The sequence below is a fragment of the Triturus cristatus genome, chromosome 6 (genome assembly GCF_964204655.1).
Source record: "Triturus cristatus chromosome 6, aTriCri1.1, whole genome shotgun sequence".
NCBI lineage: Eukaryota > Metazoa > Chordata > Amphibia > Caudata > Salamandridae > Triturus > Triturus cristatus.
In genome coordinates this window covers 904,196,118-904,267,583 of record NC_140589.1, presented here as the reverse complement: position 1 = coordinate 904,267,583, position 71,466 = coordinate 904,196,118, and the positions used below count along the sequence as shown (strand labels likewise).

The following is a 71,466-nucleotide window of genomic DNA, read 5'->3' as shown; positions in this document are numbered from 1 at the left end:
GTTTACCAGTACTGTGCATTCTGGGAGTTATGGTCCTGCTGACTTCGGGTTGACCAATGGATCCACTGAAAGAAAAGCCTGGATCTGGAGCATACCGCCTGGCTACACATGGAGGCTATAAAACGTCAAAAAAAGGCGACTTGTTACAGGATCACACGTGCTCTCTCTCAACTCATCTTGTGCTCAAGAACTCCTGGTGACCCTTGAAACCGTTTATATGGCCAGTTGGGGATAGATTATTATTCATATAACACACAAAGAACAGCATTGCCTTTAAAATATGCCATGTTTCCTAGTAGAGACCAGCCTGCACTAAGTTTGAACTGCTTGTATTTCTTCTGAATTTCTTAAATATTTACACGTTCCCCGCCCCCTCACAAAATGCCAGTACAGTGTAACTAAGAGAATGGTATGTGCTCTTAACAACCACCTCTGTTTGAACCTTTTGAGCCACCGTATGAGCACCGCAGAACCAGAGCGTGCTGCACCGCTTCGAGGCACTTACAGAGGGGAGCAGAGAACTGTACCAATAACGTACCAGGCTCTTGGATGGAAAACCAGCGCTGGCAAATGCTACACAAACTGCGATGACACAACAGAAAGCACCGGCGTATGAGAGCATCACACAAGAGATGTCTAAATGTCTAGCCACCGAATATTACAGATGAATAACCAAAAATGTGTTTTCAGCTTGCAATGAAGGAAAAGCCTCGTGCCTAGCAACGTAGAAAACACACCTGTAGTTGTAGGCATGTATACTAGTTGTGACATGTTTTTAAAAACAAAAAATAAAATACAGATGAAAAAGCCTCATAAGTTCACACAGGAGTCCCGATGCTTCATTGGTGAAACAGATGGAAAACAATGGTTAACACTGGAAGGGCGGAAAACACAAGTTTTACATGATTGAGGAGTTTTGGGGCAGTCAGGCCCTCAGAGGGCTCAAGCACTTTGAATTAAAAAAGAGGGTTTACGAGAACACGCGGATGCCGGTATAAAACAATGGTGAGAATTAAAAGGAAGTGGACGGATAGAAATAACTGAATAACCGCATAACACTGGCGCGAAACCGCAGTGCAAGTACGAAAAGACACCACCAGCAATGAAGGAACAAAGCCTGAACCAGAAAAAAAAAACCAAGCACTCGCCATTGCCTTGTCCTCCCCCGTGACCCCGTGCGCCTCTGAGCTCCGCGCCCGCTTCACAGTTGTCTGAAGACTTTTCTTATCTGCTTGTTAAATAAACAAGCAGATAAGAATAGTCTTCACGACAGCCGTGAAGCAGGGGAGCCAGTCCGGGTGGGCCAGACCAAAAAGCCAAAGGGAGGCAACAAAAAAACCTCTTTTCCAATGGGAAGCCAGCGTTTACCATAAACGCTGACGCTACCCAATGAAAATGAGGGGCGGGGCTTCAAACCCTTCTCTCTAAGTCCTCATCTGCATTAAATCTTGCTGAGCGAGCTACGCACGTGTGCGCAGCAACGCTAGGCGAGACCTAAAAAAAGCCAACATAATCCCTGGTGCCTAGAGGGCTCCCTGCCCCTGGGGGCAGGGGGGTCAGATCAGGGGTGGCACACAAAATCTGTGGCATTTGAGGGGGTGGGATTGTCCTCTTGGGGAAATCCCAAGCAGGGATCATATAGGGAAGGTTATTATCTGAAGGGGAGATTCTCCCCATTTCAATGATACCTCTCCCATGTGTGGCGTGATTGCCGGTACACTGAAAACAAAAAAAGAACGTCTTGGGAGGTTGGGTATGCTCTTCCCCAACACCCCCCCCCCCCCCCCCCCCAAAAAAAGGAAATCCCTCTGCAGCTTGCAGTATAGGGATTTAGTGTGCCCGTGTACATGACAGAACCATTCTGTCATGAGCACCCAAAGGGTTACCCCAAAACCACTGTCTCCCACTGCATGGTTTTCCACCCTGCACCCGCTTGTTGTTAACACCCTGCGCTGTTTTAAGTCATATTGCACAGCAACAAAGCACAGTGGTGGATTCAACAAAGCCATAGCGCCTTGTTTCACTTACTTTGAGCCATATTGCACAGCAGCATGCTCTTGAGCAACATCTTTAAAAACAAGCATTTGCAATGCAATCGGTCTCGCCTTTGGGACCTTATATGTATTTAGATATGCAGCACATTAACGTGGGTGCTGAAACATCTACTGTTCCTTAACATGGAGGGAAAGTAAGCACCCAACTGTGTGACACGCCAGGTATGGGAACACATGGAGAGAAATATTGACTTTTAGCTGGAAATGGTGTCATCCAAAGCTCTGTTTTTAATATAAAAACACGGCCTTTGGTGGTCCTACTACTGAAAATACAAGATTTAAAAAATATAGTCAACAAGTGCTCGTGGAAGACAATTTCAATGGACTGTAATCTAAAGAATGCTAAAGGGATCTGGTATTTTACTGACCACTGCTGCTCGTTTTCTATCAAGAAAGTTAAATAGAGGCAGTTGCCAGAAAAACAAGAAAAAGAAAGTCCCCAAGCAAAAAGCAATTCTGGTATTTTACTGACCTCTGCTGCTCGTTTTCTATCAAGACAGTTATATAGAGGCAGTTGAACAGAAGAAAAAAGTCCCTAAGCGAAAGCAGACAGTCCTAGGGCTGATCTCCAGAGCCCACAAAGTACATACACATAAGTATATACTAAAATATAAACACAAGAGTGTATATACTAAAGTATATACAAGAGGACTCGAATGCTCAACCTAAAAAACGGACATTACCAATAAGTCTTGCATATGCAAATCTATTGACTTTGCCAATGGTTGTATTATTAATACAGCAATTAATCATCACTCTAGTCCCTTATTTTGAAGCAGTGTGCTGTCTAACCATCACCGACTCCTGTTTATTGAAGAAACATTTTCTGGGTCCTGTGTTTCAGGTTGGAACGGATATTCAGAACTCTGGTATTCTCGACACGACTGCAGCGTCGGACACAGCGGGGACCGTGCACGTGGCGTGGTAAATGCAGGGTGCACAGCATTCAATACACAGAGTCCGGTTCACTGTGTGCGGAGCTCCTGCTAGCGTGCCCAGACTGGCGTCACATCTGGTGGGCTCCCATTTATTAACAAGGTTACGTGATGTGGGACCTCCACAGGAGGGGCTATGCTGAGGGGGTTTAGCAGGAACTCCCTGCATACCTCTTCCTTAATGGGATGCCCAGTGTCGCACATGTTCCGTCATAGTAATGACACTACATTCCTCCCCAAACAGATTCTACAACTGTGACAATCATTATCATAAACCACCACCACAACTGATGGTAGGCCAACGCCCCTCCAGTATACACGTCGGAAGGAGGTGGCCATAAACAAGTACAACTAAACACATGGCATGCACATTCAGAGTATAAGATGGAACAGTCTTACATGAAACTGTCTCTCAGTCTACAGGATGGCTCAGGGTTTCTACGAAGACTGTACTGGGAGCCTCCCAGAGGTCTGGGCTCACTGACAGGAGGCGCTGACCTGGAACTTCCGGAATGTCTGTACTGGTCGTAGGCATCTCCGGAGTGGGCGTAACAGTCACAGGTAAGTCAAGCAAAACTTCCCCACTCATCCTGATCCGGGATGTCAGACACAGTAGGCCCAAGTGCCATCAAACCCAGAGGGGCTCCCTCTGACTGGTAATACCTCTTGAAAAATGACATTCCTTGTGACAGTCTCAGGGCCTCGTTGCACAGTAATCTTCGTGCCTTTCCGGTGAATGATGGCCCAAGGCTCTTTCTCATAGGGAAGTCTAAACTTGCCACCCTTGGTACGATTCTGCAGAAGAACAAGGTCACCCACTTTGAAGTCAGACGGCCCGGCTCTTCGTCGTTGACTCGCTCCGATCATTTCGTCGTTGGTGATGCACTTGAACATGGTCCTCATTCAGGGCCTCCGGACACCAGAAGCATGATGTGGGATGGAATCCTCAACCACGCGTCCCATGGACAGATGCCCCAGAGCTAGCCCAGTCGTGGAATGCGGCGTTTGACGATCAACTCTAAGGAATGAGAAGATAGATCACTCCAGAGATTGGTGTCGATCATAGGCATTGCAAATAACTTTGGTTAAAGTTTGCAGGAACCTCTCGGCTTCTCCATTTGCTTGAGGCCACCTTTGAGTTATTTTCTTGTGTTTGATGCAGAGGGAAGAGAAATATTGTGCTACCTCTTGTCCTTGGAAAGGAGGACAGTTCTCAGCTTCTGAATGAGTCCATGAGTTGCCATTACTTTCTCCAAATTGGGAATGACCTCGCCCGCACTCAAAGATTGAATTACTTCTACTTTGGGATATTTTGAGTGATCGATTAGTATAAACGTGTGCCTCCCGTCCAAGAGACTCCCGAAGTCCAGGCTGACATGCCCACGGCAAACCTGCTGGGGTTTTTGTGATCACTGGAGCCAGCAGGCTGTCTCTGGTGGCCTGGCACCACTGACAGGATCTCGCCGCTTCTTCCACTTTTTCATCCATCAGAGGGAACCACACCTTGGTTCTCAGTCGGGTCTTAGTCTTGACCATCCCCTGTCTGGCATGGGCCAAATTGTATTACTTTGGTCGTCAGAGCCATGGGGATGACTAGGCGATGGCATTGTAGAAGCCACCCTGTGGAATCCTTATTCAGCTCATGTCGGACATGATATAAGCTCTCCATGATCCACTTAGCTTCTGTGGTGAGCACTTTCCATTCACTCTTGGCACTTTGCCACCGACCAGGCTTCATGATTTGTATTGATTTATGGAGACATTAATCTTAGCAGGTTTATTCCCCCCAGCTCCTCCATGGAAGATGGAATAGACAAGACCCGGCAGTTATACATCAAACATATTCCTCTGGCTCCTCAGCGTCAGCCTCTTCCTCCGGGGTAGCAGCCCTGGAGTGACACGAGAGGTAGTCAGCCGGATTCGGAGCCCCAGGATGGTACTCCACTCGACAATTGTACTTCTGCAACTGGAGCATCCATTTTTCAATGTGAGGAGGTAGTGCCAGCAAAGAGGGGAAGAAGAGACTTGTGATCAGTTGCCTTGACAAACAGATGTCCATAGACGTATAAGTGAAAGTGGCGACCGCCCCAATAAATAGCGATTGCTTCTTTTTCAATTCGGGAAGATCTTTGCTCTGTGTCAGTTAAAGACCGACTAGCAAAAGCCACAGGGGCCCAATCTCCTCGGCCTGGCTCCATTGCAATAGGACTGCTCCTAGTCCTTGGGGACCAGCATCAACAGCAACCATGGTCAGTTTACGCAGGTCAAAGAATGCCAGTCGCGTTGGAGGACAATGCATCTTTGATAGCTTGGAACGCTGTCATGCTCCGGACTCCAGGTCCAGGGGACTGAGCCCTTTGTTAGCTCCCTGAGAGGCTGCGTGAGGGTGGTGAGATCTCGGATAAACCGGCCACAATAGTGTCCCATCCCAAGGAAACTCCTCACTTCAGTGACATTGGTGGGAGCAGGTGCCATTTTGATGTCACGGAACTTGTCCGGATCTGGGTAACTGGATGCTGAGAACACATGCCCAAAGAATTGTAGTTGCCGTTTAAGGAACTTGCATTTGTTTCGATGAAGAGCAAGGCCAGACACTTTGATTCTCTGAAGCACCTGGGTCAACCTGGTATTGTGCTACGCGATGGTCTTGGCATATATGAGAATATCGTCACTGACATTCACCACTCCAGGAAGTTCCATCTTCATTCATGGATTACATTCGAAAACACCTCGCGGCGCTCAACACCCAGAAGCTCAGGTGGGTGTACCTCACAAAACCTACATGGGTGGAAAAAGTGGTGATGTACTGCGATTCTTCGTCCAGCACTAACTGATGGTATCCTGATCAGAGATCAAGTTTCGAGAACCAACACGCTTCGCTCAGTTTATTTATTTATTTATATAAAGATTTGTATGGCGCGAACAAGACCCCAAAGGGTATCAAAGCGCTTCACAGGAGAGGATGGAGGAACAAAGTAAGGGGAGGTTAGCAAGATGAACTAATGAAATTGTACAGAGGTGAAGAAAACGTTACAGAATAGGGAAGGCAGAGAAACATTGCAATAGTAAGGAGAGAGAATAAACAAAAAACATTGTGCAACCAGACAGGCCATGGTCCAATAAAGGCAGGAACTTGTTCATTAGGATTGTTTTTATTTCAAGTTTGAACGCCGCCGCATAGGGGATACTGCAAATTTCAAGTGGGAGAGAGTTCCAGATCTTAGGAGCCGCGCCAGAGAAGGCTCAGAGCCTAGTTTTTTTTTTTTGCAAAAAGTCTGAGGTTTCAGTAGTAAAGCATGTGCACTTCTGGTAGGTCTGCCCCCTCCTGATTAATTCCAGTTTTTGAGCCAGGTATCCAGGAGTTTTGAAGTGGAGGGCTTTGTGCGTCAAACAAGCAATCTTTAAATGAATTCTTGCTTCGTAGGGTAACCACTTTAGAGATCTTAAGGCTGGTGGAACGTGCTAATTTTTTGTGTGTCGGTGATCAGTCTGGCTACGGCATTCAATGAGGCCCTGAGTGAGGCCAAGGTATATTTGGGGAGGCCACATAGCACTCCCATAGTCTAGCCTCGGTAGGACAAATGATTGTACCACAAGCTTGATGACCTCTTGGGGGAGGAATGGTTTTAGGTTTCTAAGTACCTTACTTGGTGATTCGCACCCTTGCACATCTTACTAATATTTATGTTCAAGTGTGAGTCTAGGGTGATTCCAAGGGATTTAGCAGTCGATGATAACCAGGGAGCAGTTAAAGGTTGAGAAGTGATTCATCCAGAGGTCAGTCTTGAGGGTGTGCTTTGGAGGGGAGATGAGAAGGAATTCTGTTTTGCTGGTGTTCAGTAGGAGATGGTTTTCAGTTAGCCAGTTTTGGATAATCGTCAAGGAGGAGTTGAGTGAGATGAAGACTTCAGAGGAATTGATTTTTAGATAAAGCTGTGTGTCATCCGCATACATATGAAAAAGAATGTTCATGGTTGGTAGAACGTTCACTAGTGGTTCCAGGAAAAAATGAAAGCGTATAGGCGAGAGGGCAGATCCCTGCGGGACCCCCATGGAAACTGCAGACGGATGGGATAAGGTATGACTTACCTTAACTCTTTGGGACCTATTGTGAAGAAAGGAAAACCATTGTAACACCAAGCCAGAGAGGCCCATCCTGTGTTCCAGAATAGCTAAGAGGTTGTCGTGATTAACAGTGTCTAATGCAATTGACAAGTCGAGGAGGATTAAGAGGCAGGATTCATTATGGTCCAACATGTTTAAAATGTCAATGATGTGAATGAGTGCCGATTAGGTACTGTGACCACTCCTAAAGCCATGAGATTGAAAGTCTCGATGTGCGAGCAAAGTTGCGATTGGACGTATTTTTCTTAGAGCTTAGCCAGAGTTGGGATGTTGGAGATTGGACAGAAATTGTTGAGATCAGTTACCCAATGAGATAGTCTATCGTGGGATTGAAGTGTCTTTCACTTTTTATGGCGGCGTTAGGCAGTCTCATGTCGACCCAGATCTGCACCTCTGGAGGCTGCTTTGGCTTGTGTGTGATGACAATAGGCGAGACCCACAGTGTAGACCCAGTCACCTTCGATGATTCCGGCAGATTCTAGTTTCGCCAATTCCTTTTCAACTAGTGGCCTCAAACGGAAAGCAATGAGTCTGTGGCGTAACGCAACCGACTGCACTGTGGGGTCTATGGGTAGGTCTACTTCCTTCCCTTTGAATTGCCTGATTCCATCAAAGACTGCCAGGAACTCGGCTAAGATGTGCTGAATGGCCTCCTGGTGAATTCCAAAAGCAAACGGCACGACTCCCAGGTCTTCTGCTGCCTGGCATCCTAGCAACATGCAAGTCTTCCGCAACATATATTTGGGTCTTATGGAGTTGGAGCCATGCGAGATGGTTGTCTTAAACTTTCCACGCATTACCAGCAGCTGGTCTCGTCCATACACAAGCACATTAATAGCCATGGAGCTCAAAGGTGGAGTTGGTTTCATTGCCTCAACGATTTCCATGGACATGATGATGATAGTGGCCCCAGTGTCTATGCCAGTCGTGATATTCTTGGTCTCAGACTTGTGCCTAACATTGCGGAAGTCGGTGGAGGCCTGGGTGGTTGTGCCCATCATGTATGCAGAGTGAACCATGTGTTCTTCACCTTAATCATTGTCCATGTCACTGGACAGGAGAACTTTCCCACGATGAGCTGGCACGAAGGCTTGCTTAAATTTTAGAGAAATTTAACCACAATGGGAAACACAAATATAGCAGATGCCCCAATTGAAGCTCTACGTCAGTAAAGGGCAAATGATCCTGACCTCCTGGGCTTGACAAAGGCAAAGTGTGTTTTCTCAGCAATTCCACAATGAAAGGCGATTGGAAATGCTTCTTGGAGGTGAACAAATCATGCATCTATTGGAGCACAATGTGTTCTGACTGACAAGTGGGTGATTTCTTGCCTTTACATGGCGACAGCCGAGACCCTGGATCTCCCTTTAAATGACAAGCATGCATATGTGCAAAATCACCTGAAGCTCTGCCCGTTTGGCCCCATCCACCTTCGGAGTATGTAATGGTCTTCCCACCTTTGGCCTGGATGGGCAGCTTACCAAACGGCTCCCCACAAGTTTTACTGCAGATTTTTGAAACACATTTTTGATACTAAGGAATAAAGACATCTCCACTAAACAAACCCCTTTTATCAGGTTCCAGCGTGCCCTGTTTGATGAGAGGAAGGGCCAAGGAGTTATGACAGCTATCGGCTCTTTTGACCACTGCCATGTCTTTGACGAAGTGCCAGAGTTTAAGAGATACCAGACAGTGGTCTATTCTGCTTTCGTGACCAGGTCTGTTAAAGTCCCCTTTTGGGTCAGAATTAGTTCGGTTATCATTCTCAAATCATGCTACAGAGCCAGCACCTGGGCTCCTCTCTTGTTCCACCTGACTGTCAAAGGTCTAGCTGTGGGATTTGCCACTCACTATCCCACTCGTCAGTCAAATCTGACAGCATCAGGGCGAGTGGATTGAATGTACAATTTAAAAAAAAAAAACGACCACCCCTAATGCAGGGACATTGACTGAATAATAGGACAGGGCAAGGTCTAAGGCATAAATAGTGTTACTTTCCTCCGAGCCCTGCACCACTCTAATATATTCGCAATAAAATTTCCTAGTTTTCTGTCCACTATAAAAGCATGCTCCAATGCTAAGGTCTTGAAATTCGACATTGAAGAGCTTAACTTTTGATCCCTAGTTCAATTTTGACCCATACCTTCCCAAGGGTATGCCCTGCCATTTCCTAGCAGCATTAATAGCATAAACTGAGAAGCCACTTCTACGTGGGATATTCAAACTCCAGGTTTCCTGGAATAAGATTACATCATAGGAGTCTACAAAACACCACCATTCCTTCCGTGTAAACCAATAGCTTAGAAATCCCTGCCACATTCCATCAAGAAACCTTGGAGTGATCAGCAGGATCCTCCCCATCCACAATCCCAAAGGGTCAACCACATCCCTTCTTGCATCTGCAACATTAAACTCACAATTAGCCTCAGAGGTGGAAATCAAGTGCAGGGCGGGTTGCTTTTGATGGAGACGGGCTTGATAATGACACTAGAGGGCCTGGGGGAACCTCTTATTAGCTGATTTCATCTGTTCCTCACAAGAGGAAGCTTTGCCCTTTCCATTCATCCATATTAAGTATGGTGAATCCTGATGGGGGAGGTCCATGAGGTATCAACATTGGCCTAATAGGGGGTCTATATCTGATGGACATGTGAGAGTTAGCAGGGGGGGGGGGGGGGGGGAATGTTAGTGAGTCAATCAACAGTAGTCCAGTGATTGTACTCTCGTCAGAAAAACTGACTTCAATCATGTCCCCAAGACAACACTAAAAGAAGAAGTCTTTCTACAGACTTGATGTCATCTCGGATGATTGAATAGCAGTGTCTGGTGGACCCGACCCAGTAAATGGCTTTAAGTGAGTCCTGGTCTTCATATCTAGCCAAAGAACGTTTGGGGACCTCTGTGAGGTACATCACAGCTAGATTACCCCATTCCCTGGTTGTAGTATTAACACAATCCCTTACGAGTCCACTTACCTGCTATCCCCCTCCCCAAAAATCAGCCAACTTGGAGATATTTCAATCATCCAGTACAACCTCGCCTCTTTAATAGTATGCACACCCCTACCTTGGCCAGCACCCAGCGGGTCTCGTGAGATAAGTTAGATATGTCTCTTAGGGCTGCGATCTATAGGGCTATGGGGCAGTAGGTGAGTGCACCTGGTTGTGGTAGGATCATGTAGTGGTTTTGTATTACCTGAACTACACACTTCAACCCCCTTTGTAACCAGGGTCGGGAGGGGTCTGTAGCGAAGCCACCTTCCCACTATAAACCCTCTTTTAAGCTTAAAATCTTCGCAAGTATAATGGCAATCTCTCAGTGACCATTAGTGTTTTCAGCTCCTGTATCTCACCTGCAGGGATTTTGCATTTTACTTCAGCATCTTCTAACGCCCCCCCCCCCCCCCCCCCCCCCCCCCCAGCTTCCTCAATTGACAGGACAACAAATCTATTATGGCACTCAATGTCTGCAATCAGTGCAATGGAAGAACTTTGATTGCAGGATTAGGTGCTGGCTGGACCGGGCTCCAAGTAAAAGGGCCCAAAAGCCGACCCTAACTCCGCTGTTTAGTGGGTTTTTAAAAACAATAGTATTTGCTTAGCTGTTTTTTGCAGGGTGTGGTTCAGGGGAGAGTGGTGTTGTGGTTCCAGGGGCATTCTCAGGGCTAATTGGACTGCCTCGCAGAGAATGGGGGCAAGGTGAACCAGAGTGGGCTAGATCATGGCATTCTCTCAGGATGGTCTCTATCCTATCCATCGTCTCATGGCATACAGCACTAGAGGGCCTTTTATTGTGGAGGACCGGACTCTGGGTCCTGTCCTTTATTTGCCCACCTCTTAAAATGTCCTCAGCAATCTCTGGTCTGACCGAGATGCTGGAAGATTTATTAGAATAACACCCTGTCACCCGCCTTAACTCCCCAAAAAGGAGCTATTGAGACCCAATGGCAATTTAAAACGGCCACCGGGGGTATATAAAAGCACAATCACAGGCAAAGTCAATTAAAAAAAAAAACAATACAGGCTGAGAAGAGCTTGAGTGGTGCACGAAACGACTTGCCCCAGCAGCCAAACAGGGTGGTCCGTCTATTCCTGGCACTGAAGGGCTCAGCCATGGCATGTCCCCGAGCAGCTTTATGCACCTCCTGGCGCAGGCTGTGTCGCCACCTCCAGGCACGTAGGATCCTGGGGGATGGAGTCCCCAAAAGCGCCCAGTGCAGTGCAAATGCAGTGCGGTGATGTGCTCCCGTGCCACAGGAGCCCAGAGCAGCTTTATGCGCCTCCTAGCACAGAACTCGTGGGCACCTTCTGGCGCTTAGGATACTGAGGGATGGAGTCCCCTTAAGTGCCCAGTACACTGCAAAGTCAGAGCGGTGATGGGCTCCACCAGGAACAATCACATTGCTAAAACGCAATCAAGGTCACTGGCTAACTTTTCTTGTGCTCCTTTAAACATTTAGTGTAGAATACATATTGGATATTTACCCAGAGTTATTAATTTAGAAATCAAACAGTCAAAAGTACTACACTTGGGTAGTCTGAGCTAAACTTTACTCTTGCATAAAGAGGCAGGTGCAGTTCAGTTGTTACCCAGTCACTGACATACCCAGACACTTAACACCCACTCAAGAACAGACATGTACACCCACTCTTGAACCCACTTACAGAACCCCACAACCACTAAGACCTACGCGGAATCTCAGACCCACCAAGACACGCCACTCTCAAAGGTTACAGGAACATTACAGTCAAGAAATAACATTAAAAACGTAATTCAGTAAACAAATTTAAAAAACACAATGTTTACAGGGAAGGTCTATTTAGGCTCAGATTTCACTTGTACAAAACCATAGAAATTCCAACAGATACCCACCGCCGCAATGCACTGCTTAGGACATCACATCAATCATGACATCCACAGAACCACTCACCCTATACTCTCGTATACCCACTCACAAATACAGCCACTCACACACAAGGTCGCTCACATGTTAGAAGTAGAATCACTCAGTAGTACACCAATTTAGCTTTTGTAGTAGCTTCGTATATATGTTTAATAATCAAATTCTTAGAAAATACTCACTGGATGGTCATTTGAAAGGTCAGTGAAGACACTGAGCAATTACATGAATGACGTAATATGTGAGGTCATAAGCAGTGCATTGCAGGGGGTAGGTTAGTTAGCTCAGGTAATTACAACTGATGAATTTAACTGGCTAGTGAAATCTGAACCTAACTAACTTCCCTCTGACCTTTGTTTTTTCCAGTGAATTTCTACTTTTAATAAAAATGTCTATTCCACACAACTTAAACATCCCTGTAACATTGTCAGCACATTCACGAGCACCAATCCCCCGCCCTGGAAAACTGATCCCTAGTGGTATTCCTGCTTGTGGATTGCACCACGAAAGCGATACACAAACATGACAGTTTGTGAGAGGTGTGCTGGGAAAGGGAGCTTCCCCCTTTCCAACAATGCCTGCCAAAAAAATAGCAAGGCATCCAATAGGGCAAAAACCCCACCCCATGCAGCACCAGGGAGTGATTACCTGCCTGTTCCTCCCATTCAGTGGGGGTTTGTGACATCAGTGTGCTGTGCTGCCAACAGATAGGCAATAGGGACAGGCAGGGACACACTTGCAAGCGATTCCGCATCCACAAATTTTAGGGGAAATATATGTATCTATGTGCATTTCTATACATCTAGATTCACTGGGGCGAAAAAAAACTGTTCCAGGAATATAATTAGGCTAAGATTATACATGCACAAAACCATAGAGTTCTAGTTACCAGAGCCAACTATAGCTTACCCCCCCCCCCCCCAACCAACACACACAACTTATGGGCTCAATTATTACATCATTCAGGACATAGTCAGTGACATCACTGATCACATCCGGTGAGCATGCTTTCTAAAAGGTTGTGTTAAACATTCCAAGATACTAACATTTGTTAATTAGTATAACTTGTGCGCTACTGAGTGATACTATTACTAACATTGCGAGTTGCTGAGACTGAGTGGGCATGAGTGACAGTATGATGAATAAGTGGAGGTGTGAGGAGCAATATGGGTGAGTGACTGCAAGTAGCTTTATTGGCGAGTGGCTGTATGGGTGAATGTGGGTGGGACTAGATAAATGGGCGAGTAGCTATATAAGTGAGTGGCAGTGTGGGTGAGTGGATAAGTGGCCATATGGGTGGGTGAGTGACCGGGTAAGTGGCTGTGCCAGTTAGGTGTGGCTGTTATGATGAGTCAGTGTGCTTGTATGGCTGTGTGAATGGGCATGTAAGTGGTTGTGCGAAGGGCTTTGTTGAGAGGCTGGATGGCTGAGTTTGCGGGTAGCTTTATTGGCGAGTGGCTGTGAGTAGGCGAGTGGCTTTGTGGAATAGTAAGTGGGTGTACATGAAATTGTGTCAGAGTCCGTGTGAGCGGTTCTATGAAGGAGTCACCAGGAATATCATTTGTGATGTCACTGACCAGGTGAGTGATGTAATATGTGAAGTCATAAGCAGTGCATTGCAGGGACAAGTGATAGGTTTGCTCAGGTAACTATAACTGCCGAATTTCTAAGTTTTGTGCTTGTAAAATCAGAGCTCAACTATAACACCCCTGTAACTTTGGTTTGTTGAGTGAATTACTAGGTTTTTAAAATGTTCTACATGCAACCTTGAAAGTGGGTGTGTGCTTGGTTGTATGGGTCCGAGTGCCTGAATGGGAGAGAGGCTCTAGGGGTCTGAGCATCAAGATCAAAAACTCCAACAACCCCAAGGAGATCTTTTGGATAGTTAGAACCATCATACCAGCCAGTTCCACTCCAGAAACCGGAGGAAAAAAGTAAACTTCTGATTTACCAAACTTGCAAGACCCTAAATCCCCCCCCCCTCCAAGAGCAGCTGAAGGCAATCATTCAGTCTCCCAACCTCACACTGAGTCTTCTCACAGAACGTCATAGTACAGTGAAGTCAGGCTCCCTCTTACTCAAGGATCCTATATTATCAGTAGGCGCACCCCCCCCCCCCCCCCCCAAGGGCAACACATCAAGGCCCAAGACCCGAAGCAGACTTGCACCAGAGTTCGCCAAGCCCAGGAGCGCCGAGAGGTGCTGGGACAGACCCAGGAAGGATGGGCCTGACCACAAAACCGGGTAACTGGACTTCGGTCAGACCGAAGACCACCTCATGGGACGTCAACCTTGCAACCAGGACCCCGATACCATCTTTGGGGACCGAGGAGTGCCTGCAGAAGACCCCCGCCAAACGCATCACATTTGCATCCGTCGAGCATCTTTAACCTCCCCCATCCCGTGCATCAGCCTCTCCATGGGAATCGAATAGTTTCTTACCTGTCGGTGTAGTTTTGCAGCTTGAGGATCTTTCTGGATTCACTATGCTGTGCATTATTCCGCGATCTTGTGGTTGGGTCCGGATTCGTAGTCTTTTCTTTGTTTTTTTTTGTAGCCCAGGTGGGCGTCGACGACCCACCATTTGGTGCACCTCCCGTGACGTCGTCGTGCATCCTGCGGAAGTCCCACCTTTGGGGCGCCATCTTCGGGTTCTTTTTTACTCTTTTTTTAACCCTAGGCGATTGACTAATCCTTTACGTCCATTTTTCTGTACCATTTCATTCCTTCTGATTTTCCTTATTTCACCCCCTCTTCCTCATCTTCCTGGCGGAGGTGGGCGGGTTCGCTAGTGAATCCAGAAAGATCTTCAAGCTGCAAAACTACACCGACAGGTAAGAAACTATTCGTTTTGCAGCGTGAATCTTTCTGGATTCACTATGCTGTGCATAGATTTTGTAGCGGTTTTCCTAATTTTGTGGCGGCTGGGTGGTAGATTAGCGTTGGTCGTTGAAAATGTGTTGAAGCACCTTCTGTCCAACTTGTGCTTCCTTGTTCATCTGAATGTCCACGCAGTAGTGTTTTGTGAACGTGTGCACAGATGCCCAAGTTGCCGCTAGACACATGTCCTGAATGGGCGTGTTCGCCAGAAAGGCAACGGTTGCCCCCTTTTTCCTTGTGGAGTGAGCCTGAGGCCCCTCCGCTAGCTCCTGTCCAGCCTGTTTGTGGCAGAATTGAATAGTGAGGGCGATCCATCTCGCGATGGTGCCCTTAGTCACTGGCCTACCCATGAAGCTCGTAGCAAAGGACACAAACTGCTTTGATTTTCTGAGTTCCTTGGTCCTCTCAATGTAGTGCATCACCGCTCTTCTAGCGTCAAGAGTGTGTAGAGCCTTTTCTGCGTTTGAAGTCGGGTTTTGGAAGAAACTCAGTATCTGAATACTCTGGTTCATGTGGAACGCCAACACCACCTTGGGCCTGAAGTGTGGGTCTGTTCTCAGGACAATCCTGTCCTTGTGAATCTGAATGTAGGGTTCCTGTAGCGTTAGCGCTTGAAGCTCTCTCACCCTGCGTAGCGAGGTTATAGCTACCAGAAAGGCAGTTTTCATAAGTCAACATTTGCAGTGAGGCCCTGTGAATGGGTTCAAACTGTGCCTTCATGAGCTCCGTCAGTACCACGTTGAGATTCCATGCTGGCGGCGGCAACCTTGGAGAAGCGATTCTCTTGGCTCCTTCCATGAATCTCTTTACAACCTGCGATGTGAAGAAACTTCCACCCTTCTCGCCTCTGGTGTAAGCTACGATCGCCGCTAGGTGTACCCTTAGGGAGGTCGAGCAGAGGTTATTCTTTAGGTGTGTGAGGTACCTCAGTACCGTTGAGTCTCTGGTCTTCTTCCTGCACCACATAGTAAATCTCTGCCGTTTCGCGCTGTAGCATTTGCGTGTAGTTTGTTTTCTTGCCTCCCGCAGCACCCGCATAGTGCTTGGAGGCAAACTAAGGTGAGCAAACTCTAGGTCATCAGGAGCCATGCCGCCAGGCTGAGGCTCTCTGGCTCCGGGTGTAGGACCTCTCCGTTTTGCATGGAGAGCAGGTCTCTTCTCGTTAACCTGTGGGGATTGCCTTGCGCCATTTCCAGAATTTGGGAGAACCATGTCTGCCTCGCCCACTGCGGAGCCACTAGGATCAGTGTCATTTGCTGTTTCTGCACTTGTCGAGCACTCTAACACGGGTATCGGTGGAAAGGCGTAGGCAAATGTCCTTGACCAGCTTATCCATAGGGCATTGCCAAGGGACTGCTGTTCTGGTTGCCTGAACGCGAAGCTTTGGCATTTTGGCATGTTGCAAACAGGTCTATTGTGGGAGTTCCCCATCTCCTGAATAGCTTCTGCGTTTCCTGGCCATTGAGCTCCCACTCGTGCGATGCCGAGGTCTGCCTGCTTAGCCAGTCTGCCTCCACATTCTCCTACCATGGAAGGAGAATTGCCAGTAGATCTATCCTGAGAGGTATGGCCCACCTCCAAATCTCCTGTGCCAGAGAGGAGAGGGGGAAACGACTGAGTCCCCCCCCCCCCCCTGCTGGTTGATATAGAACATTGCCGTGGTGTTGTCTGTTTGAACCAACACCCTCTGGTTGAACAGGTGTCTCTGGAATGCCTTCAGGGCTAGCAGGATGGTTTTCAATTAGAGGTAATTGATATGGCGTACCGCATCTGCTGGAGCCCACAGACCCATACTCTGAGATTGTCCATGTGCGCTCCCCATCCCTTTTGAGATGCGTCCGTGGTAATGGTCATTGTTGGGTTTGGTGGTGTCAGGCTCTTCCCTGTTGTCATGTGGTCTCTGTTCCACCAAGTCATCTCCTCCTGCACTGCGTGCGTAACAACCACTAGATCCTCCCAACTTCCGTTTGCTTGTGACCATTGCTGTTGTAGCCATTCTTGGAATGGTCTCATGTGCAGGCGTACATTCGGCACCAGCTGGATACACGACGCCATCATCCCCATGATCTTGCTCACTGACCTCACTGTCAGAGCTCGCCCCTTCTGGTAGAGACGCGTCTCCTTCAGTAGGGCATCTGTTCTCCTGTCGCTGGGCACCACTGTGGTTTAGGGTGTTGGATTTTTGCTCCCAGGAAAATCTTCACCTGCTCTGGTTCCAGCGATGACTTCCCCCAGTGTATCGAGAACCCCAGGTTCGTCAGAGTGTCTGTCATGCGTGCTGCGTGTCTCTCGCACTTCTCGCGTGTGTCTGCATTGACCAGCCAGTCGTCTAGGTAGGGGTAGACATGGATCCCCTCCCTTCGTAGGTGGGCTGCGACTGCCGACAGGCATTTCGTAAAAACCCTTGGCGCTGATTTTAGCCCGAAGGCCAGGGTTGTGAACTGGTAATGCTCCTGGTTGATGTTGAACCTTAGAAGACCCTTGTGTCTGTTTATTGGAATGTGCAGGTAGGCATCCTTGAGGTCCACGGTGACCAAGTCCCCGTCCCTTATTTGGGGCAGCACCTCCTGCAGCGAAGTCATTTTGAACTTTTGCGTTCTGATGAATTTGTTTATGTACCGCAGGTCCAGGATGGGTCTGAGGTTTCCGTCTACTTTCGGCACCACGAAGAAGTTAGAGTAGACCCCCTTGTTCCGTTCTCTGAACAGCACTGCCTCTATGGCTCTTTTTTCTAGTAGTTTCAGCGTTTCCTCTGAGTAGGGCAAGCTCCTGACCCGATCTCTGCCTTCTTTTTGGTTTTCTGTCTGGGGGTCTTTTCTCCAAATCCACGCAGTATCAGTATTGCAGGACGTTCAGTATCCACTTGTCTGTGGTTATACGTCGCCACTCCTGAAGGTAGAGACTCAAGTCTTCCGCCTACTGGCGTTGGATGATCGTAGGCCTTTGGTTTTCCTCTACCCCCTGATGTTACTGCATTGCGCCTCACCCCTGGGGGTATGTTGTGGGTAGGCGTCCTTCTGCGTGCTGAGTCACTTGGATGAGGGTTGGTCACCCCCTCTTCTCCTTTGGCCACGTCCGTTTCCTCTCCCGCGAAAGGACTGCCCCCGAGGTTGGTACTGCCAGTTTGGCTTCTGCTGACCTTGTTGTCCGTGACTAACCTTGTTGTCCGTGACTATCACCCTGCTGCCCTTGCTGGAACGCCTGGTGCGACGCTCCCTGCTGGCTTCCTCCCCGACCGTAGGGTCTCCTAGAGGGATTGCCTCTCCTCATCCCCCTGAGCTGTAGGGCCCCCATGGACCTTGCCGTCTCGTTTTCTTTTTTCAGCTGGGTGAGTTTCTCGTCTACTGTTGCTCCGAACAGTGTTTCGCTGTTGAAGGGGGTGCTGAGAATGTTGTTCTGCACCTCCTGTTTGGATCCCGAGATTCTTAGCCATGCATGTCTTCTCTCGGTGACCCCTATGGCCATTAGTCTGGCCGAAGTCTCGGCCCCGTCCAACGCAGTCTTAATGCAAGAGTTTGCGATGTTTTTACCTTCTTCCACCAGGTGGGAGGCTCTTTGGCGGTATTCTTCGGGGAGGTGTTTTACTAGTTCCCGCATCTCGTCCCAGTGCTGGTACTGGTGTCTATTGAGCAGTGCATTTGAATTCGCCATGCGCCAGTGCATTGCAGCGTTCCTCTCGACCTTTCTTCCTGTGAGGTCCATCCTCCTGCTCTCTTGATCGGGTGGTGGCCCCGAAGGTACTGGCACGTTGGCCCTTCTCCTGGCCGTGGAAGCTATGATTGAGTCGGCCGTGATACTACCCTTGATGTAAGGGGGGTCCAGAGAAGAGTGCTTATACTTTTTCACCGTCCTGGGCGTGATCGAACGGCAAGTCGCTGGTTCCTTAAAGGCTTCTCTTCCCCGATTCATCACACTTTGTAGCATGGGAAGGAATTGGCTCCTCGCCTGGATGGGGAGCAGGGTCTCGAGGAGGAAATCGGCTTTCGGCCTCTTCTTCCAGTTTCACGCCGAAGGCTGTTGCTGCGCTCTTGACCACCATATTGTACACCCCGATGTCGGGCGGCCAAGGCCTCGAAGGGTACGTGTCCACAGCCTCCTCGAGGTTTTCGGTGTCGAGATCCTGCCATTCTATCTCGTGGCTGGTTGATGGCGCCGAGCTGTAGAACGACTGCTGGTAGTCTTCTTCGGCTTCGCCTCATAAATAGGTCTCATCTTCTTCGAGATCTCTCTGCAGCCCCTTTGTGTCGAAATCGTTCTGATCCTCGATTTAGACGACGTCCGTCGGCGGAGCCGTTGGAATTTTGTATTCCTTCATCTTGGCGTCGAACTCCTTCCTCTGACGGATGCTCTCCATTTCGGCATCGAGCCGCCTTTTCTTTTTCTCTATCTCGGAGATGCTTTCGGCGTCGACCGCGGGCCTCTGACGGAACTTGCGTCGAGCGCCCCGTTTCATGGGTTGTCTTCGACGAACCTAGCCTTTCGGCGTCTTTCGGCACCAGGGAGTCCTTTTCGAAGGATCCGCTCAGCCTTTTGTCCATGGCTCCACCCTTGGTCGTCAAAGTTTTCGGCACCGGGGCTCCCTTTGTGGACTTTGACTCAGATTTTCTCGAGTCACCCTCGGGTTTGAGGCGTTTGGGTGTTTTGAACTCGACGACTCTTACCTAGTCTGGAGTCTTCTTGTCGGTCTCTACGACCGTGAAGTTTTCGGGTCCCTCGGCGACGTTGTCCATCGTCTGTGGAGATGCCCAGATCTTAGATCGACGGGGCTTTACCCTTGCCTTCCATGCTGGTGTTGGCTCTTCTCTGACGTTCTCTCACCCGGAGCGTCTTCGGCGCGAAGGCTGAGCAGGCGTTGCAGTCCCTGCTCAGGTGGTCGACCGGTAGGCAGAGATTGCAGACCGGATGCTGGTCCTTCTGCGCAAACTTGTGGTGGCAGTTAGGGCAGAACTTGAATGGCGTCTTGTCCAGTGCTCTCAGGGCCTCTGAGTGCGCATTCTCCAAGGGCGTCGAAGAAAATGTGGAAATCTTCCTTCTTCGCGCTCCGGATGTTCTATTTTCCTCTCCTGTGATCTTTTCGTAGTTGTTTATCGACGAAACTCGTTTTTCCTTCTTTCTCCGACTGAAATCCTGGAGCTTCCCGACGACGATCCAGACCCAACGGCAGAAAAAAGAATCTGAAGATGGCGCCCCAAAGGTGGGACTTCCGCAGGAAGCCCGACGAAGTCACAGGAGGTGCACCAAATGGTGGGTCGTCGACGCCCACCTGGGCTACAAAAAAAAAAAAAAAAAACACTTAAAGAAAAGACTACGAATCCGGACCCAACCACAAGATCGCGGAATAATGCACAGCATAGTGAATCCAGAAAGATTCACGCTGCAAAACCATTGCAACACAGATAAAGTACCTGAACAGCTTGTGGACTGTCTTCTGTGAAGGGAACTGTTTTCTAAGAGCTTTGCAGGCCTGCTAGAGGTGATCACGCAATCCGTCCCCCCCCCCCCTCCAAGACTTCAACCAAAGTACATTGATCCTTACTAAAGTTTTCTACAGTAAAGTGTCAATTTTTTTTTATTTGTGTGGGCTTGTTCGTGGTAGAGTAGAAATGCTTACATTCATTATTATTCCTTGTAAAATTCATCATCACAGAAACCCTACAATTGGATAGTCTTCATGCTAGTGCCTAATGATTACAAAAATAGTCAATTTTGTCTACCAGACAGTGCAGCTGTTTGGTCTGCTAAAGACATTTGGGACATTCAGAAAGCTTCTCTAGGGATGCATTCTGACCGTTACTTTTAGCTTTTTAAACACATTTTCAGGCTTTCAATTGGCTGGCTTTATTTATTGTAAGCTGCCCAGTTACCTTGCTCCTCCCAAGGAACAAAGCCTTTTCACACCACCTTTGTATTCGTCCACAAATGCTCCTTTCTGTAAACAGTAAATCCCATTCCCTGGTGACATTTGCTGTGCATTCAGAAATCAAATGTCTGTCGCCATTTTCTAGCATGGCGTTTACTTTTCCTGAATTTCAAAGTGAGTGGATTTATGTGGCAATCTTGCTGGACACTGGGCTAGGAAAAGGTTTGCCCCCCCCCTAGCACACATTGAAATGAATGAATTATGTTTGTGCACTGTATGGTTTTTAGTAAAACTGGATGTGCAAATGCAATTTCAACGGAACCTACACCACTACATTCTACGCTGTTGCATTTTACGCCACTAAATACTATGCCTCTGCACTGTACCCCACTATACTGTGCAACACTATACCAGTCCACTTCAAACTGCCACTCTTTGCCACCAGATTAAACACTATGCCACTTTATGACACTCCATGCCACTCTCCTATGCTATTAACCTTTAGCCATGCTAAACAGTTACCACGCTGGTGTAAAACAGTTGACAAAGCCAACAGAACTTGGATAGGAGAGATCTATTAGGTTTGACAATGCTAGTTATAAATAGGTGTCAGATTTTGAGAGAGTTTTGCTGATTTCTTAAATTGTTTTGGTGCTGTTTAAATGCTTTACACCTTTTCTGTTTTTAACCCGAACGTCATGGCGTACAACATTCAGGAAGGTCAGTTTAAAATGTTACCCAAGAAGTACAGAACAGATTAAGCAAATTAAATGAAGTACCACTCTTAAAATCAATTTGTTTTGCTTTATTTCAAGACTGTTTACTTCTTTTTAAAGTATTCTTCGATGACATCTTTGGCCTGAGATTCTTTGCCGTAGTCCTACAAATAAAAAAAACCAAAATTGAGTCACAAAAACATTACGATCAATTTAATCTTGCACATGGCACATTTGAAAAAAATTACTCACTACCTGGACAAAACCTTGTAAAGCGGTAGTCTCTAATCTTGTGGAAAGAAGCAAGTTTTCAAACTTTTCAAAAAATGGAAAAATGAAGATAAGGTGATACTGGGAGAACTTAAACCTTGTTTATAGATCAGCATATCATTGTTTCCCAAACTAACTTTTGGAAAAAAAATTCAACTGGTGTATTGCATATATACATTTTTTTATTACTTCGCTCACAAATTAGCCCGACACAAACGTCCACCTACACAACTCATTTAGTCCACATTTATACAAAGCCAACTTGCCTATACACACCAGAATCAATGCACATTCCTAGTATACTATTACACAGCGCAAGTAAGAAAATCCAAATGAGAACTTTACAAAATGGTTATAATTCTCAATGGGACATTGACAAAACTGCATTCCAATAAGTGGCGTGGTCCTTCCTCACTGGTGCGTGTTCCTCTAGGCAGGTTACTTGCAGCTTTATCCCGATTATGCTATATAGCTTAGTAACCTGCACATGCGACTACCTCAAACTTCTCCTGTGGTCCATCCAAACTAGTATGGGCAATTGCTTACTCTAAATAAAGAGAAATGGCCCCAAAGCAAACCAGAGAGCCTCTACTTAACAGCTATTTGCTTTGCTACTCAGTGGGACAGCCGGTCCCTTAAATAGTCTACTCACTAGTTCTCAAAAAAAACATTCACCTTTTGGGATTTTCATTAAGTGCCAAAAATTAGAGCTTCAGTCTTAGAGATAATGTAATTTAATATAGTGCTAGGAAAAATGAAGTAGCTGCATAAGGTTGAGTAGGGGCACAGCGCGAAAACACGATACGCATTTATAGTGGACAACATAAGATGCACTTTCTACCTTTCTACGTGCAATAGCCTACCAGAGTATCAAACACTAGTTAACACCTAAAATACAAAGGAACATGCTGCATGGATAGCTTTCAGCAATATCACCGTACAGACATGGATATCAGAAAACTAGCTTAACGTGTCACTTCGACTTGCGCACAGGCGAACAAAATTAAAACAGCAAAGTCATTCAGTAGATGCAAGCACACACCAAACACTTTAATTATTGGTACTGCTAATGCTAACAATATTGTAGAGTAGCCTAATCAAAACACGCACCAACAACTAGACTGCAGTTAGTTTAAATCCCCAAGTGCCTGGAAATGGCGCAGAACCACCCTAAAACCGATAAGTCAGGGAAATGGTAGAAGTGTGCCTTACAAATGCAAAAGGTTTCCAGAGCAATAACGTTCACGCACCAGTCTTTCTATTTTAATTAAAAAATCCACAGTATCAGAGATTATGCACATAATCGTAAATACAAAACAAGAAATAGATGCATACAAATCCAAGCCATACATGTCAAATCAGAAAGATTTGAATCAAAGTCAAATGATCATGGATAGGGCCCCAGATTTGCATTCCCAGGGTGTGCTTCCGTGATCCTTTGAGTGAATACAAACTGAATTTTAAATTTTAATTATAAAACCTAGCACGCCACATTTCAAAAGGTGCCTCAGGTTGAAGCCATGTAGATGCTATACATAGCCTTGCTACCCCCATAGCAACAAATATAAGACGCCTGTACTTAAACATCGGTGTACCTTGAGACAAATCCTTCCCGGTGCCTAATAGCATGGTCGAAGCAGAGATATTTATATCCACACGTAACTTGAGACAAGAACCTCTATATGCTGTATATACAAAACTAATTTAGTACAAGAAAAGAATATATGGAAAACACCCTCATCGTCACAGCCACAATGAAAGCATTTCCCATCATACTGGCTCCCCCATTTCTTCATCTTTGCGGGGGGTAATATAAACGTTAAATATTGTTTTGTAGTGCTGCGTTCTTGGATTTGCAGCCATAAATGAGTTACCTGCTAAATCAATCGAATCCTCCAAGAACACATCTTGTCAGACCAAAATAGTCCCCCCACTTAAGATGGTCTCTCAAGATCAGTTGTAGCCGATTGTAATAGGTTATACAGAACCCCAATACGTCCCTGAATACCAATATCTTTGACTATCTTCAGTGGTTTTAATCTGATAACCTGTTTATTTAGAAAATCACGCATCTGAAGGAATTTGAAAAAATGACAATTAGGAAGCTCATATTTGCATGATAAATCGGAAAAGGAGGCAAGATGTCCTTCTGCATCCATAAAATGTCCTAGTTGTGAAATTAGAGTGTCAGTTTCCCAACCACACTATCTTGAAAAATTGCTGGAAGGATACCTACCGCTGACAGGGGTGTATATAATGAGTGTTAATCTGAAAACTATCCTCCAAACTTTAAATACAACCCCCAGGATCTTCAAGCGAGTTTTTATAATAACTACCATCGACCCTGAGAAACAGTTTTTTGCCTGAGACCCAAGAACCATCTGATAAATTGATGGAGCTTTAACAGGATTAGCCACTGCCTCCCCAGTTAGCAGGACTCGGATATTAGATAGAATACAGGTGTTAGACCTGACATCCTTGGCGTGGGTTTTTCCCCTATCTTTTGCCTCTGCTACCTGGATTTTTGATGCTGTGATGGATTGCGTTTTGCCGGTTTAGATGCTTTGGACACTCTGCCACTGCTAATCAGTGCCAGAGTGTAAGTGCTCCCTGTGTAAAATATCGTATTGATTGGATATACCTGATTGACATATCTGTATCACCATGAAGTCCCTAGTAAAGTGCACTGTGTGTGCCAGGGCTGGTGATGACAGATGCTACTAGTGGGTCTGCAGCGCTGATTGCGCCACCCACCTGTGTAGCCCTAAAACTGTGTCTCAGGCCTGCCGCCGCAGGCCTGCCTGCAGTCCCCGGACTGCCATGTCCTCCTGGCCAGTGTCCACACTGGCCGGGCCTAACCCTTCCCTTTATAGTACTTTTTAGAGAGTAGCTGTTCTCTTGTCTGACCCTTCTGTGTGCCTGGGCGTGCTTGTGGATTGACTGTCTGGCTTGAGAGTGACAGGGGCTGGGGATCCCCCTGGAGGTTGGCTGAGTCAGCCCTCTACTGAATGGCGACATTTGCAAGGAGAGTGGAGGGAGGAGATAGCACCTGGGATTGAATAGGGCTGTGCCTGCCTGCCACTCCGCTGGCTCCACCTCCTGCTGGGCGGCTGACGACTCTGCCCCTCACTCTGAAAAGAAAGCAGAAGCCAGGAAAACAAAGTGCTCCAGCAACACCCAGAACTGGATCAGACCGGGCTCAGGACCCACTTGCACAAAGACTTCAAAGACTTTTAGGGGTATAAGTACAAGACCCCTGACAACAGATTTTTAGATTCGACCATCAAGAGGAACCTCTGCTGAAAGACGGACCGCTGAAGAACGAAAGGAAGATTGCCGTGCTGTGTGCTCTAAAGGCTGACCTGTTCTGCTGTACAACTGAAGCTGAGGAGGAGAAGGGGTCGGGGTCGTGCTGTGTGCTGACCCTACCCACTTGACCAAACAAGACGTTGCTGTGTGCTGTGTCTTCACCTGAATCTCCAAGGGCCTGAGAAGAGCTGGCCTCCTGTTTCGCAACCCAGGGATAGAAAGGTTGCCAAGAACCCAAGACTCTGTGTCCCACCTGCGCTGCTGTGTGCCGCAGGGACCGTGGACTGTTCTACCAAGCTTCTCAACATCTGCCTGTGAGGTGGGCTGGCTGCTCTCTGTCTTGCTGGAGAGTACCGCACTGACCCGGGCCTGACACCGGTTGCCGCATCAAGATCGACGTGCTCATCGGCATGTGCCTTGCCGCGACCCGGAGGCCTGAAGCAGATCGAGAGTCGTACTTCCCTGCTCTACGAAGCCGCGCTGTGAGTGGCTGACTCCGGTGACGTCGACATAGTCACTGGGCGCTCGTCGAGGGAGTTGTGGAATCCTTGCACCGAACAGCCCGAGGAGCGCTTGTACAACGAGTGCAACGACACCGCCGGAGCAACGTAGCTGCCTAAACATCAAGAGCCTACAAACTGATTAATTCTCAGTGAGTATCAAATCACACAAGAGACTAGAGACTATCGTCTTACGATCCCGACCAACCAAGAAAGCGAATATTGTGTAAACCTGTGATGCTTGATTTCAACTGCGGAAACTAGATAAAGATATATTATTTTTGATATAACTCACCTGTGTGGTCTAAGTTTGTGGTGTACGGAAGGGGGATCATTGTGGTGTCTACGTGCAAATACCTTACACATTGCCTTGGGGATAAGTCTGTCTGCTCGAGCCAAGCTACCTAGAGGGTGAGCAGGGGTTATCAACCGTGTGTGTCCCTGTACCCCGACTAGAAGCAAGGGTTCCTATTTGGTCTAAGGTGTATACCTCTGCCAACTAGAGACCCCCAGATCTAACAGGCATAGTAATATAATGTAAAATCAGGAACAGACCAACCCCCTCTGTCACGGGGTAGAGTCCTAAACCGTGCAGCCCTGCGTGGTTTTCCTGGGGCCCACAGAAATCTGGAACAGAGAATGAATTTGTTGTAATTGTAAATAAGAGATCTCCAGGGGTACGGATCTAAAAAAAAAAAATTATAACACTTTCCGCAAAATATTCATTTTAAGCACATTTGCTCTCCCCACCAGCGAAAGATGCAGGCATTCCCACCTATCAAGCGCTTGTTTAATGCTTGCCATCAAGGTCCCCCAATTGATCAACCAGATCTTTTAAACACGTCTGCATCTTAATACCAAGATATGTAACCTCCTTAACAACAGATATTGAACGGCTCAAGTTCCAAAACCCGCATCGTCAATTTCTCCATCCTGTTCAGTATAATGTTTTTGATAAAAGCTATTAAATCTCTAGGATCTCATGGGGGTCGTGTGTCAGTCTACCTGACAGATCCTTCATACCATCTACTCTTTGTGATGCCTCTTTGGTACGTAGCCCTTGAGCTAAACAGCGCCCTGAGACCTCACCAAATTCATAGCGCACTCTCTCAAAAAGCTGATATTTTATAGCATCTCCTTAAACCAAATCAGATTAATATTGGCCTTACATCTGGCCACTTCCATGAGCCCCTCAGTAAGATCAGTTGCGAACAGAATCCCATGTGCCAATTTTCCCTCTGCTAGCTTCAGCTCCAGAATCCTACGTTTGGCTTGTTTCTGTTTGTGAAGTCCAAAGCTCAACACTTCCTCTAAAACCGGCTTTAAAAGTATCCCAAACATTCCCACAGTTTGTAGAATAACGGTTTACCATAAAGAAGTCTCTGATCAATTTATTCATATATTCAATAAAACCGTTATCCAAGAGGAGTGCTCTGTCAAACGTAAATACCCTTGGTGTCACGTTACCCCCCCCAATGCTGGAATATCCAAAACTGGAGAATGATCTGAAGTAATTCAGGGAAAGACTTGGATTTGAGCTTTAGTTAATAGTAACAGGGATATGAAAAAGTAGTCAAGCCGCACTCATTTATCATTTGGGTAAGAATAAAAGGTATAGGGAGGATCATATATGTTAAGTGCACCCCATGCATCCACTAACCCATGATCCAAGATCAAACGAGAGAGCATTAAACACCTTAGGCTTCTGACCTTTATACTGTTGAGTGCCTGCTAATAACTCACCGGGCACTAAATTAATATTAAAGTCCCCACATAGCACAAGAGGAGTGGGCCAAGATGCAAGTTCAACATTTAGGTGTTCAAGAACGAGGGATTCATCCAGATTAGACCCATATATTGTACAGACGGTAAATTTAAAACCCCCGTTGCACATTCAACAATTGCCCACCTCCCATAACTATCTACCTCTACACAACCTGAGACTTGTATACCAGTTTTGGCCAAAACAGCCACCCCCCCGGTTTCGTAGTGGTCTGTTGTGATGTGGTTAAGAGTGAATACCCCAAATCTAATACTTTGCGATTTCCCCAACGGTATGTGTGACTCCTGAATGCATATAAGATCTGGTTGTATCACCCTAAGTTCAGCAGCGACTCTTTGCTGTTTATTAAAGTTATTAAGTCCACCAACATTAAACGAGCACATTCGAAGCCCTACTTTAGCCATATGAATGGTATAGATTCCATCCCTTAGTTAATTCTGTGAGCAAAATTTTAGTATTCATAATTTTCACCAAATCATAGATACTGTGGATTGATTCTCCCCCCCCCCCTTTACACCCCTCCTCCTTAAACCCCCCACCCTGTCTCCCCCCTCCCCATCCCAACAAAAAGGCAAAGGGACTCGTAGTCCCAGTAATGACAAGCTCCCCCCCTACCCAGGGCCCACATCCCACACTCAGAAAACACCCTAAAAAACACGTAAATCCAACCTTTTATCAACCGCTCAGCATGTCAAGAAAAAGGATAACCAAGACTTAATTCCTTATCTACGCATGCTTTGCTGATAAACTAAATACATTAATACATTATAATCATGATACTAGCCACCCCTCAATATTAGCAAGCAAATCATTGTTCATCATTGTACATAAGTTCTATTTTAGATGGTATGCAGATATTCCTTAGCTTGAACTTCCGAGGTAAAGAATTTAACCTGTTCCTTAAACAGCACCTGTAACTTCGCTGGGTTAAGCAAAAAGGCTTGTGCCCCACTGGCCTGAAATAATGAAATAGGTTGGCGAAGCTGCCGTTTCTCAACTGTATAATGACAGTAGTCAGGCCGAACAAAGAATTCCACACCCTTTTCTATTCTCTTTCTATTGGTGCGGGCAAGCTCATACAAAGCCTCACAAGCAAGAAAATTGAGAGATTAGAATTGCACAAGGTTTTGTAGATTAGAACGGATAAGAACGGATAAAAAAAAAAAAAAGGATATTGGTGCGACCTTTGCACCTCCCTCTGCCAATCCCAATGTTTTAGTTCCGGAAAAGCCTCAGAAAATAACGCGGAAACAAACTTGAGGGGATCTTAACCCTCCATCCTCTCTGGAATCTGCAAAACTCTAAGATTACTGCAACGAGCGCGGTTCTCTAAATCAACTTATTTCCATTGAATGTTCTTTCGTAGAACGCAAGGTCTCGGTTAAAGTCTTCTGCACTGCCAGTTCGTCCTCTAGGGTGGAAATCCTAACAAAACCTTCATTAAGCCTCGTTGTAAATTCCGTACAAGTCTCTGCTATCTGCCGTACTGTATTCTATAATTTGCGGCAAGAGGTCTGTACCTTCTGACTTTCTACCCTCGTTTCCTCCATATGTGCCATCATAGTATTATAAATCAGGGTGAGCGAAATCTCTCCTGAAAAATCTATGAGTTTACCTTTACCTACTTCTGTAGTAGTACAAAGGCCATTTTTATTCATAACATAAAAGAATTATCCCAGCGAGATGCGTCGTCAATATTAGTACTATCCACTAATGCAGAGCCCTGTTTGCTCTCAATTTTTTCGCACTGTGCCAGGGCTATCATCCGACATGTTCCACTCTATATCATCTGGATGTGTACTACTAAAAATTGCTGCCACCTGCTCCTTGCGGTTCATCGCAAATCTCAGAGCCCAGCTCAATATCCTCACTATAATTGGAATGTTCTGAAAGTGAGAAAAAGTTATCAGCAGAATCAACTTCCTTCACAAGTGGGTCTGTACCCTGAGAGTCTACCTCTGACTCAGTATGTAAGGGTATTACAGAAATAGTACTAGTTTGACAATTTTGCCACGCCATCATACACTCCCGTCACCTGTAAATATTAGTGGTAAAGGGTTTGTGTCCGTGCCACCCGTATTTCAGAGTCAGTATTCCCCCCCCCCCCCCTTTCTTTGGCACCAGTAAAAAGCTGAGGAATAGTAAGTCTACCACTGGCATCCTAATGTTTATCTATGCCAATTTTTTCCTGAACGCTATCCCCCTTGCTGCTTTTGCACCCTTGACTTGCCTGCTGAGGAATCCTGGGGAGGACGCCTCCAACCCCCCTACTCCACTGCCATTGGAGTCAGCCAGGGGGCGAGCTCTCCCTTTAGCAGCCTTCGGCGGCATTTCTGGACCAACACACTGCAATCCTAATCGGCCTCCGTAGAATGCTTCCGCCACGAAGAAGCCCCGCTGAGCACTCCAGCAGACTCTGCAGTCGTCACAGCCCCCGCTGAGCCCCAGCCACGACGAAGTTCAGCATTCCAAGGGAGGCGCTCACCCGTACAGCCCAGTTAGATCTCCCGCGGATTCAGCAGGTACTGTTTCTCCCCGCTCACTTCTACGGGTGATAAGCTATGGGCAGAAAAAACACCTTCGTTTAGTCCATCATGCACCCGAGGAGCCAGTGTGCATTCGTGCACAAACTGCATTCAACTGTATTTCTGTCCGAGAGGTCTATGCAGAGGTCCTTCGCTCTTTCCAGAAAAAAATGCTGATAAACGCCATGCTGAGTGCCAGAGTAAAGATAGCCGTTAGATTCAGCACTCCATTCTGTGTTGAGACGAGTTAGCCCAGGAGTGGTCAGCTCACACATCCGAGCTCTCGGACGCCATCTTGCCTCCAATGGCCAATAATTAGAGTAGCCTAATCAAAACACGCACCAACAACTAGACTGCAGTTTAAATCCCAGAAGTGCCTGGAAATGGCGCAGAACCACCCTAAAACCAATAAATCAGGGAAATGGTAGAAGTGTTCCTTTACAAATGCAAAAGGCTTCCAGAGCAATAACGTTCATGCACCAGTCTCAATTCTAGCAAAACGTACACTACATCCTCATAACGTTAACGGCCTACCATTCAACTAACAACTTATTGCCTGCTAGACAGGATACTGCTTGTCTAGAGACTTAGCACTTCCTGTCATAGATAGGAGGGGGCTTTGCTGCAGGATTTTTGTGCACTGATGTTTTGGGCACTTTTACAGTCTGATATTTTATATACAGCATCTAGAGCAAAATTAAATTAACGTGAGTACTCCAGAATAAACAGGTTCTTTTTAGTCAAAAAACGTGTTTTCCTGCAGTATCAGTTTCACGGAGAAGAGCATCTGCCCGACTGCTAAAAAAAAAAAAAAAAAAAAAAAAAGAAGTGAAACTCGCGTTCACGAATAAAATGCGCAATGCTTAAGCTCACGTGTATCAAAGTAACAGTATTTCAAACATTCAGAGTTGCATGCGTTCACTTCAAATGTGGCAACAGCCTTCAACATTATGCCAGAAGTTCAGCTTTTGGCATGCAAACTTTTGGCTTCATTCTAGTCGGCATAGTCTCACAATAATGTCGGGTGACGTCACTATCCCAGAATGCTACTCCAGAAGGTAACAAAGTGGTGTGTTCATAAATTTCTTAAATGGGCTCTAAGCCACAAGCTATGAAAAATAAATTTTACTTGTGGGACGGTCCTTTTGGGAGTATTTAAGGAGACATTCAACAAGTCGGATTGCTGCTGTGACAAGTTACTGATTGTGACTGTTGTGCCAGCATGTTACTCTGATTCAGGTTAGTCTAGTTTTTAAACAATAAACATTTTCCATATATCGGACTACACCAGCATATCCTGCGAGGCAAAGATATTCAACTTGTACAGGTCACTTGCCTTACTATGCAACTTTACTAGGGTAACACTACATGGTACACAGGTGTATTAAAACTACAGAAATTGAGAGTAAGGCTTGACCAGCTCGAATTGGTCTGAATTGTGGTGCGCAAACTAAGTTATATGCTCTGCCCTAGAAGAGATTGTGCTCAGCAGATCTTAACTATGCTCAGTGGTGGCCCAGGTTATTAAATTTCAGCACAACTTGGAAACTCAAGAGGTTCAAAGGGTTATATGATATAACCCCCTTGGCCCTAAAAAAAGTAAACAAAATAAAGCTTAGGAAAGTGAAATCATGCCACTTAGTAAAAATTATACCTTCACAACTTGAAATAATTGGTGTTCTCCTTCAGAATTATTTAGCCAGACGCAAATAACGGAAATCCATGACTAAAATGGGCGCGTTATTTAGGTACCAATCTTATTTCGTACTCACCCATTCAAACCATGTAGCCATTCTCAGGGACCTTTAAAGTCACGTCACTACTTTAAGGCTCGTATGATGGCTTTTTTTTTTTCTTGCCAGCTGCTTAAATCCTCTGCATAACATTCTGTCAGCAGACTATTTGCTGGCTAGTCATACTATTCCCCCCCAACATCATATAAAATGGAAATCAAATAGAATGCACTTCCTACAACTTTCTGCAAGAACGAAGACGACATCAAGGCCAACCATGCTAGTTTTCAGTCTACAACGTACGCAGTGCTGTAGCCAGTACCAGTAGGAGCCTACACAAGAAGCCGAATTAACAACTCTTCAAAACAAATGGGTGCCGCCTCCGGGATTAGTGGAGACATACTTTAAAACTGCTGGAATAGTCGTCACATTTGGATGCCGCAAACCACAGGATACAGCACGCGGGATCGAGCCAGCCACTCATTTAGTGGACTGCCTTACAGTGAGATGGCACTCATCGTATGTGCACTGCTGCCTTCAGGGCCACTTGGTAATACATTTGCCATATTTAATATATTTGCAAAAAAATATGAGTAATCGCTGCCCATACACGAACATCGATTCACCAAAACGTCAGGGGTAGCTATAGTGACATCACATTCCTTTTGACTCCTTGGTGACATTACAAGTGTCATCACATAACTTTGGCCCTCATTGCATGACAGGAAGTGATGTCACATTACCTTTTAAGCCGATGACAACACAAGTGGCAAAGTGAAAGAAAAACCCATAAGAGTAAAACTTAAAGTTCAATAAAATATTTTTAAGTTGCTAGAGCAGGTAGCTGAAAATCTATTTTACATTTAAAAAATTGCCACCTAAAAAAAGTGCATTATGAATTAATATCTATTGAAGCAATGTAGAGACTTAATTACATACTAGCCACCTTTTACTAAAAATACTAAATTCATTTATAAATTCAAACAAGGGCATCAAAATATTTTATAATTAAATAAAATGTATATTTCAACAATACATATTTACATTGCTTTTTTAAACTATTAAAAAAAAACTAACTTTTCCTATGGGATTTCATGTTTAAATCCCTAGCTTCATTAGTTTTTATACGAGTGTTTGCAGTACCAATGGTTGGCAAATCTGTGGTGATGGGACTTTATTAAAAGAAAAAAGAAAGGAGAGAAACATTTACAAACAATTCCAGCAATATTGTAGAGGCTTTGTTCTGCTTTTTTGGAAAGCTAGAAGACTACCTGCTGAGAATGCAGATTACAACCAGTTCAGACAGTAGATAACTTCCAACAGATGCAAATACTTGGTAAGAAAGACATGGTCTAAAAACATTAACTCGTCCAATTCTAAATACGTTAAAACTTTCAAAGAATTCAAGAAAATGCGGGTTGGTTCATGCAGATGCATGTAGCTTTCAGTGCCGTCCACTAGAGTTTGCAGATGACTCATTTTTAGGTCTCGCCTGACCCAGCACATGCGCTGGCCTGGAGAGACCTTTAGTAGGTGGGTTTTTAAAGTGCTACCCACATTTTTGTGCTGGCTACAAGAGTCAGTGCACGATGGCGTGCACACGCACAGCTGCTCACCGCATCCCCCCCCTCCCGTCCCGCCCAGCCATCTGCCTTTCCTGCACCAGCCTTGAGCACCATGCCCCTCCCCCTGTTGCTTTAGCGTGCCATCGCGAGGACTTTCGCCTGGCCTCTCCCCTCTGCAGCGGTGTGCATATTGGCTTCTTGTGATTGCACATACAAGATCACTGTTTGCCGTCAAAATCTGGGTGCGTTTCACACTTTTCTGGACAGCATCTTCTGAAATCCTCAGCAAAGCACGTCGAGAGAAATTGCATGAGCCGTTAGGAGATGTTGGATTGCTTTCACGGTGTGTTGTCGTGTTTTAGCTTATTTGTAATGCAACACTATTGCATGTGGACTTCTCATCAAAAGTAAAAACAGATGTGTAGTGGACTAGAGAGCAAGCCCAGTGCCAGTTTAGGTGCCTGTGTGCGCGCTCGCTGTTTTTCTGCCTCTCTCCCCCCCCACCCTCCTCTCAATCTTACTGGATTTCTTTCTTGCTCTCCCTCCGTTTCTCTCGTCCTATCCTTTTTCTGTGTCCCTCATTCTGAGTCTCTCTCCTTTCTTAACCCTCTTTGTCCCCACGGTTCCCCTGTCTCACTATCACCCTCTCCGTGTTTCTCTCTACCCATCTGTCTTCGGTACTTCTGTTTTTCTCTGGGCCCCTTTATTTCCCTGAGCAGGTGTCCCTCCCCGATACCAAATCTGAAACAAGCATTGGTATAGCCAATGTCTCTCGCTTTTGGAACCTTATAAATGTTTAGCCATGCAACAGTTGCATAACTAAATACTTATAAGGTCCCAAAGGCGAGACCTATTGGCAATGCCAATGCTTGTTAGTCCAAGTTTACAGGGAGTCGAAGTTGCTTCCTATTGTCACTGCCAGTAAACCTACTGGGGCAGCTCTCGCCAGCACCTATTTAGAACCTGAACAGTCGGTTATGCTAGGGAAAAAGCACGCGGTTCTACCGAGCGAGCCAAAAACCTTGCAGTTTATTTTATATCCAACTGTGCTTGTGCGATTGCTCCAAAAAGCACTATATCTTCACAAGCAAAAGCCAACAACTCTTCAGTATCCGATAACATCGATTGGAAAAACAATTCTGAAAGAGAAAAGATAGATTACAACCAACAAAACTGGTCCTAATTTTAGACTCTTATAATTGTGGGAAGCCTTTAAAAGTAACAAACTATTGTTCCCACTTGAGAGCAGTGGTATTACCTGTGCATATTGTGGCAGAGGGCACATACACAAAAGAGTGACAGGGTAATACGAACAGTCCAGTTCATTAACTATTAAACAGGCAGGAAGTATTTCCAAATTGCAGCCGAAAGTACTTGAATTAAAATGGTTTCCAGTCCGAAGACGAGGTGACCCTTAAAAACTTGACATTAAAGTAGTGACTCTGCTCACAGAAGCCGAAGGTAGCATGTTGACTGAGCAGAGAGCCACGTGGTGCTAGTTCCTGGATCTTCTACTGCCACCTATGACACCAAGGATGCTGCCATGGTAGTTATCTGCTAGATTACAGCTACAGAACGTGTGCATGATTTCTTCAGTCGCATTCGATTTCTGTTCTTTGCACTGCCCAGTCCCTTCTGAGCCAGGGCTCGCAGCTACGCCCTCTACCAACCCATCATTTAGGTCGATGCACATACATCAAGAATGCACCTGCCAGCAATTCCGCTACACTGAGTAAGAACTGCACAGTTAACCACAGCAATGGAGACACGAGACTTAGGTGTTCAGCAACATTAATCGAAGGCTAACCAGAACGTCTGACAATCTGCTTGATTAGTCACTCAACAAACCTGATCAGCGCACTTCTAGCTGTCCGAGCGGACACTGGACAAGCTTCAGACAAGATAGAAGGCCCACTAGCACATCACATATGAAGCTTACCTAGATCCATTCAGAAAAAACACAGGACACCGCCACAGAACGCAGCCGGTTATTGCTTGTGGATGCACACTTCAGTCATGGTGGAACAGAACACCCAGCTTTAAATGGACCGCCTCTTTCCTACACGCTCCAAATGCGCAATTTGAAAACGAGGCTTAAGCACGACATACAACGAAAGATTTTTAGGACTACAATATTCCACGCAGAACATGCAGTGAGCATGAAGCTCAACAAACTAACCTCTTCCCAGTTGCAGTTCGCAATAGGTCAATATTAGGAAGTGCAATGGATGCCAGGGTGAACTAAATGAACTGTCGGACAAAGCAAACTACTCAAAAGGGATGCCTTGCTTTCGCAGCAAGACACTCTTAAGTAAGCAAAAAAGTAATAAGTCAGCACAAGCTAAATTCCCAACTCTAGGCTTAAGAAAGGGCGCCCAGAGCAAAAAAAAATATCGCTACTTCATGGATGGCCCAGCTTGTTCTACCTCATTTCTAAATTAGAAAATTCAGCTATGACCGACAACGTAGCTCCTTAGTTTCAATAAAGTCAAAAAATGACAATTAAACTCAATACACTTTCTGTACCACACACACACACATATATATATATATATATGAAGCTTACCCATCACCCAAGATATAACAGGTCACATTAGACCTGCACAGAAGTCACGGAGGGGCAGAGCTTGAAATCGAGTGGCTACACATCGCTACTAAAGTTGCCCAGTATTTTCGTACAAAGACTGGACTGAGTAGAATAAATAAAGAAAAACAAGGAGAGGAGTAGAGAGGTACCACTCAGCGAGTGGTGGAGGTGGATACTTCCTCCCAGTCAGTTATACATAAACAAAGGGATCCACCCACGAGTACAAGAGATCACTCGATTACTCAATGTATCTCACAGTCGTGGAGAATACACATTAGTTGTTTAAATACCCCTCACACACCAAAAGGGCCCTTGGTGTCATGCTTCATCATAGGGGTCTTCCTGCCCCTCTACGGGACAGGGCGTGCTACCTTACATAGTCCTATTAACCTAGAGGGAATAAAAGGCGTATTAATTAAGTAGGAAGTAATTCAATCCATTGTGTGAGTACAGTGATCTGTAAAAAAAGGTGAGGGGGACTAGTTCAATGTATATCCATGCCAGAATACAAATCCCCACAAAAGTATGGACATACTTGCTAACAGGAGATAAGTAACGAGCTCATGAGGTTACTTATCTCCTGTTAGCAAGTATGTCCATACTTTTGTGGGGATTTGTATTCTGGCATGGATATACATTGAACTAGTCCCCCTTTTGAATAGAGTGTGTGCTTTTTGTTGTGTGTGTGTTATGTTTAATGTTGTATGTCCATTTGTCACACAGTGCCTTCATCACAGATCACGTGATAACGTTACGGATAGCGTTAAGAGACCAGTACTCTTCACCTTTTTTTTTACAGATCACTGTACTCACACAATGGATTGAATTACTTCCTACTTAATTAATACGCCTTTTATTCCCTCTAGGTTAATAGGACTATGTAAGACCTATTAAGGCATTGATATCGTGGAGGCTATTTACTTCCTTTTACATATAATTTTTTCTCACAATCTTTGTTATTAACACAACACAGTTAGTGGCAGGAAGGGATCCTTAAGGTCCTGACGAAGAAGCATGGGGAAGCTTCGAAACATGTCGACACCACTAGGAGATATAGCTCATTGAGGCTTACACGCTCCTTACCCCACCTTTTAATAATACCAGCTCGACCGGCAGAATAAATTTTCCTAGACTTGAGAGCCAGGTATTTTTTAATTCACTCCTTATTCACTCCTGACCCTTCCTCTCACACCCCCGCATCACACATAGCTGTCTCATGAACAACAGTGCTCCCGCGTAAACGTAGGTCGTAGCACGCCCTGTCCCGTAGAGGGGCAGGAAGACCCCTATGATGAAGCATGACACCAAGGGCCCTTTTGGTGTGTGAGGGGTATTTAAACAACTAATGTGTATTCTCCACGACCGTGGGATACATATTGAGTAATCGAGTGATCTCTTGTACTCGTGGGTGGATCCCTTTGTTTATGTATAACTGAGTAGAATAAAACATTAAAGACTGGAATAAGTAGAATTCATAATGAAAACGGCCGCTTAAAAGCAAAGGATACAACGGTAGAGACCTTTTCGATGTGACGACGGACGAGATGCCTCCAGAATGAGGAAACATTCAACTTAAAAAAGCAGAGTGGGGAACATGGATGAAGAACGTAACAGAAAATGGAATGTAGAGTCTACAGTACTGGACGAGCACAAAGTAGCCAGATCTCACTTAAGCCACTGACAAACCATTTCTTTATGGCTTATTCATTATCTGACCAACCAACTTTACTCTGAAGCAAACCATGGCAAGGCAAGTTTAAGACAGCTTCTATCAACAAGCCTGAAATCTTAACCGCAACTACCCTGTTGGCAGCACGCATAAAGCACCAAGCACGTGAGTCAAGAAAAGCTAAGCCAGGCTGATGACACATTTCCCCACTTCTCTCCCCAACTTACTCCCAAAGCCAACTTGTTCAGGGCTATGACAGTTCACCAACAGCAGAAGCAAGCATGTGTACTTCAGTCCACCCCATCACCCATAATGCCGGGCCTTACCACCCAAGAATAACCAAGTTAGATTTGTGAAACCGTAAAGGCAATTTACCTTGACAACCACACAGCTGCAGCCAACTACTTTTCGGGGTTTGCCTTCTCGGTCAATTTTGCAAAGGCCAACCCACTCACCCAGCTTTTTGTTGTCATCAACCTGCAAAGAGATACACTTATGAAAAGCCCTATACAAGCAAAAGGAATGCATCATGCATACAGCTAAAATAACTGCTATACAATCAGGAAAAAATGATAAACAAAAGGCTGCTCTGCTCATGGTACTCAGAGGGAGCCGGGTAATCATGTACAGAAATATTAAGGCAATGTTAAGAAGTCAGGCCATCAGGCACGAGCAACTGCTTTTGCAGGCTCATTGGCACAATGGATAATTTACTTATGAAGTCAGCAGATATCAGGATGACAATGGAAACTTGATGGCCAATGCTTGTTAAGCCTTACCTTTCACAAGCCCTAACAAGACTGTGCGGAACGGCCAAATAAGACATGTTGTAGTATCCTGCGAGTCCCCATTACCTGTATGTCCGGAATGCTAGAGTGAATGATGTAACAAAATGTTGGAGAGTGACATTAATCAAAGATATTGAGACAGTTGGCAGGATGGAGCTCTGACAGGATTTACCTGCTGCTGTAGTAACCTGGAGGCCTGGCGTGGAATTAAGAATAAGCCTCCTACTGGAGGCGTTCCAGGCTCCTGTATGAAAACCCTGCACACAAACGTAATCATCTCGGTAATGCGTTAAGGACGTGCATGAAAATGCAGGACTAGGGTGGCATTTGCGAGCCATCTGTGGCATGGGAGGAGGCAGCCCATGGAGGACTGGTTTGGGGCCCCCCACCCTCAAACGCACCTGCATAGGGAGTCAGCTCAAGGAGCTGGGAAAGAGAAGCCCAGTTTGGGGCGGGGTGACAGTCACCTGAGGGGAGAGCTAAACTAAACTATTGTGTCCCAGAGTACAGTCCTAAGCTCAAGGATAGTGCTATGGAAAGCGTTTTAAGGACAGTGCTCTGGACACAAGGGGAAGAGACAAGAATTTCCTTTATGCTAACATAACCTGAAGGGCCCATGGAACTTGAGGCAGTAAACACACTCAATGACCAGTGTAGCAAGTGTGCAGCACTATTTCTTAATTAGAGGGACTGGTACAGGCTACGATGCTGTTTGAGATGTATAGCGCACAAGAAATGCTTAGAAATGGCGAAGTTCCGAGTAGCTCTGTGGTAATGGTCAGCGGTCTTGTGACAATGCACAGAACGAGGTAAATGAAAGCTTTCTTTTCCAGTGTGAGCCAGTCGGTGGTGACGAGGACGTGGCATTTGGCGCATGCACGGTTAAACTGCATGTAAAACTGCTTCAGGTACAGTGTGTAGGACTACGGGACAGGGTGCAAGACTTGAGGCGCCAGCTATGGGGACTTGACATGAAAAAGGGTAAGAAATTGATGTTTTATTGGTATCGGTCTGGAGATGTTTAATAATACCCAAAGCCCCCTGATTGAAGTAGGGCCGTCGAAGGATGATGAGCGGCATTCATGGAGTTCGCATTGTGTGCACTCATGCAAAGAAACGTGCCTCAGTTCCAACTAACAGACGCTCATTAGATTGGGGAAGAGTTTGGCTGGTATTTGTGGCACCAGGAAGTTGCTTGGAGCAGCTCTGGCACCAAATGAAGCTAATCATTCATTCGTTGGTGGTTCTCGTGAATGTGACATTTGCAGATAATGCATGTTGGGTTTCTGTGCAAGTTCACTTCGATTTGGGAACTGCAGTTTATAGCAATGGCTGCGATGTACTGAATGCATAGTATTGCAAGATAAGTCAGCAAGTTTAAGTTACCCACCAGTAGGTCGCTTAGTGCACTGTGTGATAATTAACTTCTAATCCCATATGGAGTCGTTAGCAGTTAAGGGAAGATGGCGTTGTAACCATCCTAGTGATGCGTAGATACTGGAGGTTACGAGTGTCAAAGTATAGCTGATGTGGGAAAAGTTCCCCATTGTGATGGATTCAAGGGTTTTCACTTGCATGTTGGTGTAAACTGGGAAAAAGTACCGGGTTAGAAATTGTATGGTAGAGTAATAGGTTTGTGAAGTTGGGAGGAGTGTAAATGAGCTGCAAAACATTGCATAGGGGAGTACAGTGGGGAAGAATAGCACACTGTATGAGAAGTTCATGGGAAATACCAAATAGTTGCGAAAACGTAGAAAAGTAGCACCAGATCACAAGACGTTGCAAGGACTGTTCCCCATGGATTTAAAATGTGAGGGAGATGAGTACTTTGGTAAAAGCTTTGCCAGAGTGTGTGCACGACTAATCATCCTCTTTTCCGTTACAAATGGGAAGAGTGGAGTTTCATGCCACTCTAGTGTTGTAGGGAAGTACTTTACCTACGGTCAGTCTAATGTCAATAGTTGAACTGCGGTTGTCAACACCCCCCCCCCCCCCCCCCCTCTCAGTATGCATCTAGTGGAGTCTGTCGTGTTCGAAACATCACAATTTTCTGATGTAGTTTCCAGAGGGTGTGGTACTGGGAGTAGATTACGTTTTTTTCTTCAGCCTGACACTTGGTCATGTTCATTTGACCAGACTAGTGACTGGGTGTGTTGTCCTTTTGGGGTTGCTTGTGGAAGCTAGAGTGAAAGAAGTTGTCCCACCTGAGCAGTTTGGGGAGTCTAGGAACACTGCGTAGAAGTCACAACTTGTTTAGTGCTGGAAGTGTGGACAAGGGAGTTTTAAGTTAAGGAGCTGTATGGGTAAACATGGAGTGAATGAATATGTAGGGGTAAATGGGAAACCTTGTGTGCAAAAAAAAACACAAAAAAAAAAACTGGCGATTCAATAGCCTGACAGTCATCCTTGAACCAGCATACATGATTAAAGGTCCTTCGTGCATAAATGTTGTAAGGTTTCATTGAGGCATTGAACACGTGATAGTAGGGCTCTTGCCAAGAGGTCACAAAATATGACAGTCTTTGACCACTTTGCAATGCTAGTCACAACCTACTAGTCTTATCTGTTTGATATGCGGTGTGGAGAGACCCACGTTTTGACCTGTTGCAGAGACTAATGCCATTTGCGCCTGAGAGTTTAACAGGTTGTTGTTGGGTATTGTGCAAGCTAGCCAGATTGGAGACCAACTGGACGACTGTCTCTGTAGTCCATATTGAAGTGCTGTTCTTAGATTTGTTGAAGTGTGGTATCCAGTGTGCACCCATTCCATCTATTAGCTGGTGTCTGGAATGCAGAGCGTGAATGATAAAATACAATGTTGGTGTGTAGTATGGAATGGAAGCTAGGGGGTACAGACAGCTGGGTGCATGGAGGCCTGAAAGGTCATGCTTCTGTTAGTGGAACCTAATGGTTTAACATGAAATTAAGGTAGCACTCCTAACCTAGCCGTTCCAGATTAAACTATGAAGAGCCTATCCCCCAACGTAAACCTTTATCAATACAAGGAGACCCATTCAATTGTCATTTTCAACTGAGCTTGTTAATATAATCGCAAAGCTGCACTTCATACTCACTTTTATCAAATTGATCTGGTGTTCAGCACACAGTGCTTCAACCAACTTGACATACATTGGCTCGTCGCAGTTGGAAGCAAGTACACAAAGGTGAGCCTGACGTCTAGAAGGAAAACAAAACAAGTCAAACTTCACAGGTCAGCTAAAAAACTATTTTATGGCAGAAGGTCGGCAATGTTCGGAAACCCCTGCAATTTGTGCATACCGGTTATACCTCAAGCACAAACAGAATGCAAACACTCAATGGGGAACACTATTTCTCCTTTTATGTGGAAGCATTAAACAAAAAAAAACAAAAAACAAAAAAAAAAAAAAAACAACAAAAAGGGCAAGTCTTCATGGGAGGTTACAAATGGAGACAAGGCGGGACTAACAGACCGATTACTAGATCAGAAGCCAGCAATAGCAAAGAACAAAGCCTCAAGCCAATGAAAATTGTGGGGGGAGCTTCCAATTGTATACTCAAAAACAGCATGCCTTCAAAGAGCAGTGCATGCGCTGCCCAGGCTCGACCAAAAAACGAGTTCATAGGTAGACCCAATGAGTATAAAGTTCCTCGCTTGATGAGAGTTAAACACCAAGTAAACCGTAACACAAGAGCAACTTCTGTGCTCAGGCTCAAGACCGTGTGGATACGATGGGTAAACGTCCCTCGTCCCACTCGGGTGAATATTTTTAAGCAATGCTTTGCTAGCCGGCCACAGGAACACGCCGAGTAAAGTGCTTGGGTCGAGTATGCCACAGATTGTCAGAGGAACGCTCTCACTCATAATTTGAGTGAAGGGGTATCCGACAATATAAACTCATCATCCCAACCGCGGCAGTACTCAAATCAGTTCTAATGCTTGGAAAAACAAACCAGTGACTAAGTTGAAGATTTCAAAATACTAACATTATCAAACTTGTTCGTCACAAACCACAAACATATACAAATAAATCAAACACTTGACGATTTAGGGAATAAACATACTTGTCCAATGCCTTGGCAGCTTCGCGAATGCCACGGGCTAATCCATCATGGATGAGTGCGGTCTTCAGCACCTCCTGCAGAGCAGTGTTGACATCCATTACACCTCCAGCAGCAATGCTGAAACAGATATTTCAGTAAGTTCTTTTTTTTTATGCAGTTGATATGAGTGACATGTTTACTGCTACAGGTTGTCAGAAGAGTGTTCTCACTCATGATTAGGAGTGAAGGGGTATCCGACAAAGAATTAAAATCATCATTCAATCGCTGTAGCTTTGCATTTATATTAGGCACCTGAAAACGGTCACAAAAATCCCCAGCAAAAGTACAATTTTGAAGCTATAGATTATAAATGTCAGCATAACCTAACCATGCTTGATTGTGCAGGAGAACAGTCATCAGATCTTTCCTAAATCTAACTACCATTACTGGCACATTAACTAATGGATGAGCAACAAACATCCGTAAAGGTCACAATTACAATAAAGGGAACGCTTACACAAATGGAGTTTTAAAAAAGATTTATGTTTGGGTGACAAGCCCACGTGCATGCCTTGGATCGTCGAGGAAGTGTTGGAAAAAAAAAAAAAAATTAAGAGGCACCGTTTTGGACTTCCCTTCAGAGAGAGAGGAGTGGGGGGGGGGGGGGGGGGGGGGGGGGGGGGAAGAGGATAGAAAGGCTACGGGCCTCATCCAACAACTATTTCCAGTCAGATTAGGAAATGTTCACCTCTACTAAAAGCTCCTTTCAGATGCTGCTTTCACTATGCAAGTCATACTTTATAGAGGATATGACACAAGGAATGATAACACAAGGAGACGATGGACAGAGCGCTGAAACTTTTCAGACACACCCTCAGTCACAGATCGAGGTTTAATCCATCATCGTTCTTTAGCTCCCATCCCAGTTCAGACCCAGCCATATGCATATCAGTCTTAACCCTGTTCCACAGGGGTACAGTCCAGCACGAACTGCCAAGCCAGGTCATCCCTGGACTGGAAAGAAGCATCCCAGGACCAGTTTCACCCATCGGCCAGGCTAGCCTGAATCCAGTGGCAAAGTGAGCAAGGGCTCACGTCTGGGGATACCCTGCCAACATAGGGCAAACAAAGCACATACAAGGAGATAATGGAAAGAGCACTGAAACTATTCAGGCACTCACCCTCAATCACATCTGGGTTGAATCCATCATCGTTCTTAAGCTCACTTCGCCACCCCAGTTCAAGACCTGGCCTGGCAGTTCAGGCATGACTGTCGCAATGAGGCAACGGGTCAAGACTGATTTTGCATAAGGCTGGGAATGAACTGGGGTGGCAAAGTGAGCTAAAGAACGATGATGGATTCAACGCAGATCTGAGATGGGGATTGTGTCAAAAGTTTCAGGCCTCAGTCCATCATCTCCTTGCATTTGCTTTATAAATTATATATCCACAGGTGGTGTGTGGTAAAATAGAAAAAGTCACGAGAAACGATTTTTGCCACTACTTATGCATGAAAGTTATTTCTAGGGTTGAAAATGTAATTACAAGCACTACCGAGATCTAAGTAACGGCAAAAAAATCGCCCCTAAAGTCAATGTGTAACATGGAAGAGGAGCAGAACAATTGACCAGTTTGTGATGACCAGGTCAGTTGATAAGAAAACAGACGTGCATCTTATCTTGCAAAAGTTAAGAAGCAGTAAACGTACAAATATTGGGAGAGGTAGGTGTGACCAGTAAGTAACAAACATTTAGGGGCATATCAACAAGGGCTTTATCTCTGCTTTTTTGGCTTTAAAAGCCAAAAAAGTAGAGATAAAACTAGCACCCTATTAACAGGGTGCTAACATGCAAATTTGCATGTTAGCACCCTTTTACTCTACACTTCCCCTTGCATCTCTAATGAGATGCAAAGGGGGTGTTCCAGAGTAAAATAGGAGAAATGTCACTAATGTTCACCTCTGCCTGTTAGCGTGTAGATTTTTATTGAGATAAGCGTTACTAATAGCACGCTATCTCAGCGATAAAAATCCACGTTACCCGGCGATAATTATCCTCACGCTAAGAGCGCTGAGCGATAATTATCGCCGGGTGTTGCCGATATGCCCCTCAGGAAGTAATGTATCTACCTTACTTTGGTACTGGCCTCCTATACTGCCTAAAAAATAAAATAAGCCATTGGCATTCGTATATCGGCCGATCATTAACATGCAGAGGTTCCCAAAGTCCGAGAATGACTTTACCCAAAACTGATCAAAAACTAACCACACAAATCAGAGACTAATTAAAAACGGGGATATGCGGGTGCCAAGGTATCCAAGAAAATAACGAATTGCATTTGCACTTACATTTATATAGCACTTCGTTTACCAGATAAGGCCTTCCAAGCCAACACCAGCACGCAACTGTTTACATTTTGAACCATGATGAATAAGTTCATTGGAAAAAAGATTGCCATTCTGTAAGGGTGGCAACCATGGATAAAGGCCAAGCTCCAAATGAATAAACCCAGTGCCACAAAATGCAATCTAAAGGAGTGTAACATGTCTAACTCTAGGAAGCAGTATATGATACGCACGTAACACATTAGATGTTCTCACATCAAAGCCGCACTTAAACTGACAGGGATACAGATCACTGGACAGCTAAGCTGCTTCGTCAGGAACCAGCAAATATAGTTTTGTATCAAACGCTACTTTCCTAAAAGCATAAAAAACGCTATCAGCAACGAAATGTTTTTAAGTCACCATAAATAAATAGGCAAAAACAGGGCACAAAAACTTGTACGATGCACTGCTAAAAGATTATCAATTTTTCCAAACAGATATAACGTGCTGGCTTACCAACGCGATAAAAGCATTAAACAATTTGTCGCCTTTTTAAGCAACTCAGACATGTGAAACCAGATTCATGATAAAAATGCACCAGTATACAGTAACTTTTTTAAATAACGTGTTGAAGTGATCGTCAAGTGTCCTTCCGTGTGCGGTGCCTACGTGAGAAACTACTAGAATAGTTGCTTAGGAAGGCAAGCTCGTGCAAGAAGCACGCATTAAACGCATGGATACTGCGGCTAGCACTTTAGTCCTTAAGCGCACTACCTTCCATTCACTCTAACAGCACCTCCACAACTCACCCTTCCTCGGCCATCGTTGGACAGTTGTCGGACGGGTTTCACCGGTCGAATCTCTAAAATACAGACACAAATGCAGAGTGTTAGCAAAAACGGTGCAGGCAGGACAACTTCCCTGCCTATAGAGTATAGGATGGCAACCTTATACTACAGATAGTACATGATGCCAAAGGACACAGTCGCCATGGCTGTTCACTCACCATAGGCGTTAGGGAAAGAGGAGGAAGGCCTTGCTTACGTCAAACATATACACTTTAGTGTGGACATAAACGAAGGACTAACACTCGAAAGCACCCACGACCCGTTCGTAAAAAACAACGGAAAAACAGTCACTTCGAATCCAGTTTATAGAACGCTAGCATCGCACCCTTCCGCCCCCTTTCACTCTTTAACTAAAACCAGCAAAAATTACATAATGAATAATGAGAAGTTGTTTACATTACCGCGACGTTATGGCAAAAGGTAAATTAGGTAATCCTATACACTATAACACATTTATCTTAATTCAATTATGACCCATTCTGCCTTGCTGTTCATGTCAGTCCAATTATTATACACGTCTACTATTACACTACAAGATGTCTCCCTTATGTAGACGGTGCTAGCGAGAGCCCTTCTTTTGTTTCGGTGTTTTTTTTTGTTGCTTTTGCGAACTGTAAGCACGTGACCCCCTTCGCCAATAAGCGTCATCCCATTTACGTTGTTTGCGAATCTGAATCGGCCATCTCAAAGATGTGCACTCGAATTAACACCAGTTCTGCTTTTCTGGAGTGAAGAGTTGCCAGATAAACGATGGCGGCTTTCAGCGTAATGCGAAAGTGCAGACGAACAGCTGAATTTTATTTGTCTTTTGCAGTTGTTTACAGCGCGAACTCGACCCGAAAGTGTCAGGGAGCTTTACAGGAGCGCCAGTTGCGTTACAGACGGAACATACATTTTTTGAAGCAGTGGTAGATTAAGTGATTTGCCCAGAATCGCGGGGTGTTTCCGCCTATCGCCAGCCTCGAACCTGGATTCCCATCTACAAAGTCGTCCCTCTAACCCTAAAGCCACATCCTTTCTATGGAAGTATCAATTTTGGCATTAACACCAACATTTCCAATGCAGGTGGGAGATGTCGTGTCTTCGTTGTACCAAATGACGACAGACACGGTAGATACCTTTGAGCTCTTTATTCTATGACCTTCCATAAGCGTGGCCCTACTCTCACTGCCCTCACTCTGCCCCGCTCCGCCTCTTCCTGCCGGGCAGTCCTCCTCTTCCTCCTCCCACTACGCTCCACCCTCACAACCACTAGACCACCTCATATCTCTACATCTCCCCCTTTGTTAGCAAATGAAGTGAGTCACTAAAGAGTTACATTTCTTCAATTAGCCGCTTGGGCTGGCGGATTGTCTGTCGTGGTCTAAGTGTTCGTCCTTCAAGCGCTACAGTGGCGCTGGCACCGGGTTCCTGGCCCGGGTGGCTGTCGTCTTCGCTTCGCGCTTCCGACTGTCGAATTCTTGGTGGTGTCATTCGCGACTCGAGCGTCTCTTGCAGAGCTGGACTGCACTTCTGAAAGTGAGACACGTTTCGGGTGACGCGCCTGTTGTCCGACTCCGCTGTCAGCATGGTGCCTTTCTGTCGAATGACTGTCAGAGGTTCCGCTCTGAATTTGCTATCCGTCTTCTTGCATTGCTCCTGCTTGACTACCACGCAATCTCCTTCGTGGAACGAGAGGGAGCGAGCTCGTCTTCTGCCATCCGCATACGTCTTCATGCTTTCTTTGCGAGCTTTGTCAGTGGCTTCCACTTCCCGATGGACGCGGCTGGGGGAAATTGGTCGTAGTGCTCCCTCCCAGGTGGGTATCCGTGTCCTGACCGGGCGCCCCAGCATGAGTGTTGCTGGACATTTGCCTGTGGTGGCGTGCGGCGTCGTCCGGTACGCTCGGAGTACATCGTTGAGTGCCGCCTGTGGGTCTTTCTTGTCAAGAGCGGCTTGCTGGAATGTCTTTTTGAGGGTGGCCATGAACCTCTCAGCTGTGCCGTTGGCCTGCGGCCATAGTGGTGTTATCCGTCGGTGTCGAACATTCATTAGTGTCATGAAGTCACTGAATTCCCGGCCGTTGAAAGGAGGACCATTGTCCGTTTTCACCTCTGTGGGTATTCCCCAGGCTGCAAAGACTTCATCCAGGATAGTGAGTGTGGCAGCCGCGTTGGTGGATGTCACAAACCGGGCGATGGGGAATCTCGAGTATTCATCTATTATTACCAACACATACTTGCCCGGCGGCATGGGGCCATAGAAATCCATTGCTAGTTCTTGCCATACTCCTGGCGGTAGGGGCGTCATCTGAAGTGGGGCTGGCGGGTCTCCTTGCCGTACCACTTGGCATTGCAGACAGTCTTTCAGAGTATGCTCTACCATTTTGTCCAGGAAGGGGAACCAGACGCGTTCACGAAGGGCCCTTTTCGTTGTGACCACTCCTCGATGGCTTTCGTGCGCCAGGTTGACGACTCCTTGCCTCAGTTGCTGGGGGATGACAATTCGGTGATCCCTTAACAGCAGGCCGTCCGTTGTGACAGATAGTTCCTCACATACGTTCCGGAATGCTTGCCACTCCTGACGCATTGTTGGGTCACCGCTCTCATCCTCCGAGTCTTCGTGACGCCACCGGTTTGTTCGAACTCTTCGAATCACCTGTTGCAGCATTGCATCTTGCAGGGTGGCGTCCTGGATAGCTTCTAGGGGAACCGCTGGTGGCCGCGCCTGATCCACTACAAAGTGGATGTATTCGTCTGCAATGGAAGGTGTGGGACGCTGGGAGTCCTCAGGGTGACGCGACATATAGTCGGCTGGGTTGGCTGCCTTCCCCGGTTTGTGCACAATGGTGAACGTGTATTCCTGCAGACAGAGTCCCCACCGTTCAATGCGGGGTGGCATTTTGGACCGTGGATTGCCATAGATGGTGATGAGTGCTTGGTGGTCCGTCACCATGGTGAAATGTTTGCCGTAGATAAACACGTGGAAGTGTTCGCACGCCCACACCACCGCGAGGCTTTCCTTTTCAGGTTGAGAGTAGGCCTTCTCTGTGTCTGAAAGGCTCCGGCTGGCGTGGGCCACTATGTGACGTTGGTCCGTGTCTTTATCATATTGGGCCAGGATGGCACCTAGTCCGACGGGGCTTGCGTCCACGGTTATTTCGGTCTTGCGGTCTGGGCTGAAGTATGCCAGGCTCTCCACCGTGCCCACGGCCCGTTTTATGTCCTGAAATGCTCGCTCGCACTCTGACGTCCACTCAAACACTTGTCCCTGTTTGGTCAGTGTGCGAAGGGGGTGGCTGAGTGTGGCGTAGTCTTTAATGTATCTTGAGCAGTAGCTCGCCATGCCCAGGAAAGACCGTACGTCACTGACGTCATGTGGACTCCTGGTGTTGTTCAGAGTGCTCACCTTGTCAGGGTCTGGCTTCATCCCGGCTCCAGAGAAGATGTGGCCAAAGAATTTCAGTTGCGACTGGTGAAACTCACACTTCTCTCTGTTGAGCGTGAGGTTTGCTTCTAGGAGGGCATGGCAAACCCTGTCCAGAGCCGTGTCATGGTCTTGGATGTTCGCCCCGTAGACTAAAATGTCATCGCTGTAGTTCAGCGTGTTAGGGATGTGATGGATTGTTTGTCTAATAGCCTCTTGAAATATTTCTGCGGCTGATGAGATGCCAAAATTCAGCCTCTTATATCTGAACAGTCCTAGGTGCGTTGCAAACGTTGTGATATATCGGGAGCTTTCGTGGAGTTCCAACTGGTGGTAGCCTTTGTTGAGGTCCAGTTTAGAAAACACCCTCGCCCCATTTAGGGCAGCTATCATGTCACTTAAATGGGGTCCTGGATAACGCTCCCTCTCGATGGCGGTGTTGGGCATCCGCATGTCCACACAGAGTCGGACTTTCCCTGGTGTTCCTTTCTTCGGTACGACCACTACCGGAGATACCCACGGCGTGGCGCCTTCTGTCCGTTCGATGATGTCGGCCTTCAGCAGATCTTGTAGCTCGTCTTCCACTGCTTGCTGGAGGTGGAAAGGTACTTTCCGTGGATGCTGGGCAACTGGGCGGACCTGATCATTTATGTGGAGGCGAATCTGGCCTCTGTTCATTTTGCCGAGCCCGGAGAACAGCTTCGGGAATTTGTGGATGGTGTCATTGTCACTGCTGACACGGTAGAGTATCTCTATCAGTTTTAACCGTTCAGCTGTTGGCAGGCTGAGGAGACAGTCTGCTTCCGGCCCCTCGATGACATGTATCACGGCTGGGATAGATGTTGTTTGGTGCCTCAGTGTCGTTGAGAACTTCCCAAGACATGGGAGCGGTTTCCTGGACATCCAGGTGTAGACGCGGACATGTGCTGGGTTGAGCCGAGGCCGAGGGTTCATCTTCTTATACTCTGTCACGGGGATGTAGTTAAGGGATGCCCCACTGTCCATTACAAACTTTGTGGGATGCGTGCCTACGCTGATGTCCAGTCGGGGGTATTTTTTTAGTTGGTCTGGATCGGCAATCATGTTTGCATATTCCACGGAGTATTCTTGTTCGCTTGATGGTGACTCAGAGTCTCTAGACGGTGATCTTCTTGACCACCTTGAGGACCGTGACTCCCTGCTAGACTGGGAGGATTTGGATGATGACTTCCGACGGTCATGTACCGCTCGTGCATGATGTCGGCGCGTCTCGCCTCTTGGCAACCTTGTTGAATCTTTGTCTTTTTCACGGCGGTACTCCCCGCACATGGTCTCAAAATGATTGTTTCGGCCACACTTGTGGCACCGCTGCCCCAGGGCGGGGCATGCTCCGATGTGTGGGAAGTCGTACCCGCATCTGTAGCACCTTCGCACTGGCGTCTTCTTCCCATGATCCTGACGCCTGCTCCTCCTCCCCGAGTCTGGCCGTCGATGTCCAGGGCGGCGGTGTCTCGACGGAGGTCGGGCGTGCCGCTCTCGCTCTCTTGATCCCCGGCGGGGGCGTTCGGTGCGTACTTGACAGACTAGCTCCTTGCGTTCCATACGTCCTGCCTCCATTGTCTTGGCCTGTTCCTCTGTCTGATCGTGTAGTCTCGTGAGTTCTTCTATTTCATCTAAGGTGTGGCTCTTCTTCAGTAATTTCCTGCGAAGGGACTCTGACTGACAGCCGTCAATCACACGCAGTCGTATTGCATCATCCGTCGAGAATGCTTCGAAGTTGCAGTGGCGCGCCAATCGCCGTAGTCGCGTTATATACGAGCCCATGACCTCCTCTTTCTCCTGTCGCGCTCTCTGAAACACGTACCGTTCGTAGTCCACATTCTTCTTATGCAAAAACTTCTTATCCAGGGCTTCTCGCACTTTAGCATACGTTCCTGCGTCTGCTGTGGGGAGTTCTTTTATCATCTTGCTGATGTCCTTTCCCACCAGATTTCGAAGTGCGAACAGTTGATCTTCATCCCCTATCACCTTTGAGCCTTTGATATAGTCCTCAAAATCTTCTATCCATTCTTCCCAGCGAGGGCCCATGCTACTTCCGACCACGAGCGCCAGGGGCTCCGGCGGGCGCAGATGCGACAGTCCCACGACGATCGGCTTCGCTTCTTGGCGGACTGGGGATCCTGGTTGCGACATCGTGTGTCACGTGAAGTTAACTCTGCTTCAGCACGGTAAATGCTCTGTTATGTCTTTATTTAATTGTTATTTTCTGAGTTATCTATCCCTTGTATGCTTGTGTGCTTTGTTTTTTTTTTTTTGTTTTTTTTTTGTTTGCTCGTGCTTGTTTGATTCTGGTGACGCCTGACTTCAAAATGGCCACTCGGGTCTATTTGCATGGGACGTCTTGTACTCCGCCTGACTTCAAGATGGCCGCCGGGCTGATAACGTGCATGGGCTTCACACGTGCTGCCGTGCCTTCATTTCATTCATTCCCGGTCCGCGCACTGCTCAGGCGGCCTCCTCCCGTCATCTGTCTCACTCGGGGCTTCACAACAGGCAGGTGAGTGAGAGAGTCTTCACGCTGGGCTCTAACCTTAAGACGCGCGTGTCAGCGTCGTTGCTTTTCTTCCTGCCCTTCGAGCGCCGGCCCTCTTCCGATGCAGGGTGTGTTCCGCGATCTCGCTTCTCACGCTGCTGGGCTCTTCACACGCTCAGGGTGCGTCCCGCGGGTGGCGATGCTTCTGCTGGTTTCCCCGCGTCCAGTCCTTCGCCAGTCTCGTCTGCGCGTCAGTGTTCTGGGAGAGCATTTAGCTCCATCCCACCCTCGTCGCCAGCTGTCGTGTCTTCGTTGTACCAAATGACGACAGACACAATAGATATCTTTGAGCTCTTTATTCTATGACCTTCCATAAGCGTGGCCCTACTCTCACTGCCCTCACTCTGCCCCGCTCCGCCTCTTCCTGCCGGGCAGTCCTCCTCTTCCTCCTCCCACTACGCTCCACCCTCACAACCACTAGACCACCTCATATCTCTACAGGAGACTCCCATTTTTCTGACCCAAACTTTAGTTAATTTTAACTGACTTCCATTTACTGCTGCCTCTGTAGTTACTAGCGGCTGAGGTTAAATTCATAGGTGCCAAAGGTTTCAGATTGCTATGTGTGACAGTTTCATAATTTTCAGTGTAATTATTAGTGATTTTTTTGTTGTTGCAGTTTTATATAGCGCAAATTCCAGCCTAAGTTATTGGAGCGCTTTGCATGAGCACCAGATATGTAACGAGAACCTTGTTCCCCAACTCCAAAGTTGGCAGCTCTAGTCCTTAGGCCATGTCCACTCTCCTCATTTCAATGACTATGAGTGACACTTTCTTGTGAGCAAAATCAAGCAATGAAGACAAGGGAGACACATATCAGAAATTACACCCATTTGAGCAGTAAGAAAACCTAAGAAGATCTCGAAATTGCAGGCATGTGTAACATTAACCACAGCCTCGGGGACACAGTTGCTGGACCACAGGATTTTCTTCTTTTGACGTGCTTTCAAGATAAATAGCCTGGGGAAACGTATACAAATTGTAGTAGGCAAGGCCTTGCAGTGAAGGCCTGTTCTACACAGCACAAAAGAAGCTCACGCACGGCACATTGGTCTCTCTTTAGCCAGTGGCTGCGTGCAACCCTAGCTCCTTTATACCCTCAGACCGATCCCGGTCCAGAGGGGTGTCTGTGGTGAAACCAAGCACAGAAGATGACGGGTGGCTCTCTACATCCCTCCCTTATTTTAATTCAGAGATAAAATGGAAAACAGATCAAAAGAGAGTGAGAAAGAGCGAGAGAAGGAAGAACAACAAGCATTTACAATGCAATGGTCTCGGCAACATTCTAGGTAGAGCTATTGGTATTGTTCCTTGATGGACTTGGCCCTTCTGGCAGGTTCACCCCTGAACTTTTTGCTTTTTATTGGTGACTTGGTGTGGTGATTTGTTTGGTTTCTGCGCACTTTCCCTGTGTCCCAGGGTAAAGTGTGTGCGTGCTCTGAGTGCATGTGGTGAGATAGGCCTGCCCTCCCATAGGAATGCATGGGGAATGTATGTGTCCCTAGTAGTTCCTGATGCGTGGGGTGTGCAGGCCCGAGTTTGGTATGTGCGGACTCGTGGGAGTGAATGCTGCGCGATGATGTGTGCGGCGTGTATGTACCTAGTGTGGAAGTGCCACTTCTAGAAGTGGGAACTTCTGTGTGCAGTGTGTCTGTCGCGTGATTGGCTGGTCATGTCATGTGACGGGCTAGGGATTCCCCAGTGTCAGGATGAGTCACCCAGTGGTGAATGGGGAGATCAGCAGCTAGATGGGTGGGAGGAGTCCACCTGGGTCCTGAATAGGACAGGGTTTTCCAAACACAATGCTGGCCCCGCCCCCTGTGGTGCGACTGACGACCCTAGCCCTTCCAGTGAATAGAGTGAGGGGCTGAGCACATCAAGGGTGCTCCCCAACCAGCTGCGACTGGTTTTCCCCCTCACCCTGAACCCAGAACAAAGGGTTTGCCTGTATAAAAATGGGGCTGTGTCCCCACAGAAACTGTTCTCTGCCAGGATCTTACCTGAGGGGGGCTGCTGCTGCTGCTGCTGGACCAGAGGACCGCCACCTGGATTACCTCCCTGCCTGGAGGCCCAGTGAGCTGGCTCTGGGTCCAGCCTTGCCCCCCCCCCCCTGCCTTGCTGCCTGCAAGGGAGAACTGTCCTGGACTTTGCTGACTTTGCTGTTATCCGCTTTAAAGCGCTGGGAGCGCTTTATTTGCACCCCTAAGCGCCTGGAAGCGCTTTTCTTTCTCCTGCGCGCCTGGAAGCGCTCTGGGTTTCACCTCTAGCGCCGGGAGCGCTTTATTTGTGGCCAAGCAGCGCTGCGCTGCAATGATCGGCGAGGGAACCCCGATGTAGGGATTCCCTGCTATTTCCGTCCTCTTCAAAGCGGGTGCCCACCCCGCATTGTGGTGCTTGCGGGAGCCTACCCCGCTTATTGGTAAAGTAATATCCCTAGCGGGTGCCCACCCCGCCAGGGACCTTGCCGTAGTGAATTTCACCCCCCCTCGCGGGTGCCCACCCCGCGTGACCACGATCGCCATTCACCGCCGCAGCCCAGGAAGTCAGGCAACGCTGACTGGGACGTGGGCGGGACCTGGAAGCAGGAAGCGACGAGAGCTCACCTCGCGCTCCTGCACTGGCCGGAGGAGAGAGGAATCCGGACGCTCGGAGCCCGGCAGGCTCCGCTCCCCAAGTCCCGGGTCCCAGGAGGGGGCCCGGGCGAAAGGAAGAGCAGCGCTGCCGAGACCGGAGCAGCCATCCCGGTGAGTGGGGGCCGAGTGGGGAAAGCGCCAATGCTCTCAGTGCGGGACACCTCGTTACGGGGGCAGCAGGGTGAAGGAGTCCCCCGTGTGGGACTCTAACGGCAGTGGGGGCATTTCTGTCGTGCCTGCCCCAGGCACCAGGGCAGTGCGAGTGTCGGGCGGCCCCGGAAGGCAGCGGGCCGCCCCAACGTGTTCCCAAGCCCCGAGGCTCCAACGAGAGGGGCAGTCTTTGTGGAGAGAGCCTGCGAGGCTCGAGGGGGCATTTTCTTTGGTTAAAGAGCCGTGAAGGCTCCAACGTGGGCATGACTGGTCTCGAGTGCGAGTAGCCCTACAACACGACGGCTCATTGTTTGTATAGAGCCCACGAGGCTCCAACGAAGGAGCACAGTATTATTTAGAGCCTGCGAGGCTCTAGGGGGCATTTCATTTGTTTCAGAGCCCTGGGAGGCTCCAACGTTGGCCCCAGCATTTCTCCAGTTGCCCAGCACTTAGTGGGCAACTGCTACGTGTAGGTTGTGCTTTGTGCGCGCTGGTTGGCGCAGCCTGCGCCGGCGCGCCCTGACTTTTCTGGACGCAGGGCGTCCTTGCCCCTACTAGGCCAGTTGGCCCAGGGACTGCCACGGATAGTGGCTAATGTGAGTTTTTGCGCCATTGTACCTTTCCTGCACCTCTGAATGTGTTTATGCGTCATGTGCTTTGCTTTACACCTCTGAATGTTATGCATCATGTGTTTATGTGCTTAGACCCCTACAGGTATTGTGATACTTAGGTGGTTGTTTTCTCCCTAGTACAGGTGGTGCTAGTGAGGTCCTGATTCCCTGCGCAATATTTTCCTAAGGTGGTTAGGGTTGCGTAGGTGGTACTTTCTGGTTACCAGTAGTTACTGGTTGTGTGCTACCTTTGCTATTTTGTACTACAGTATTATTCCTATGTTCTAAAAACAGTGGTCCAGGTGGCCCTGTCCCCTGTATATATAATCCCTTGTAAATTCTGCCCGTGCCTGTTGGCACATTGTAGAGTGTGTGTTTTTATCTAATGTGTTGTGTATAATACAAAGGCTATTTTTATAGAATACCTTGTGTGGAGTTTCCTTTGTGGTGGGCCTTGGGTGTTGTTGCTGGGTGCGCGCGCAAACGCTTTACACATCGCCTCAGGGATAAGCCTGTCTGCTCGTGCCAAGCTACCAAGGGGGTGAGCAGGGGTTATCTTTGGCGTGTAACTTCCTTGCCCTGACTAGAGTGGTGGTTTCTGCCTGACTTTGGCGCAAGCCTTAGCCAACCAGAAATCCCATTTCTAACATTGGTGATCAGCGGTGGGATTTGGACTTGCGTTTGCGCTGTACCGCAGCGGCAACTGGCCGCACTACAAAACTCTGCATTTAGATAAATCACATGGTATAGGGATTATTGTTTTAAAGTTTGTTTTTAATTGTCATTTCTTTGGAAATGTGGTTTTGTGCACTGTGAGTTAGGTGTCCCTAGCTCGGGAGGGTAGATCATCCCCCTTAGTGCATTGTGTTTCTGGATTCACCAGAGGGTGGGATCCAGTGGTGGCAGCGTAATAGTGTCCTGTACATTTGTCCCCCGCCCTGCGCCCAGAGTTGGTACCTGTGTCACGTGGTGGTCAGGTTGAGGAATCAGGGGTGGTAGAAACTGCCTTACCAGTCCGAGGGGAGGGTTGTGTGTGTGGATGAATGGTGGGTGGCACTAGGCAAGTGAGTGTGAGTTCTCTGGGTTAGAGAGCTTGCTGAATCTTTTTGTGAATTGTGTGCTCCTGTGTGAAACTCAGACCCCTAGGTTCCCTGTATAATTGTTACCATAACGTCCGCCAGAATGGAGCCTGCTTGTGATCCCTATGAGCTAGCTTGGCGCCAGAGGCAGGAGTTAGAAAGGTACTGTACAGAGGAAGAGTCAGAAGAGGAGGTAGAGGATGACAATACCTGGACGCCAGTAGAGAGTGAGGACCCCATAGGTAGGGCGTCCCGTGCTGGGTCCAGCGTAGGAGGCAGCGCCTCATCCCTTTCCCTGTCCCCAGAGGAGTGGGAAGATAGGAGGAAAGAAAGGGAGCACCAGCTGGCGTTAGAGAAGCTCAGGTTAGAGCATGCTCAGGCTATGGCGCAGCTGGAGGCCAGGAAGCAACAGCGAGAGACTGAGTGGGTCTTGGCGCGGGAGAGGGTAGAGGAGGCTGAGAGGGCCTCCACCAGAGGCAAAGTAGCTCTGGAGGGTAGACTATCCCCTGCGCGCAGTTTTACCTTTCTGGGCTCCCCAGGGAGGGTTGAGTCCAGTGGTAGTAGCGATGTAGATTCCAGTGTAGGAAATCCCAGTCCCAGTTCCCCCAGTCTGGTACCTGTTCCCCAGGAGGAGGAGTTAAGGTTGAAATTCAGGGGCAGTAGGAAACTGTCTCACCAGTCTTGGGAGGAGTTTGTGGATGAATGTGAGGATGCACTGTTTGATTGGATAAGAGTTCCCGCAGAATCTGATTATGATAAACTGTGTGATCTGATTCTCAGAGAACACCTGCTCAATTGTTGTGCACCGGGGTTGCGCCAACACCTGTTGGGGTGTGGGGTGTCTGCCCCATTTGAGCTTGGAGATGAAGCAGAGCGCTGGGAAAGGGCTAGAGGTTCTCTAGAGTCATTAGGGAGTGACTCCAAAAGTAGTGGGTCAGGTATCTTCCAGCCCAGCGTGGTGGAAGAGGCTCAGTGTAGCCCAGCTAGGTCCCAGGATAGCGAGGAGGGTGTAGGGGCTCACTGCCTGGCTCAGTGGAGCAGGAGTGAGAGGGTGACCGAGGGTCCCCGGACGTACGAAACCCTGCCTCAGGACTTGGATGGTTCCATGAGGGAACACCAAGTTGGGGACCTAGGCTGTCCTGTTAGCCCATTTGAGGGAGATCTCCTGGTGAGTAGAGGACCTGGAGCACCTGTAACCAGGGCTCCTGTGGTTCTAGAGTCTGGCAGTACCGCTCCGGTAGGGAGGGTACAGGAGTCCAGTGTGAGGAGTGATTGGGGGATGAGTTTCCCAGTGGAAGAGCCTGTGGGTCAGGGACTACCCAGTTGGGCTAGGATCCCGTGTAGTGACCAGGGTGGCACCACTTCTGTTCTGGGTGATCTCCGCGCACTGTCAGGTGGACAGGGGACGGGAGATCAACGCCAGACAGACAGTCGCTCGACATATGTGTCCTTTGATAGCCTCAGGGGGATGGAGTGGAAATCCCCAGAAGTCCTGGAGTGCCAGGCAATTATTCCACCAAAGGTTCTAGGCCGGAGGTTGGGAGGCCAGGTTCAGGATCAGCCTGACCTGAAGGGTGGGACGTCTGTAACCAGCGTCCCGACCAGTTCTTCTTCCAGAGGTACCGCCCCAGTTGGTAGGGAGCAGGGCTCTGGAAGGGGGTGCAGAGGGTGGGAGAGCCCACCTCTGCCCCCGGTACAACCTGAGGGGTTAAACCCTGGGTTGGATTGGCGTTCTAGGTGTACCCCTCGCCAGAGGAGGAGGAACCCTAGGAGAAGAGGTAGGGGGAGGAGAGCCTTCCCTGAGACTCCTGGTCCGCCTGAGGGTGTAGACCCTAGGCTGGAGAACCGGTGGCAGTGTAGTCCCGTCTTTCAGAGAGGAAGAGTGGAGAATGGCCGCTATGTGCCAGGGGTTACTACCCCCCACTCTGTGATTAGGCAAAGACCGGTGGCACCTGGGTGGCCTAGGGCCTGGTCTTGGCCGCGGACAGCTTGGGAGTACCAGTGGGGTAGCCCAGTTGGTCCAGACAGTGGTGTTAGAAAGAGTTCCATGGGTTCACCGTGGCATAGAACCGGAGGGTGTCCCTGCAGTTGCGGGCCCGCGTCCGTGTTCTATCGCCCCAAGCAGGGAAGTCCATCACGGTGGTGATTGGGCTGCCCTGCGTTTTGGCTGGAAGGGGGTTGTGTTGGACTTGGCCCTTCTGGCAGGTTCACCCCTGAACTTTTTGCTTTTTATTGGTGACTTGGTGTGGTGATTTGTTTGGTTTCTGCGCACTTTCCCTGTGTCCCAGGGTAAAGTGCGTGCGTGCTCTGAGTGCATGTGGTGAGATAGGCCTGCCCTCCCATAGGAATGCATGGGGAATGTATGTGTCCCTAGTAGATCCTGATGCGTGGGGTGTGCAGGCCCGAGTTTGGTATGTGCGGACTCGTGGGAGTGAATGCTGCGCGATGATGTGTGCGGCGTGTATGTACCTAGTGTGGAAGTGCCACTTCTAGAAGTGGGCACATCTGTGTGCAGTGTGTCTGTCGCGTGATTGGCTGGTCATGTCATGTGACGGGCTAGGGATTCCCCAGTGTCAGGATGAGTCACCCAGTGGTGAATGGGGAGATCAGCAGCTAGATGGGTGGGAGGAGTCCACCTGGGTCCTGAATAGGGCAGGGTTTTCCAAACACAATGCTGGCCCCGCCCCCTGTGGTGCGACTGACGACCCTAGCCCTTCCAGTGAATAGAGTGAGGGGCTGAGCACATCAAGGGTGCTCCCCAACCAGCTGCGACTGGTTTTCCCCCTCACCCTGAACCCAGAACAAAGGGTTTGCCTGTATAAAAATGGGGCTGTGTCCCCACAGAAACTGTTCTCTGCCAGGATCTTACCTGAGGGGGGCTGCTGCTGCTGCTGCTGGACCAGAGGACCGCCACCTGGATTACCTCCCTGCCTGGAGGCCCAGTGAGCTGGCTCTGGGTCCAGCCTTGCCCCCCCCCCCCCTGCCTTGCTGCCTGCAAGGGAGAACTGTCCTGGACTTTGCTGACTTTGCTGTTATCCGCTTTAAAGCGCTGGGAGCGCTTTATTTGCACCCCTAAGCGCCTGGAAGCGCTTTTCTTTCTCCTGCGCGCCTGGAAGCGCTCTGGGTTTCACCTCTAGCGCCGGGAGCGCTTTATTTGTGGCCAAGCAGCGCTGCGCTGCAATGATCGGCGAGGGAACCCCGATGTAGGGATTCCCTGCTATTTCCGTCCTCTTCAAAGCGGGTGCCCACCCCGCATTGTGGTGCTTGCGGGAGCCTACCCCGCTTATTGGTAAAGTAATATCCCTAGCGGGTGCCCACCCCGCCAGGGACCTTGCCGTAGTGAATTTCACCCCCCCTCGCGGGTGCCCACCCCGCGTGACCACGATCGCCATTCACCGCCGCAGCCCAGGAAGTCAGGCAACGCTGACTGGGACGTGGGTGGGACCTGGAAGCAGGAAGCGACGAGAGCTCACCTCGCGCTCCTGCACTGGCCGGAGGAGAGAGGAATCCGGACGCTCGGAGCCCGGCAGGCTCCGCTCCCCAAGTCCCGGGTCCCAGGAGGGGGCCCGGGCGAAAGGAAGAGCAGCGCTGCCGAGACCGGAGCAGCCATCCCGGTGAGTGGGGGCCGAGTGGGGAAAGCGCCAATGCTCTCAGTGCGGGACACCTCGTTACGGGGGCAGCAGGGTGAAGGAGTCCCCCGTGTGGGACTCTAACGGCAGTGGGGGCATTTCTGTCGTGCCTGCCCCAGGCACCAGGGCAGTGCGAGTGTCGGGCGGCCCCGGAAGGCAGCGGGCCGCCCCAACGTGTTCCCAAGCCCCGAGGCTCCAACGAGAGGGGCAGTCTTTGTGGAGAGAGCCTGCGAGGCTCGAGGGGGCATTTTCTTTGGTTAAAGAGCCGTGAAGGCTCCAACGTGGGCATGACTGGTCTCGAGTGCGAGTAGCCCTACAACACGACGGCTCATTGTTTGTATAGAGCCCACGAGGCTCCAACGAAGGAGCACAGTATTATTTAGAGCCTGCGAGGCTCTAGGGGGCATTTCATTTGTTTCAGAGCCCTGGGAGGCTCCAACGTTGGCCCCAGCATTTCTCCAGTTGCCCAGCACTTAGTGGGCAACTGCTACGTGTAGGTTGTGCTTTGTGCGCGCTGGTTGGCGCAGCCTGCGCCGGCGCGCCCTGACTTTTCTGGACGCAGGGCGTCCTTGCCCCTACTAGGCCAGTTGGCCCAGGGACTGCCACGGATAGTGGCTAATGTGAGTTTTTGCGCCATTGTACCTTTCCTGCACCTCTGAATGTGTTTATGCGTCATGTGCTTTGCTTTACACCTCTGAATGTTATGCATCATGTGTTTATGTGCTTAGACCCCTACAGGTATTGTGATACTTAGGTGGTTGTTTTCTCCCTAGTACAGGTGGTGCTAGTGAGGTCCTGATTCCCTGCGCAATATTTTCCTAAGGTGGTTAGGGTTGCGTAGGTGGTACTTTCTGGTTACCAGTAGTTACTGGTTGTGTGCTACCTTTGCTATTTTGTACTACAGTATTATTCCTATGTTCTAAAAACAGTGGTCCAGGTGGCCCTGTCCCCTGTATATATAATCCCTTGTAAATTCTGCCCGTGCCTGTTGGCACATTGTAGAGTGTGTGTTTTTATCTAATGTGTTGTGTATAATACAAAGGCTATTTTTATAGAATACCTTGTGTGGAGTTTCCTTTGTGGTGGGCCTTGGGTGTTGTTGCTGGGTGCGCGCGCAAACGCTTTACACATCGCCTCAGGGATAAGCCTGTCTGCTCGTGCCAAGCTACCAAGGGGGTGAGCAGGGGTTATCTTTGGCGTGTAACTTCCTTGCCCTGACTAGAGTGGTGGTTTCTGCCTGACTTTGGCGCAAGCCTTAGCCAACCAGAAATCCCATTTCTAACATTCCTTATTTTTTTATTATTTTTGTATCCCTAAATAAATGGCATTGTCATTTCTATTGACATTTTTTTTTGTTGCATATGTGATACCTATTGCATTAGCAAAGAGAGAGCGAGGTAGTGAGAGAGATAGAGAGGTATTGAAATAGAGAGTGAGGTAGTGAGAGAGAGTGAGGTAGATAGAGAGTGAGGTAGTGAAAGAGTGAGTTAGTGAGTGAGGTATTTTCTGACGTAGTGAGATAGAAACAGTGAGTGATGTTGTGAGCTAGAAAATGATTGAGGTAGTGAAAGAGAGTGAGGTAGTGAGGGATGTTGTGAGGTATTAAGATAGAAACATAGAGTGATGTAGTGAAGTAGTGAAAGAGTGAGTGTAAGTGACTTAGTGTATTTGAGAGAGAGAGTGAGGTAGTGAGAGAGTGTCGCTAATGAGTGCTGTTTAATAGGGACACGGCCATTTACAGCGCCTAGAAAACACTGCACAAAAGCCAAAGGCAATACACCAAACATACGGTCCTTACAACGTGACGTGTTACACAGAATTACATATCCAAATACAAACACGCATTCAAGCTTAGGGTGGCATAAGGCCGATTGTAATCTTTAGTTTTACCAGAAGGTGAATTGGCCCCTGGACGCCTTTCTTTAACACAGGGTGCACTCTGGGAGATGCAGTCCCTGTTCAGATAAACGGAAGCAAGTGTACTAACATCTATGAAAACAGCGATGTGTACAAAGTTAAGGCAAGGCTAGAGAAGTGGGGTTCAGATAACCTCACAAAAAACTGAATATTAAATGCGACCCGCCACATTCACGCGCAGACACATGCCGACAGCTCTCTCGCGCACATACAGACCAGTCAGGAAGCAGTTAGCCTTGCCATACCCACATACAGATCATATACGTAACAATATGGTATTATTTACTCCACACACCTGTCATGTTGCTATTAATTAGCACACGTACAAATCCATCGCCCATATTTCGAGATCTAATCATACAGACCAGCACATCTACTCATACGTTTCGTACGATATGCGAACACTCGCCCTGCACGCATCAATTACATACACACGCTCCAACCTGCTCCATTCACACACACACACACCTTTCGCCATTCACACAGACTTTTCACTGCATATTGGTTCATACATGCATCGCACACATACATACCATGCACGTACAGAATTTCCATGCACACAGACCCATCACATGCAGACGCAAACACAAGACTCCCCGCACGGCCACAGGCAGACCATGATATACCTGCTCATTTACAGACACTGCAAACAGGCTACGCTTCACAGGCAGCACAGTACCTAGACACAGAGACTCACTAGAGTAACCCTTCGTACCCCGTGCCTTGCTTTTACACGCAGATTCCGGGGCCTCTTACCTGCATCAGTGGCTCTGCGCGTTCTGACTTGGGTGCTGGGTCTAACCACCACCGCTGGCTACGGGCTGCACAATGTCCCTGCTCTCCCGGCTTTTCCGTGTTTTGGGGGGGTTGTTCTCTGTAGGACGCCTGCCTGTTTATCTTTATGCTGAGCTTTTAATGGGAGAGAATGGGAGGTGCCAGCTCAGCCAGGGTGACATCACCCTTAGCCAATCAGAGGCAATGCTTGTGATAAAAAAAAAAACGTACTCACAGCACGGGAGAGAGAAGGGCCGCGGGTAAATAAATTTACAACAATCCTTGGGTTAAAATCCATCCGTGAGGAGATACTCCGGGACTCACCGGCCAAGCGAAGGTGAAGGGCAGAACCAGACGGCTGGTGGCCGAGGCGCGTCCGGAGCGTAGACTGAACGTGTTGCCGCCGAGGACGGCGGTGGCGGCCATTTACAGCGCCTAGAAAACACTGCACAAAAGACAAAGGCAATACACCAAACATGCGGTCCTTACAACGTGACGTGTTACACAGAATTACATATCCAAATACAAACACGCATTCAAGCTTAGGGTGGCATAAGGCCGATTGTAATCTTTAGTTTTACCAGAAGGTGGATTGGCCCCTGGACGCCTTTCTTTAACACAGGGTGCACTCTGGGAGATACAGTCCCTGTTCAGATAAATGGAAGCAATTGTACTAACATCTATGAAAACAGCGATGTGAGGAGATACTCCGGGACTCACCGGCGTCCCTGTTCAGATAAACGGAAGCAATTGTACTAACATCTATGAAAACAGCAATGTGAGGAGATACTCCGGGACTCACCGGCTAAGCGAAGGTGAAGGGCAGGACCAGACGGCTGGTGGCCGAGGCGCGTCCGGAGCGTAGACTGAACGTGTTGCCGCCGAGGACGGCGGTGGCGCTGCCGCCGAAGCTACAGGGTCCTGCGGCCGAGCCCGTCACCCGGGACTGGTATTCCTTGAAGTAGGTGTCGCATTCATCGCGGGTGCAGCGCAGGTCAGCAGGGTGGTAGCACAACGTTTTTGCACTCGCACAGTGAAAAACAAGTAAAGAGGGCACCGGAAGACACCACCGCCTTTCTCCGAGGCAGAGCAGAAATGCCTCGGAGAAAGGCAGTGTCGTTTTCCGATTCGGGGGCGTGTTTTGCTGTTGTCTCCTCCCTGAGACTTCTTGCAAAAAACACGCCCCCGATCCGAAAAGGACGGGGCCTGATTTGAATGACTGACCTCTTCTCCAATGGCTGGCCAGCATTCAAGAGGCCAGCCAATGGAGAACAGGGGAGAAGAGGGGCGGGTTCAAGCCCCTCTTCTCCAAGTCATTAAATCTCGGAGCGAGACTGCGCAAGCGCAGCCTTCGCAGCCGAGACCTAAAAAGGAGTAACATGACAAAGAATAACAAAACAAACATGCTTAGTCATATCGGCACATGTAGTGTTTCAGTTTCTGACTTGGAGTGGGGTTGGACAAAAATAGGTGGCGCTGACTCCGTGGCTCCTTAACTGGACTGGCACCAGGTGCGCTCCATGAGGGTCTCCCTGGTGCCGTTGGATGTGATCCCTCTCGCCTGCCGTTTTCTGACGCAGCCTTCGACGGAAAAGAGAGGGTGCTGGGCTCTCGCTGCCAGCCATGGTCGGCACGTCGCCATCACTGTCAGGCCCCCACCACTCTTCGCGGGAGAGGCATCGCCATGCAGAGCCTTGAACCAGGACACGTTCCTCACTACAGTGTGCTGGCCTCGTTGAGCTGTAATCATGGTGCCATCCACTCGGGTCACTGTCCACACTTCGGGCTCATATGGAGTGCGAAACTTCCATCCTGGATGGCGATCCTTAAGCACCACCCGGGTTCCTACGGACAGTGTCGGAGTCTTTGCCTTCTGATCCTTGGTCACTTTTTCGTTGGTTATTCGCCGCTTCTGTTGAGCCCTCTCTTTGTCCAGACAGGGTGAAGTCCACTCGGCTTCATTCCGGGATGATGTCTAGTGGTGACTGCTTGAGCAGTAGGGAGTGAGCAAGGGGTGTACCCGGTCGTGGAGTGAGGTGCTTGTCATTATGCGAGCAGGAACTGGTGCAAATACACTTCGGTGTCTTGTCGATTCACGTTGTTCAGCGTCCTTATGAATCGATCCACCTCCCCGTTAGCTTGGGGCCATTGTGGGGTGATCCAATGGTGTTTGATGGCCTTTTGTGCCAGGAAATTGTGAAAGTCTTGCCACTGAAATGGCAGCCCGTTGTCTGACTTGACCTCTTCTGGGAGCCCAAACAGCGCAAAATAATTTTCCAGTACTGGCTGGACGTGGATGAATGCAGTAGTTCATTTAATTGAATTTGTTTGAAAAGTTTTATATAGCGCTGGCTAGACCCGGAGGTATCAGAGCACTTTACATGAGGATCAGCAAGTTACAGGTTACATAGTTACATCAATTAAATCAAAGAATCACAGGGGGAGGAGGAGGGAGAGGGAAGGAAACACAACAGGGAAACGAGGAAAACAATGTCAGATGACCGGCTGGGTAGGTGACGGCTGAGGGGGTGAAACCAAGGACAGACTCCTCTATAGCTGCATATGACAGCTCCACCAGGCATCGGCCATGGTTGCTCGTGCACCGAGATAAGTACAAACAGTTTTGGTATTCGCCCAGAGTCACAGGTTACATAGTTACATCAATTAAATCAAAGAATCACGGAGGGAGGAGGAGGGGGAGGGAAGGAAACACAACGGGGAAACGAGGAAAACAATGTCGGATGACCGGCTGTGTAGGTGACGACCGAGGGGGTGAAACCAGGGCCAGACTCCTCTATAGCTGCATATGACAGCTCCAATGGGCATCAGCCAAGGTTGCTCGTGCACCGAGGTAAGTACAAATAGATTTGGTATCCGCCCAGGGGGTATCGTCAAAGGTCCATCGAAAGTTCAGTCAAAGTTCCACTCAGTAATGAAGGGGTTCTGAGAAACAGTTCAGTTAAAATAAGATACATTCTCTCTATCACAATTGTATTCATGTAGCTTCACTGAGAATCGTTTTCTGTCATATTTATGGGCAGGGTGCAAGAAGGAGGCTCTATCACGTTTAACTTGGAGGAACAGCGGGCGGCATCCCGGGGTGCCGACAGTGGAGACGCGGGCCCGGTGCATGGGCCGGAGTCGGCGGGTTGCGTGCCGGTGCTTGCGGAGGGGTCGCCCTCTTGCTAGGGGCTCTCTGCCTCGGGAGGAGCCCCGGGGCGACTGGCTGGAGGCGAGCCTGCTGAGGGGGGCCCGGCGAGTAAGGAGCAACTGAGGAGGCCCGCCGGATCTGTGGCGCGGGGCGATCGGTGCAACTATTGCCTGGAGAGGGCCTCTGCGGGAGACCGTCGCGGAGAGGGGGCGATATCGTGGCCTCCACTTCCCCTTCGACAGGGCAGTGGTCGGACTCTGGCGGACGCCGTGGAATTGAGGCGGACGAGTGGCACGGGGAGCCCGGTGAGCGCCTGATCATTGCGGAGTGACCGCAGAGGGGTCGCGGCGGGGGCTGCCCGGAGTGGACTTGGCTGAGGCGGCGGCGGAGTTGGAGGAGGTGGGCCCAGGGCCGGCATTGGACGTCTAGCGGGCGGCTCTGAGCCCCCTGAAAAACACGACCGCGGCGGGGCCTATAGCACGTTATGGTCCCCCCGAAAGGCCGCAGGGCCAAGACCTTGAAGGAGCTCTTCGCGAAACCACGGATGGGGCCTACCGACGGTAGTATGGCGACGGGGGCGACGAGCCTCCCGCCGGTGCAGCCGGAGGGTTCTGAACCCATCACAAAGTCCTTCCTGGAATCCATGTTCACAGGGCTGCGAACCGACATCCAAAAACTGCAAAAGGAGTTCGCGGCGGAGCTCAAGGAGGTGCGTAGGGATGTGGACAGCATTGGGGAGCGCGTTGCCACGTTGGAGGATAAGGGAGATGGCCGGGACTCTGAACTGGCGGCGCGGCAACAGGAATTCCTGCGGCTCCACGACCAACAGGTGGATCTCCAGTCGCATGTCGAGGACCTATACGCATTCGAGGGGTGCGGACTACCGATGATTCTAAGGACCTCTTCGCTTTCACGAGGGAACTTTTCAATCAAATCCTGGGGCGTCCACTGGACACGGAGTTGCGCATCGACAGAGCGCACAGGGTGGGTCCCCCGCGCTCCGCGGCAGCCAATCCGCCTGATATCCTAGTATGTATACAGGACTACCGCACCAAAGAGGAGATCCTACTCAAGGCCCGTCGGCAACACCCTGTGAAATTTCAAGATCATGCCCCGATACTGTATCGGGATCTCTCGGCGCTCACGCTTCACAAACGCAGACGCTTTAAGCTGATCACAGCACACCTCCGACAGAGCAACATCCAATATAGTTGGGGCCACCCTTTTCGATTGGTGTTTCGCATTGACAGCACACTCTATCAGCTGCGGTCCCTGTCGGAGGCGGCTAAGCTGTTGGGGGTGGATCTACCGCAGGAGGACAGCGAGGCAGAGGAGGGCTCAGCGGCTACAGCGACGACCGGGCCTGGCTGGCGACGCCAGGGCCGCTGTAGGCATGCTAAAAAACCACCGGCGGCGGAGATCCTTAGATGACAGCAGGCGGCACTAGAATCGGTCTCCGCGGGGTTGCGGGGTGCCTCGCCCGATGCAGCTGAGTGATGACCTTGGCTGACGGCACCACTGGATCTTTGAACGTGTCGCCCGCGGGAGAGGTGTCTTCTTACTGTGTCGTTGCACCTTGCGTCCCTACTTCACCGTCCACTGGAAAGTGGAGGACAATGGTTCAGGACTTTTGTTGTTCAATGTGGGGGGGGTTTGGGGAGGGGGGGTTTGGTCGGGAGGTCTGGGTTGGGGTTTGGGGGAGCGGGGCAGGGGAGGGAAGGGGGTTCCACGTCCATCATGGGGAAGAGTCAGGACTGTTGCAAACACACAGGGCCCACGCACCGCTTACCCATGGGGCACTGCTCCCGCGCGACCTGCGCAGCCCCATTGCATGTTATGGAAGGAATCGGAAGGGGTGAATGGCGCCTCACACACTTACAATCTTGACCCTTAATGTTAGGGGTCTCAACAACCCAGTAAAACGCAGGGCCGTACTGTCCTGTCTGGAGAACTCCCAGGCAGATATATGCCTCCTCCAAGAGACCCATCTACTAGCACAGGACTGTCACCGGCTCAAATCCCGCAAGTTCCCGGTACAGCTCTTCTCTTCTAGCCCCACCAAGACAGCGGGGGTGGCGATCCTGGTGGCTCAGCGGTTCAAGGGGGAGGTATTGCAGAAGGAAGCGGAAATTAGAGGGCGGCTGCTGATTTATAGGTTCGCCCTGGGAGACATAACCTTCACCGTCGGCTCGCTCTACGCTCCCAATGAGGGTCAGGAGCGCTTTTTGCAGTCCGCCCTCACGGAGGTCACAGTGACGAGTGACCGCCATATCATCCTGGGGGGAGATCTGAATCTCGTTTTTGACAACATACGGGATAGATCTTGCCAACGCACGCATCAGACGGGTGCACTTTCTGCGGCGGGCTTTGCCCGGCTTCAAGAACTGGGGCTGGAGGATTCGTGGCGCACGTTCCACCCACAGGGCCGGGAGTTCTCTTATTACTCTCATGCACACAAAACATGCGCGGTTGGACTACCTTCTGGTTTCGTCGGCGGTCAGAGCAATGACAGCGGCGGTTGAGATAGGGGTAGCCTGGCTTTCGGATCACGCTCCGGTGTTCGCGAGTTTGTCTTTGCCGCCGGTGGTGCGACCGGACAGGATTTGGCACCTTAGAGACACCCTGCTACACCGGGAAGACATGCTGGGGCAGATTCGCGGATCGATTACAGATTTTCTGGTGCATAACGCCAATACCGACACCACCCTAGCGACACAGTGGGCGGCAATGAAGGCAGTCCTTAGGGGACAGTTTATTGCTATCTTGGCGGCCGACAACTTAGAGCGGCGGCAAAAACGGGAGGAGCTGACGCAAAAAACCAGGGAGCTGGAACAGATGCACCAGCGGACGGGGGCTCCAAGGGTGTGGCGGCAATTGCGGGCTACCCGACAGCAGCTAGCGGCTCTGGACCAGGATAGGGCGGCTCTGGACCAGTTTAAAGCACGCCTATTACGCGGGAGGGGATAGGTGTGGGCGCCTTCTCGCGCATAAGCTACGGGAGGTCCGGCAACGTCAAAGGGTCCAAGAGATCTGCCGGGAGGACGGCGGGAGAGTTACTGAAGACAAGGACATAGCTGACGCCTTCCGTGCATATTATGCTGACCTGTATTCTGACTCGCGGCTAGACGCCGAGGAGGGGGCTGCCTTTCTAGACTCGGTCACGCTCTCAACCCTGACACAGGCCCAGGCTGATTGGCTCGATGGGGACATCCGCCCAGGAGAAGTGATTGCGGCTATTTCTCGGTTGAGAATGGCGAAAGCTCCGGGGCCGGATGGCTTCACAGCCATCTTTTGTAAGAAGTTCTGCGCCCAGTTGGCGCCCCTCCTCAACCGCCTCTTCAATTCCTTCTCGGTCGCGGGAGCCATCCCTCCAGACCTGTTGGGGGCCCATATTGTAGTCATCCCCAAACCGGGGAAAGACCGGACGCGCTGCGGGGCCTACCGCCCTATCTCGCTGCTGAACGTCGATCTTAAGCTTTACTCTGGAATCCTGGCCAGCCGGCTGGCGTCTTGTATGCCGTGCCTCATCGACCCGGATCAGGCGGGGTTCATCCCAGAACGTCAGGCCCCTGACAACACGAAACGCGTCCTGCATTTAGTCGAGAAAGCCTCTCGTACAGCGGCTGAATATATGTTGCTCACGGTCGACGCCGAAAAGGCGTTTGATCGCGTTCATTGGCCCTACCTGGAGCAGGTATTGCAGCGGATGGGACTGGGAGGGAAATTTCGCACCCATGTTTTTAACTGCTACAAATTTCCGTCGGCGATGGTCCGAGTAAACAGCCACACGTCCACTAGCTTCTCCATAACGAGAGGCACGAGGCAGGGGTGCCCGCTGACGCCGCTGCTTTTCGCGGCATATATGGAACCCCTCGCCCAGAGGATCAGACAAAATCCAGGGATTTCCGGAATTAAGTTCGGGGGGTATACCCATACCATCAGCCTCTATGCGGACGACGTCCTGCTGTCCCTTTCGAATCCGTGGGAGGCGCTGCCGGTGTGCGTCGCAGAAGTGGACGCCTTTTCGCGAGTGGCGGGGTTCAAAGTGAACGCGGACAAGTCAGTGGCCCTGGGCCTCTCTCTGACTCCTTCCACCCGAGAGCACTTGCAGAGCTCCCTCCCGTTTCAGTGGGCGGAAGAATCGGTCCCATATCTTGGGATTCAGTTGGCGCCTACGCTCCCACGAGTGGTGGCCCTTAACTATGCTGCTTTGAACCGGAAGATTCGCAGAGAGCTGGGGCAATGGAAGCATTACCCCCTCTCGTGGCTAGGCAGGGTCGCGGCGGTCAAGATGACTGTACTACCCCAGATCCTCTACCTCTTCCGCACCATACCGCTCTATCCGCCAGCAGGGTGGCTCCAACAGACTCAAGCAGAGTTGGCCCGATTCATTTGGAACGGCCGGAAACCGCGCATGAAGAGGTCACTGTCCACTCTCGCACCTGAAGCCGGGGGACTGGGGATCCCTGATCTTCGGATCTACTTCTGGGCCACGCAGCTGCATTATCTGGTGGAGTGGAGCCGCTGGGAGTCGGAGAAACATTGGCTGTTTCAGGATCAGGCGGTGGCTGCCCGGCCCCTGCAAGAGATCCCCTTCTTGCGTAAACAACACAGGCCCCCCAACCTTTATGCCTCGCACATCACTCGAGTCCCTCTCGAAATCTGGGACCGGACTAACGCTCCGCATGAACTCACTACCTTTCCCTCCCCGCTGACGCCCCTGTTTGACAACCCGGAATTCGCTCCTGGGATGGACTCGGCGGCCTTCAGCGGGTGGAAACCGGCTGGCTGCCGCTTCCTGTACCATATGTATGATGCCGAGGGGGTGTACCCATTCCAGCAATTTCACCAGGAGTATGGGCTGCCGGAGGGGGAGAGGATCCGCTATCTCCAGGTCCGACATTGGGCGCTCGACGGGCGGGTCCGCCCGGTTGCAGACCGGCGGCTCTCTCAATACGAGCGGTGGCTACTAACGCAATCGTCCGATAAGCAGCTCATCTCTGACCTGTACAGAATGCTTCGACTGCGATTCGCGCATATGTATAACGCGGGACGGACACGCTGGGAAAGAGAGCTCGGTCAGAACTTGACGCAGGCAGAGTGGGGGGGAATAGCTTACAGAGCTAGACATTCTGCTTACCACATGGGCCTTACAGACACCCTCACGAAGATTACGACCTATTGGTACTACACCCCTGAGCGCTTACACACGATAGATGGGCGGCGGGACGCACACTGCTGGAGGGGGTGTGGGCAGATAGGAACCCTGACTCATCTGCTATGGGAGTGTGAGAGAGTTCAGGCTTACTGGACCCAGGTGCTTGACGAGGTGGACAAACATTTCGACACTGAGATCCCGCGCTTCCCAGCGTACACTCTGTTAGGCCTCCCTAACCCTTTGACATATCCGCTCAAATCACGCAGGGGACGACAGATAGCCATAGCGTTGGGATCTGCGGTGCAGAATATACTTACTCATTGGCGCACGCCCATCATACCAACGTTTACAGGCTGGCTCTACCGACTGTGGCATGTCCTGGGTATGGAGAAGCTCACTTTGACATTGGCCGGGGAGGGTTCCAGGTTTGGGGACTTGTGGAGGCCCTTTCTAGCATTGTTGTCCTCCGAGTTCAGGGAGGTTACTTGCCCTCGCTATCTGCGGCTGCTGCGGCTACCTGAGGACCAGACAGAGAGGTAGGGCGGGAGTGTGCCTGAGCTGCGGGAGGGAGGGGGATAGATGGACGTGGAACGGGGAGGGGTGAGGGGTGGGGTAGGGGAGGGGGGTGTTCTACCTTCAACATAAAGTTTGCTCCACGAAAGCTACCGGGGACCACTTCGAATTCCCCAATCTAGCACCACTCAGAGACTAAGCACTGAGTTCGCCGTAAGCGAGGTTGGAGCCTGTTTGTATGTTTTTGAAATGTCAATAAAAGATTTAAACCATAAAGAATGCACCTGCCACATTCCAAAGGTTGGAGAACAAAGTCCTTACAGGCCTGGAAGCCTATAGTGCAGCATATCCTGATGATATAGCTGTCTTTAGTTCCAGCTGGGAGGATCACCTGGTCCACCTGAAGAATGTTTTAGAGGCTATGCAGAAAGCAGGTCTCCCTATCAAGGCCACCAAGTGCCAGATAGGGCAGAGTAAG

General features: G+C 48.8%; 1 protein-coding gene and 2 non-coding genes across 7 annotated transcripts; all 3 read right to left on the bottom strand.

Moving 5' to 3' along the window:
• Nucleotides 1-21,538: 21,538 nt before the first annotated feature.
• Nucleotides 21,539-46,592, bottom strand: LOC146820774 (small ribosomal subunit protein eS12). 5 transcript variants are annotated; one of them, XR_014963050.1, is made up of 7 exons: nt 45,555-46,592; nt 45,358-45,410; nt 42,244-42,360; nt 41,274-41,376; nt 37,787-37,888; nt 29,563-29,891; nt 21,539-21,634 (listed from the first exon to the last, which is right to left on the bottom strand). XR_014963050.1 is itself a non-coding variant. In XM_085611561.1 (6 exons), exons 2-6 carry the CDS (start codon nt 45,369-45,371, stop codon nt 21,575-21,577), a joined length of 396 nt encoding a protein of 131 aa, XP_085467687.1. In that variant the 5' UTR covers nt 45,372-45,410; nt 45,555-46,591; the 3' UTR covers nt 21,539-21,574. The 5 variants fall into 5 exon arrangements, 4 of the variants coding, with proteins under 4 accessions (XP_085467687.1, XP_085467689.1, XP_085467691.1 ...); XM_085611561.1 differs by lacking the exon at nt 29,563-29,891 and having other exon boundaries at nt 45,555-46,591; XM_085611563.1 differs by lacking the exon at nt 29,563-29,891 and having other exon boundaries at nt 46,515-46,578.
• Nucleotides 42,017-42,089, bottom strand: LOC146820776 (small nucleolar RNA SNORD101). The gene has a single exon (XR_014965110.1). It is a non-coding gene; the product is annotated as a small nucleolar RNA SNORD101 (small nucleolar RNA).
• On the bottom strand, nt 42,430-42,506 carry LOC146820775 (small nucleolar RNA SNORD101). The gene has a single exon (XR_014965109.1). It is a non-coding gene; the product is annotated as a small nucleolar RNA SNORD101 (small nucleolar RNA).
• Nucleotides 46,593-71,466: the final 24,874 nt, after the last annotated feature.

Excerpts from the sequence above, each read along its gene's own strand:
- LOC146820774 (XM_085611561.1), bottom strand. Across the intron at positions 41,377-42,243 it reads GCTGCCAAGGCATTGGACAA|ACGTCAGGCTCACCTTTGTG; the intron begins GTATGTTTATTC and ends TTTTCCTTCTAG. Across the intron at positions 21,635-37,786 it reads GCAGCTGTGTGGTTGTCAAG|GACTACGGCAAAGAATCTCA; the intron begins GTAAATTGCCTT and ends TTTTATTTGTAG.